This window comes from Astatotilapia calliptera, chromosome 10 (genome assembly GCF_900246225.1).
Source record: "Astatotilapia calliptera chromosome 10, fAstCal1.2, whole genome shotgun sequence".
NCBI lineage: Eukaryota > Metazoa > Chordata > Actinopteri > Cichliformes > Cichlidae > Astatotilapia > Astatotilapia calliptera.
Window position 1 is genome coordinate 29,279,688 of NC_039311.1, and position 56,338 is coordinate 29,336,025.

The window sequence follows — 56,338 nt, forward strand, 5'->3', positions numbered from 1 at the left end:
GTCTCCATAAATGCCTTACTAAGCTGCATTCACTCACTTTTGTTCATACATTGCTTGTGCTTTGCGTTTCGCTCTGTCTCAGCGAATATGCAGAACATATTATTACCTAATAGAAGAGAATAAATTTGAAAGGTTCTTGAAAAACAAAAAGAAGATGGGCATCAGTGTTTTCTTGATTGGAATGAAGTGGATAATCTATGTCGCCAATGTGCCTCTGCATCTCCGTGTGTGTCAGGGGCTCATGTGTCATTTTTGGTCATGCGTCAGGTTCATGTGTTTGTTGGTGTGATATGCTCCTGGTCCCTCGTTTCCCTGTGTAAACGTTTGTGTGTGTGTGTTGTGGTGTGTTAGTTTAGCTGCAACGCCAGGCCTGTAGAGTCTCCTGCCTTTGAGCCAGCCACACCTGGGATTAATCACTCACCTGTTGACGATCTGCCTAATCAAGGAGGCCTACTTAAGAGAACAGTGGAGTGGCAGTTGGGATTGTTATGCAGTTAGTTCTCAAACTCATATCACTGTGTTTTCATCTCCTGTTGGAATGGTTAGAGTGTTTTTTGTCAGCCGGTGGATGGGACTGTACTCACTGCGGCATCTCTTGTTTCTAGGTAGATTGCGGAAATGTGTGGTGGGAGCAGCACACTGTTGTACATAGGCACCAAGGAGGACAAAGCATCACCACGTATCAACGAGAAGAATCATGGCATCCAGATTAGGAACGCATGCACTGTGGATTATTGGCACTGTTTCATAGTTTCTTTTCATGGTAAACACGGTTTTTCCATTCAGAAAGTCATGCATTTGAGTCCTCCTTCAACCAACCCTGACAGTGCCAGAATATATGGATGGAATAAATCTTGTCTCCTTACGCAAAAAAACCAAAACAAAACAAAAAAACAATTACTGACATATTATCAGTCACCAGAAACAGCACCCCACTTGAGCTTTCACCTTACTCAACAGAGTTTTTAGAGAGGGAAAACATCAAAATAAAAAAAGTGACTCCATAGTTTATTTTTCACAACTGTGCAGTATTTGCTAGTATGCAAGTATTTGCTTCTTTGTTTGTCCACCAAGGGCCATGCATGTTTTTGGGGTGTGGGATGAAGGGGGGGGTACCGTGCATGCAATGAAATATTTACATCAGCTGATCCATCCACCCCTTCGGTCTAGACTACAACAAGGTGACTGTTGGATAGATTGCAATGAAATTTTTAGTACAGAGTTTTACATTCAGCCTGTCTTGTAACACTTCAAACTATTTTTATTACTTTTTCTTGCAATTTTTTACAACTTTAGCACCAAAGACTTTTCAAGTCAGATTTTGTTTATGGTTTTTGCAAAACTAATCAAATTCCTTTTATACTGATGAGTACCCTGTGTTTTCTGCTAACAGGAAAATGTTGCTGTGACTTGGGAAAACTGGGAACTGGACAGGAGGCAACAGCCAATCAGATAAGAGGCACAAACTGAGAAGTAGGTTGATTGCCAGCAGGTGTGAAGACTGCTGCTGGGCTTCATTCTGCAGATTATTAGTTTGGTTTATTGGAGTTCTGGCTGGAAAACAAAGGACTTTGATAACTCTTAAGAAATAAGAAAGTTAAGTGTTTAATATACATTTTATTAATTATAATCAGTTAACCTACAATCTGTTGTGGCCTCTTTATTGAAGCTCCTGTTTTATCTATTGCATGTTACATTTACATGCTGACATTCATATCCAGGAAGATGAAAATTAATGTTTGGTTAAGCTTCAGGGATAAAGGGATCTGTCCAGCTAGGGAGCATAAACCAGTATGAATCCACTTCACCTGCTTTTAATGTAAATGAAATTAATGACAGGTGTGCCACAGAAGCAACAAGAAGCCAACCCCCAAAAGGGGGAATGGTTTCACAAGCAGTGACCAAAGACCATTGCTCTTTTCTTATTCCTAGTGATTTTTTTTTCTTTCTAATTTTGCTTTTTGCTTGTGGCCTCGTCATTGTATAGCAGGCAATGAGTTTCAGACAGTTTTAATGAAAAAAAGCACGTTATTGATGACAAAAGAGAAAATAAACAAAGTCTAAGAAAAAGATGGGAATGGGGCAAGAAAGAATTAAATTGTGGGATCAAGGAAGACAGAACAAGGGCATACACAGTAAAAACAAAGAGAAAGGGGAGACTCAAACAATAAATACACAAGGCAACAAGGCTAGGCCTAGACCCATATCTGCTCTTATGTGCAAGGAAGAACATAGGCACACTGTCAGAGGCCTACAAAATGACCGGCAGTGGGCTACTCATGGGAATGTTTCTAACCAAACTGTAGGAAACTAACTGCATAAGCTTGGCTTGTGGTCCCAGCATCCTTTAGCGGGACCTTTGCATCATACTGGTCTGTGAGCAGCTTGTCTGGCATCAACCAGAGAACACCAGAACTGGCAGGTGTGCCACTGGCACCTTGTTCTCTTCACAGATGAGCGCATATTTACACTAAGTACATGTGACAGACATAAGAGCCCGTAGACACAGTTGCAAACCTCCTGCAGGATCAGAACAGAGAACCAATAGCAGTGCAGAGTTCCTAATGTGACACAATCACTGGGTCTATACTGTTTTGTTATCCTCAAAAGCCTCTGTTGATACTTCCAAGGCCGACAAATCAGTGATTCTAAAATCATCATCTTACAACTTCCATATGTCCAGTGTGAACAGTCTCCTGTTATACATGACAAATGAAGCTAACAGAGAGATCAGGACAGGAGTCCTGTAAAACTATTTATATGTACTCTTCAAAACCTGATTTGAATATGTCAGTCCAGCCTGATTGCTGTCACACCTCGTCTGTGAGCCCACACCAGCAGGACACAGGTTCAACTAGCTTAGTCCACAGCAACCTGAGGGGAAAGAATCTCTCTTTTATCACATGCAACCCTCCCTCTCAACACACTAAAATAGCTCCAACACACACACAATGTGAGAATGTTATTCACTCCTGCTAGACCTTTCAGGACCGTTCAAAAACAAAGCGTGGGTCAGCAGTAATTGTGCCCAGTGCCCAGCAGCCCTCCCGCCCAGGGAGCTCTGATTGTGTTTATACTCCTACAGTCACAGCGAGGGATTTTCTCCATCTGGGGTTTGATTTGAAGGAGTTTCAGAGTTTTTTTTGTTTTCAACCAAAGCAAGGATTTTCTAAATTTTGGAATATCAGTCTGTCAGTAAAGATTTCTTCTGAGAACAACTCTTAAGGTTAGGATGGTGTTGTGTGAGTGATGCTGTCAGGATGATGGAGGACAGGGGATTTTGGGCTAATACACAACAGTGTGACCTTCAGTAGACTTTGAATTCCTGCATTAAGCTCATGATATAACATTTGTCACATATATTTTTTCACACTCCCTCCATCATTTAATATTTATTTATTTATTTTTATTTATATTTATTTATTTATTGTCATTGTCAGAGAACAATGAAATTGCATTTGGGGCTTCCGTACAACCCGTAATACCTGAATGAATTATAGAATGTAGCATTGAAGATTAGATATTTGAACAGGTTTTACAAGCTTAGAGTCTCTAAAGAAGAAACACTTTATAATGTAATAATAATAATAATGTTACTTTTTTTGTTGCAATTTTTAACCCCGTGTGTAAACAGCATATTGGAGGTGAATGCCAAGTTTTCAAGTGTTACCTGTTGCTTCTGTGTTTTGCCAGACTGAAGATGTCTTTAAAGAGGCGCCTGCTGTCCATGTTGTTGTGCTGTGTTTACTGCGTGGCCTCGCTCTTCTGCCTCCATCCAAACCGCAACAACTGCTTCTCTGCCGGAGCTCGGTAAGTCTGCGTTTTCATATAGATCAGGGGTCGGCAACCTGTGGCTCCGGAGCCGCATGCGGCTCTTTAGTCCTTTTAGTGCGGCTCTGCGTGGTTTGGGAAAATATATATATTTTTTTTTAAGTAAGTAGCTGAAGTGTATTTTATTTCTGTTAGTACTTTTTTAACTTGTAGTTCTAAACTGGAAGATTATTGTGATATTGAAATATAAATATAAAATTATATTCTATTATTTTTTTTGATCGCTCAAAATAAGCGTCACACTTGCGGAAGCCGATATACCCACCGAAACGCCATGCATTTATCGAGACTTTCAACCCCAGGTAAGACAATTCTGGATGTTCGGATCCACATTATGTCAGCAGCTGTTCTCCACCGTGAACTATGTTAAAAACAAACACCGCTCACGCCTCACAGACGACAGCTTACAGTTCTGCGTAAAGATGAAAGTGACTTCGTACAGCCCCGATTTGCAGACGCTGTGCGCAGAGGTTCAGGAGCAGAAGTCCCGTTGTAAACATATCACGGCAGACCCGACGATGTTTCCATGAACATGCTTTTCAGCATCTCTTTATTGACTACCTTTCACACACGGTTGCTGTATGTATATTCAATTCAATTCAATTCAATTTTATTTAGATAGCTCCAAATCACAACAAAAGTCGCCTCAAGGCGCTTCATAGATACAGAGAAAAACCCAACAATCATATGACCCCCGATGAGCAAGCACTTTGGCGACAGTGGGAAGGAAAAACTCCCTTTTAACAGGAAGAAACCTCCAGCAGAACCAGGCTCAGGGAGGGGCGGGGCCATCTGCTGCGACTGCTTGGGGTGAGAGAAGGAAGACAGGATAGAAGACATGCTATGGAAGAGAGACAGAGGTTAATAACAGATATGATTCAATGCAGAGAGGTCTATTAATACATAGTGAGTGAGAAAGGTGACTGGAAAGGAAAAACTCAATGCATCATGGGAATCCCCCGGCAGCCTACGTCTATTGCAGCATAACTAAGGGAGGATTCAGGGTCACCTGGTCCAGCCCTAACTATATGCTTTAGCAAAAAGGACATTTTTAAGCCTAATCTTAAAAGTAGAGATAGTGTCTGTCTCCCGAATCCAAACTGGAAGCTGGTTCCACAGAAGAGGGGCCTGAAAACTGAAGGCTCTGCCTCCCATTCTACTTTTAAATACTCTAGGAACAACAAGTAGGCCTGCAGAGCGAGAGCGAAGTGCTCTAATAGGATGATATGGTACTACAAGGTCATTACAATAAGATGGGGCCTGATTATTTAAGACCTTGTATGTGAGGAGCAGGATTTTGAATTCAATTCTGGATTTAACAGGAAACCAGTGAAGGGAAGCCAAAACAGGAGAAATATGCTCTCTCTATACAGAGAGAGCATATTTACAGCCGGTATATATACAGCCGGTGTTAAAGCGCACAGCCCAATACATACCAACACAACAGCATAGATAACACAGACGTTAAGGCGACAAGGCGCCTTAACGTCTGTGCTAATTATTCCCAATCATTTTTTTAAAAGTCAAGTCAAGGCTCCAAAAGCCCAAAGGCGATATAAGGGTGGCGGCTCACAACAGTTTTTGTTTCCTACATGGATTATTTTAGTTCAGCTGGGTGTCTTTCCTTTTGTTATATTTCTTTAAGAGTTCAAAATGTGTTAATTACATAAATAAAATGTAATTTTCTCTGTACTTCATGGATTTAAGCAACACACCTTAATTGTTTACACAAAGCATAAAGGTAAAAAAACAATATATACAGTGTTATCTTCATTTTAGATGTCAAAAAGTATTTGCGGCTCCCAGTGTTTTCTTTTGCGTGGAAATCGCGTCCAAATGGCTCTTTGGGTGTTAAAGGTTGCTGACCCCTGATATAGATGAAAAACAGCGGAGTAACCTCATGCATATTTTTTTAAATAATGTTTTTAATCATGTTTATGGCTTTACAACAACCAGACAGTAGCTAAATGACAGGAAATGAGGGAGAGGAATGCAATTAAAAGTTCAAGCTTTACATATTAATCATTATGTCAAAGGATTTTGCTTAATCTTTGATTCACCCCTTATAGCCTGTGCTAGAAGCAGCTAAGCTGTAGGCTCAGTTTCTAATCCAGACTAATCTCTAAAGAAACACACAAAAAAGTAAATAAGTAATCTTCACTCCACTGTGGGTCTGAATAAAATAGTTGCTTAAGCTATAAACTGCCTTCATGCTGGACTGCTAAAGGAAGGGGGGGAATAAGGCAAAGGAAAGACAAAGACGCTTGGTGGTCCGCAGGATTGCATCAGTGAGTATCCATAAAACATACACTCACTGTTTACTCACTGCTCATCACTGCAAATATTTGATCGCCCAATCACATAGCAGCAGCATTCTGCGCACAGTAAAATGGAGACAAAAGGTGATTTAAGTCACTCTGAAGGTGAATGATATGGTTGCTGCTGTCAGACTATTTCAGAAACTACTGATCCACTGGGATTTTAACTCAAAACCGTGTCTAGACTTTACAGAGAATGGTCTGAAAAAGCAGGGGTAAATGCCTTGTTGATATCAGACAGAGGAAAAGGCCAGACTGCTACAAGCTGATTGGGAGGCAACAGTAACGTGACTAACTACTCATCACAACAAAGGTTTGCAAAGCATCCCGAAAGGCACAACACTTTGAATCTTGAAGCAGCAGAAGATGAAAAATGTTGCCTGGTCTGATGAGTCTAAATATCTGTGACATTCAGATGGTATCGTTAGAATTTTGTTAACAACTATGCTCAATCATCCAGGTAAGGAAATCACAAAAGGTTGATTCTGTTGATCTGGACGTAGCGGTTTCAGTAGGAAAACGTTTCGTCACTCATCCATGTGACTTCTTCAGTCTCTGCTGACTGCAGGTTTCCAACCTTATAAACTACATTTGCATAATGACTGAAACCAGCCCACTGACTAGCAATGCACTGTGAGGTCAGTGTCATGATAATTAATATGCAAATTGTAAACCGTGTTTTATACATCGAGGAAACCAAACTACCTCTGGCTAAGCGGATAGCAGAACACAGAAGAGCTACCTCGTCAGGCCAGGACTCTGCAGTCTATTTACATCTACAGGGCAGTGGACACTCTTTCAGTGGTGAGGATGTGCACATCCTGGACAGGGAGGAACGCTGGTTTGAGCGGACAGTCAAGGAGGCCATTTACGTGAAAAGGGAAAGACCATCTCTGAATCGAGGAGGGGGCCAAAGGGTACATCTTTCACCATCCTACAATGGTGTGATTGCAGCCAACTCTCTGTGAATGGTACTCGTGACTACTGATCAGTGGTCACTGGTCATGACAATTTGTATATCTATTTAAAAATCACACAGATGTTCAGATGGTAGATCTGAAAGAGCAGCACAGGTCACCAGTATGTACGACGTAGTGTTAAAGAAGTGAATCTACACTAAATTTTGGAGCGATTCTCTCTCCATCCTGGTTTTTTTTTTTCAAACTCAGTCTTTTCTCCTTTAGGAATCTGGTGTCAGTTGTCCAACAGCTTTACCAGCGAGCCATTCGGCTGCTGCGCACCACTCTGTGATTCCACACCACTTCCTGTGCCTGAACAAGTAAGGCTGGATTTCATCAAGAATGCCCTCTAGAAGAAGAAACAGAGGAAATGCATCCCTAAACTTTCGGACTGCAGAGTTTCCATTCACTCAGTTTCCCTTGAATTTGGCTCCAACTGCCCGTTTTTGTTTATTATTGATATTTTCCAACTATATTTTAAATGTAGAGGAGAAGAATACCTAGCCAATGTATATTTTTCTACTGATGAAGTTTAGCATTGTGGATATTTGCTGTTTGACATGTGAGTGATGTGGAAAGGACATCAGCAGTCCTCTTTTAAAAGCATTTAAGGGGTTTACTGCAGTTTTTTTAATTTACATAAAAGAATCTGGGTAGCCGAAAATTTGCTGATTTAAATTCCGGGAGGCTCTGTGAGTTGTAATGTTTGAAATGCAAGCGCAAACTTTCTTCCCTCTGCTAATAACTACCAAAGAGCTGTTTTTGTGTTCTGTTTCTACTGTATCCTGTGATGTAAGTGCTGTCTTCACAGGTTCAAAATGCAGGAAAATCCACAAGAAACAGAGGAGCATGATGCTCCTGAAAAGGAAAGAGAATGATAAAAACAAGACAGTAGATCATAATCAAAACCCAGTGAATGCAACCTGGACTAACTACTAAAGCTTAAACACTGCAGTAACACTTGGCTCATTCATTGCAAATATGTGCCACGGTTGTACAAGAAACATAAGCCTTAGACATGTTAGCTGAACCATGTTGCCCTTATGCCCTTTACTCCTATTACGTAAGTGAAACTGTAGATCAACATTTCATCATATGAAAAATTTCAGGTGTCATATTTTGAAAGGTAATGTCATTTGTGCACAGCATTTTTATTTGTGTCCCTAATGGAAGTATGTTTTCATGCTGTGCAGCTACCTGATGAGCAACTCTCAGGTGCTTAAAGCACCAAACAGATGCAGTTTGAGGGGGGTGGGTACTTTTTTTTAATGCTAAAGTAATGGGAGTGAATTTATTTTGTAACACTTGCAGGTAGTGAAGGTAGTTAGGTTGCATGGGTAAGTTTAAATACAACGGGTCAACCATGCAAACCAACAGCCATTAGACAATGCACAAGAGAGGTGAGGAAGAGAGCACAGGCAGAGTCGAGGAGGTGGGCGTAGATGACTGTCAGGGGTGATTTTTGGCTAAAGGATAGCAAAAAGAGTGAAAGGGAAGGTTTACAAGATGGTAGTGAGGCCTACTCTGATGTACAGTTTTGAAATGGTAGCACTGCCGGGAGGCAGAGCTGAAGATTTACATCAGGAATGAAAGGATTAGAAATGAGTAAATCAGAGTGACAGCTCAGACAAAGTTACAAAGAGAAGGCTGAGATGGTTTGGACATGTACAGAGGAGGGATAGTGCAAGTACTGGACAAAGGATGTTGAATATGGAGCTGCCAGGCAGGAGGGAAATAAGACTGCAGAGGAGGTAGTGAAGGCGGACGTGTAGAGGGTTGGCGTCAAAGACGAGGATATGGATTAGGTGAGATGGGGGCAGATGATCTGATATGTCAACCTCAAGCTGCTTCTTCTGGAGCAGCCAGAAGAAGAAGAAAACAAACACTTTAGCATTAGAGCAGTTAGGTGTGAAAGAATCCAACAGGAAATCATAATAAAATAAGAAAGAAAACTTTGCATCGTATGTAAAATCAATTTCATTAAGAAATCGGAAAAAAATAAAAACTTGGGTTGTTTCAAGTTGCCGATTTTATGTTTTATTGAGAATGGAGTCTCTCATCTGTTGCAAACACGCAAGAAAAAAAAAAATGCCGAATATGTGTTGCCATACAACTGAGAGCACAAAGATAAAGGAGTAAGGGTTCATTAAAGAAATATGATGATGAAAACGCTAGGGTGTGATTAAATATATCACAGTTTGAATGCTGTGGATGGATTTTAATTTAATGTGCTACCTGAAAAGATATTAGAAAACTATGTACTTTTCTTACTTTTGTATGACTGCGTGTTTCACACTGTTCAGGGGAAGACCTGTTCCACAGTACAACTCCAATAAAACAAATTCAGCTTTCCTGAAGATCTATCAGCTGTGGTGGTTAATTATATATTTGTATAGATGAACACCCAATAAACATTTAGAAATAAGTGCAACAACAGTAAACCATCAGTAGCCTAGCTAAATCACTAGTTTAAAATTGTTTATTCCATGAAACTTTATTTTAAGATCACTGTTTTCATTTTTAGCCACCTGAAATTACATTTAGCATTACTTTGTTTATTTATGTTTTATTTGTGTAAACACTGCTTTAACCGTAACGACATAAATTACACTGCTTGATTACTTTAGTTAGACAAAAGGCGTTTTATTTTGAAAGTGTTAACGGAAATCCTGTTTTTACAAATTCTGCCACAGTTGGCGCTAGCGTAAATGGGAAGCTAACGAAAGGTGAGAAGTTTTCCGCTGGCATTTTATTAAAGTCAATGCATAGTTATTCTCTGACACATGGGAAACCAAGCTGCATAGAAGGTCGCGGACTTTATCTACAGCACAGGTACGTTCAGTTTGACAGTAACTGGTTGCCAGTTGGTAAATTTGCTAACAGACCGGCTAGTAATTTTTTAGAAGTAGCATTTAGCCTAGCAGCAGCCATCTGTTTCGAGGCGGAACGCTGGAAGCAGGTGGGCGATCATCTCTGTAAAAAAAAAGAAAAAAGAAAAAAAAAAGACCATTTTATAAAATGATTAAAACTGTATATATCATCATATGATTTAGATTTCATTAATAAAATAGCTTCTTTGTCATTCTATGACTAGTAGTAATAATAAATAACTTCATTTATTTCTCTTGGCACTGTTGCTATCGGTAACGCATTCCGTGCCCGCCTCTTGCACCCCAGCCAATCAAGACGCCGAAAATGTTATTGACTTTATTATAAGCCAATAGTAGGGTCACAACAAATATGACGGCTCTCCTCACCGCGTTCGATACTGCGGGGCGTCTCTTTCCGGCGCAGTATGCTGGGATGCTGATGCTGAGGCACTTCGTTGATCTGTAGCATCCTCTTTTACCTCAATGTTTGTCGACATGTTGTATTGTCTGAGGTGGCAGCACTGCGTTGACCTCTGTCTGGGTGGTCTTCTTCTATTTTTAGCGGGGCTGCAGCAGGTGGAAGCAGCAGCCGCCGCCACGGAGATGGCCAACTTGAACTGGAAGCCGTTTATCTACGGAGGGATGGCCTCGATTGTCGCAGAATTCGGTACGTGGTGCGCCGCAATATCCACACATTGACCATCAGGTGTATTTTTGGGGTTTTTTTGTATATATTTTTTTGGGAGTCGGGGGTATATGCTTTAATGTAACACGAGTAGAGCGCGTTGTATGCAAATGGTTAACCGCCAGTATTGTAGGAAAATGCATCACTACAGATAACACTGGCTCCAAAAAGGGAAATGGTGCATGTAGCAGAGAAAATGTCAAAGCCATTTGGTGATAATTGTGTTCCCCATTCTGCAATCGCAGGTGTGTGGCATTCACAAAGTTCAGTCCAGATTGTTGAGTGCTGACAAAAGTCTGGTGTTTAGCCTCAGTTTGTGTCTCTCACACAATCATCACATTCAAAATCATATTTAGATTTTTTGCTCCATGCAAAAGCCCATTTAAATCACTCTTCATCAGCTACTCTTTGCTATTTAATCCTATTGTCTACTATTTATATATTTTGTTCCGGTACAGTTGGTGTGGAGCACCTCCAATTTCATTGTACATGTACAGTGACAATAAAGGGCTATTCTATTTTTTTTCCCCCAGAGAACATGAGACAAAATTAAAACATTTCATCTGTTGCTCTATTTAGAGTCTTAAAGAATGAAGAAAAATACATTTCCTGTGTTTAAATACATGTTGCTTAGAATTGGGTTGTAAAACTAATAACACAATGACATTCTAAGAGCAAGTAACCAGTAGCAAGAGCCATGGAGGCATTCAAACTTAAATTTTAACAACACTTTGGCTTTCAGCCCATCATATTCTTTCACTCAAGTGTCTCCATAAAAGTTCAGATTTACTCTCTGCTCGGTTCTGGCAGGGTTAGTCCATTTTACATGGACCTGTTTGTTTATTTTTTTGCAACTGAATGAGAAGTTCTGCAACTAAAAAATACATGCTTCTTTTTAATATAAACAATAAGTAAATGTTTAATTCTGTTGAATAATCTGTGGTTTGAGTGCTGATTAAAGTAACTGTTAATAATAGTTTTGTCATAATCAATATGTAATTTTGAGGCGTTCATTTCAGACTAATCGTTTTTTGTTTGTTTGTTTTTGTTTGTTTTTTTAAACGCCAAAAATAAACTTTCTGGAAGTTATGCTTCTACCACTATCTTTCCTCTTGTAGAACTCATCTATTGACTTCAGTAGAAGATTTCTCTTTTAACATGTTTGATGTTTACTGTATATGATATGAACATAGAGCTACATGATATACATTTGTTTCTGTATTCTGAGTCTTTTTAAAATAATAAAATAAATAAAATAAAATAATAAACCACATAAAATGTGTTTTTAATCCCTATTTATCATTATTTTTCATTCTCAGGCACATTTCCCATTGACCTTACTAAGACCAGACTACAGGTCCAAGGTCAGTCTCAGTACACAGAGGTGCGCTACAGAGGCATGTTCCATGCTCTGTTCAGGATCGGGAAGGAGGAGGGCATTCGGGCGCTCTACTCTGGGTATGGAATATTATCTTTTAGGCCACTCATTTGATCTGCATAACATGTCATAGTTTCACTGTAGAAAGGTTTTCCGTGATGCATCTCTCTAGTTTACATGAATGCTATTGCTTGATCAAGATTAAAAATTCCTGTCTTTGCTTAATACGTTTTTGTTTTCTGACTCAGCTGAGCCTTTGTAGGCTGACTGTGCACATAAGCAGTGTTGGCAAAGAGCCTGTGTTGCTTTACCTAACGGATGTCTTAGCATTTCCTGTATTTTCTGGGCCATTTGATGTACAGAAAAGTCTTAATCAATTTAACTCTGTAGCAACAATGTTAAAAAATCTGGTTTATATCTCTTTGGTGGAATGCCAAAACCTCATTGATTGGCTCCATCATTTCTTATATGTAGGAAAGTCCATTTGTATTTAATATTTTCTCTAATGTTATAAATAATTCTGCTATCTCCCTGTCTACATTGCTTGTGCTGCAGAGAAGCGACTGCCCCCCTCGCCAGTGTTTTTCATTTGAGCTTTACTGAGAGCTAATACACTTTGAAATAAGACTCCGCTGTAAGTTTAAGTGGGGGTTATTTGAATAAAGATTTCCTTAGAATTTCAGTTCTACCAGCTCTTATTTCCAGGGAGTGTGCATACAGTCCCAGGTAAATTATTGTTCCTAGAAGACAGGGAGATCTCATTTTCTTTTCTCTCATTGTGCAGTCAAATAGTCTTACTTGCTACTCACTTCTGATATCATATATGGGTGACACAGGCTGCTGCTGGCTGCTCTGTTAAAGCAGTTTAGTATTCTATTTTAGCTTCATGATATTTTGTGGAAGGGGGGTAGAAGGGAGTCGGGTCACGTATGGTTAGAGTGGTCAGCAGCTTAGGTTGGTTGGGATATGAACCTCAGTAAATATGAATGCACTCCACTGGTTAAAAATAAACTCACCACTGTCAGTGTTTCTCACATTGAAGTTTCAAAGTGTTATTGTCATATGCACAAAATATCTGCATATAACAAAATATTTCCCAACATGTTTCCCTGTACAACTAAATTTTTCCTTTGCTGTCCACAACAGATGCAAAAAATGCTCATATAAAATGGAGAAATAGAATAAGTGATCATTTAAAGGAATAATAAATGTATAAAGACAGCATATGAGAAATATAGTAAAAATATATGATATGCAAAAAAATATAACTATATGAGCTGCAAGGGGTCTGTACACAGGGCTATGCAATAAATGAATTTGAATTTCAGCCTAAACAATATTTGTGCTGCTTCTACTTTGAAATAATTTTCTCTTTTGGCCTTCAACACATCTCTTTCCTTGATTTTTACCCCTTAATAAAAATCCCTGCCATGCTGCAGTATGTTTGGTTTAGTTTATTTAGCTTTTGTTAGGTAAGGTGTAATAAAAGTTTAAGAAAGATGAAGATAAAATATTTTATTTGCCACTTGTACACATGCACGAGGTCCGGGTTCATAGGAAATCTAGTTAAACAACTCTTTTCTTATTCAATAAATCCCTTCCTTTTGAGTGATCGTGATGAATATCTATAGTCTTACTGACCAAAAAAACCCATAATTAAGCAACCCTGTGTTCACATTTGTGACTCCTTTCTTTGCACACATTTTCTTAAATGAGTTATTGAATAACACAGTTAATAAATTCTCCAGTGGAAATATTTGTGAAGTACTTTGTGGCCATAAATACCTGAACAATGTAGTCAGCTGTCTCTCACCCTGTGGATGAACTCCAACTCCACTATCTTGGATTGGAGCTGGTGGAAGGTCAGTAATATCATGGATTGCCAGAGTAGCTAGCTGGCGAGCTGTTAGGGAAACCACAAGGCAGGAAGAATTAATAATATACTTGGGTTGGCTGCCCAAGTAAAGCCTAAAGTCCTCTGAGTTCTCTAAATTATGCCTCCTTGTCTCTTCTGTCCTCTATCCTCCTGCCAGTGACCAGGAAATCGGTCTTTTTCCACCATACTGAAAAATGTTTGAATTCTTAAAATTCGTGTGGAGAGCATAGAGAACAGGCATACAGGGGAAGCTGCTAATCAGACTTTTTGCTCTTGTGTGTATGATTTCACATTTGGTCATGTTGCACCCTTCTCAATTTAACTAAGTCCTAAATGGTACCATGTCATGAGCGCTGTTACATCTGAGATCGTAGCATACATCAGTAGGTGGGCAGTAACAAACCAATTTATGATGAAGCTGCACCACATGCCCTCTTTAACTGAGGCGCAGAGGCAAATATGTTCTCATTCTGTTAAATTCATATTGCCTCCACTCCTCTGCTCACATTTCTCGTGGGTGGAATAAGACACAAGTTGAGGATGTTGCAGTCTGAGAAAAGCAAAAAGTGTGGGAAAGTGTGGGACTCATTCGCTTCTCATTTATCAGCCACACTCATCTTCAGCCCTTTGGTACTCACCTTCTGAAGGAGAAAAGCTGGATGGTTGTTCACCATGTGGTTTTTCTTAACTGTTTGCAATCATCAGAACAAATAGTTTAGAATGTGCCACAGCAACAACTTCATGACAAGTAAAGGCTGATTATTTGAACATGATAAGACACTGTGAATACTCTTTTACGTTTACTGATGTGGGGAGGGGAAAAAATTGAACATTAGTCTGGAGCCTTGATGTGCTCTACAATATGCAGTAATAAAGACTGAACGCAGAGCTGCTACACTTTGTGGGCGGCTGAGCTGAATTCAGCTGACAGCCCCGTGGGGAAAGTAATGCAATCCATTCTGAAAAAGATTTAAAAACAAGCTTCTCTTTGTTTTTAGAGCATTCAGGTGTTTTCAGAGCACTTTCTGTGTAACAGACAATAGCTAGAATTTCACAATCCTTAATAAGGCCGAAATGGTATTGACTTGCATTCATAGCCACGCAAGTAAGTTCTTGATATATATACTCGCTTTAGGAACTGACTTGAATCAAACTTTTTTTTTTTTAATCTTCTCCTCACAGAATTTCCCCGGCTCTTTTGAGACAGGCTTCTTATGGGACAATCAAGATAGGAACCTACAATTCTCTGAAGAGGCTATTTGTCAGTCAGCCAGAAGGTTGGTACCACTATTTCTAACTCTAATATTCTTTTTTTTTTTTTTTTTTTTGTGTCCCTTTACTAAGTTCTCCTTAAAAGGCAAATTTTAGACTGTCTTTAATTCACAGGGTTTCATTAGTTAGTTACACAGAACCCAGCTGAAAACTTGATAGTATTCTCACATTTACTCTAATCAGCTAAACCAGACAACTGGCCAACCATGTAGGTGTTTTAATACGGCATAAAATTTAGAATAACAATTATTCTGTCCTCACAGTAAACTGATACAATGTCCTTTAACATGCATTTGATTTGTAAGATTTTAGTTTGGGCTCAGCCAAAACCAGAGATTACAGTAAGCAAATGCTTTTTAAGCTATCTTGGATCTTCCATAATAAAAACAGAACGGACAGAGAGTCATTTTCTTACATTTGCATTTTAGCTGGTTAACTGATGCTGCTATTCAGAGTCATATCTTTGACCCCTTTAACATATGAAATGGAAAAACTATGTAAAGCATTTTAGTTAATGTGTTAATATAAAGACACTGGGCTGTGCAATAAATAGAACTTTGACTTTTTGGGAGGGGAATAAAAAAGAAAACCCAAGCAGTTATGTGGCACTTTGGTCATCTCTTTACAGCACTGATAGGCAACTCCAGTCCTTGAGGGCCGGTGTCCTGCAGGTTTTAGATGTGTCCTTGATCCAACACAGCTGATTCAAATGGCTAAATTAACTCCTCACCATGTCTTGTAGTTCTCCAGAGGCCTGGTAAGAACTAATCATGTGATTCAGGTGTGTTGACCCAGGGTGATATCTAAAACCTGCAGGACACTGGCCCTCGAGGCCTGGAGTTGCCTACCCCTGCTTTACACAGAGGTGCATTTGTATTGTGACGTCTGTTGTGATTTTTTTTTTTTTCTTTTTCTAAATTTCTCCAAATATCTAAACACCCTCCAAACTGTACTAATGAGAAAGTCTAAAACTACCACTGAAACAATAGAAAACTAAAACTAAACATTTTCAAATAATTAAAAGCTGAACACAGACAAGTAAACTAACTGAAAATAAAGTGAAATAAAAACAAAAAGTCTAAATCTGGGATTGTTGTGGAGGCTAAAAAGCTGAACTGGGTTCTGTTTATGGTGCAGCCCTCCCCTTCTTATGTTACCCACCCCTGCTGTAAAGGGTTTTCTTTTTTGTTGTTGTTGTTGTTGTTGTTTTTTGTTTTGTTTTTTTAAAGGACCATCTTCCATTCAGCATACCCAGTAATGATGACTAAATGGATATTTCGGCTGCTCCTTTTCTACAAGGATTCACCATAACAAGTAGCTCATGGTTTGATCTGGCAGAGTTTTGAGCCCGATGCCCTTTCTGACACCCCTCCAAAGGGGATTTGTGTTTCCAACTGGAATCAAATCACCGTTGGAATACTTGAAGTAATATTGCATTGCATCTTGAGGATCAGTAAGCTTACAAAATGAACTCCAAATGGTTTAAACATACTATGTTATTGGCTTATATAGTACAGGAGAGGAAAGGGATCTGTCACAAAGGTAAAGGCCAAACATAGATGAGGTTGAAATAGAGATGCTCCAGAAAAACTGTTTTTAAACAGACTCCCTTTGCTTATTTTCTGCTCACGCAGGTTCTGTGCTGGACTTTATCAGCACAGTTAAAATGTAGGCAGCTCTGCATATGCACAGCAACAGGGAACCAAGTAAGGCAAAGATAATGTGTTACAACTACACTCATTAAGATGTTTGATCATTTTTTTCCCAGCAACGGCATCATTATTATTGACGATCCTTCTTCGTCGTCGTCTTCTTCGCTAGTATTCACTGTCTGACAATATCTAATTTAGTGGTGCGGGCACGGATGTAACAGAGGTTTGTGGTGTTAGCACTAGAAGCATGATGGAATTAGACAGGAGAAAGGGGAAAAGATTAATATTGCTGTTTATTTATTTATTTTTTAAATGGTAAAAACTCTGCTACACAAAGCGAGCTCTTTACAAGCCTGCCATGATCTTTAAGGCGAACTTTGAAGCTCAGTTAAACAGTCCAGAGTGAATATCAATAAATGTCCTTCTCTAACGGCTCCCTGAGACACAACAGCCATTTCTTCTTTCTTGCCAAGTGTTGAGTTGATCATTAAGATATACTGACATTGAAAAGGAATAGAGCATAACCAAAGCTGCAGTGCACTGATTTACCTCAATTTGACTTAAAGCCAGTATTTTTTTATTTTTTTATTTTTTTTATTACTATGCAAGTCATATTTCTAGGACAGCAAACCAAACAGCAGAATATCAGAGTCATTTAACATTGTAGTGTGGAATAATTAACACAAAATTCGGCTTCTAAAATGCTCTTGGCCTTCGATAAATCTGGGGCTGGTGCAGTTTCATAACTATAAAAGTCTCCATGGCAGGTGAACCAAAAATTGATTGTGCATGACCGTGCTTCTCTTGCTTTTCATTTTTTCATGCTCATTCTTTTTCTTTGTTTGCAATCAATGCTAGTTTTGTGCATCAAACATGAAAAAACCCCTTGCAAATCTTTTCTTCCTTGTTTGGATTGCAAAATATTGGATGTTGTGTTGTCACTTGTTTGAGATTAAGTGGATGAAAAGAGGTTAATGATGTTTGTATGTTTGTTGGAAATGGTTGAAAGTAAAGCAGTTATATGATAATTTGCCCCTGGTAATGAATAAAATACATTCACCTTAGCTGAGCGGATGTCCTTTATTTGTTAAAAATCAAAATCAGCCTTGATAAACACACACTGAGGTCCCAACATTTTACCCAGGTTAAGTTGGACATTTCTTTTTTCCAACATATTTCCTCTGAATAGAGCGACAGTACAACACCTGTGTTGACCCATCTGGAAGTGAGTGAGTTAACATCCCGGCAGTAATTTGCAAGCTAAACAACAGGCAAAGTGCGTCCAGTAAGGAAGGAAGGAAGGGACAGAAAGATGAGTGGGGATGGAAAAGGCAGGAAACTATGAAAGAGGCTGTTTTGATACTGATACTCTGATAAGCTTTTATCCATTTGTCAAACATATATTTGATATTAAGTGTGCACAGCACAAAATTGCATAATTTTTTTTTTTTTTTTTTTTTTGCCAGAAAAGGAAAGTGATGTTGTTTGAGACTGAAATTGGCTTCCTTTTTATATACTGTGGTATGCAAAAGTTTGGGCACCCCTGATAATTTTCATGTTTTTCCTTCATAAATCATTGGTTGTTTGGATCAGCAATTTCATTTAAATATATCATATAGCAGATGAACACAATGAAATTTGAGAAGTGAAATGAAGTTTTTAGGATTTACAGAAAGTGTGCAATAGTTACTTAAACAGAATTAGGCAGGTACATAAATTTGGGCACCCTTATTGTTTTATTCATTTAAATACCTTTAGCAATAATTATTGAAACATAGAATTTATTTGGTAAGCTCATTGACCCTTAACATACATACACAGGTAAATCCAGTCATGACAAATGACTGGATTTAGGGCGGCCAATTGCAAGTTTTTCTCCTCTTTGCATCTTCTCTCGAGAGTGGCTACATGGGAGCCTCAAAACAACTCTCAAAGAGATTGTTCAACATCATGGTTTAGGGGAAGTATACAAAAACTATCTCGGAGATTTCAGCTGTCAGTTTCCACTGTGAGGAACATAGTGAGGAAATGGAAGACCACAATTGTAATTGAGGCTGGAAGTGACAGGTCAAGGAAAATCTTAGATAAGCAGAGGGAAAGGATGGTGAGAACGGTCATAGTCAACCCACACACCAGCTCCAAAGACCTACAACATCATCTTCCTGCAGATGGTGTCACTGTCCATCGTTCAACTATTCAGCGCACTTTGCACAAGGAGATGCTGTATGGGAGACGAATGCAGGAGGAACAAGTACAATGTTCTGGAATGGCCATCTCAGTCCCCAGACCTGAATATTATTGAAAATCTATGGTGTGACTTAAAGCGGGCTGTCCATGCTCTGAAACCATCAAACCTGACTGAACTGGAGATGTTTTGTAAAGACAAAAGGTCCAAAATACCTTCAACCAGAATCCAGACTCTCATTGGAAGCTATAAGAAGTGTTTGGAGGTGTTATTTCTGTAAAAGGAGGATCTACTAAATATTGATGTAATTTTTCTGTTGGGGTGTCCAAATTTATGCACCTGCCTAATTTAGTTTAAGTAACTGTCATCCAAAGACATAAGTGGGAGGGGGGGGGGGGGGGGCACCATCCCAGCCACCTTGGCAATAGTTGTTGTGGTTTGATGCTAAATAACAAAAGTCAGTATAAAATATAATAAAATTGAATTTAGATGGCATTTGTCAGCACACTTGCCAGCTTGTACTTGCACTGACCTTATTTGAGACCACAAATCACAGGGAAATGTGTACATTTCTGTCCTTAATAAGCAACACAGCGATTACACTGTTGTACTGCTAATGTCAGATTTCTATTCCTTGATCCAGTGTAGACACCACATTTGGTTACTACAAATGAGATCAACCATCTGAATGTTTTTAAGCCAGTATGCACAATGTAGATTATAGAAAATATGAGAAAATTAGATAAGCCAAACAATGGTTACGCCTTTGATTTTCTCCTTCTCTCTTCTCTTAAAACTGACTGTGAAGTACTGTGTGCTTGATAAGAGCTCTGAATAGGAATCTGTAATTTCAACTTGGTGCCTTTTAGCATATTTTTAACCTTTCCACCTTCCAGAAATAGCTATCCTAATTTTGTAGCTTTTACTCAAAATTAAGAGAACTTCATTTCAGACAGGCTCTAGTTAAGAGACAGGCTAACAGCTAATGTTTCTTTTTGAGGCTAATAATGATTTCTGTGGAGTTCAAATAATTCCAGTGTATCATTTGCTACTGTTGATACACAATATTCTGTAGTATGCATTTAAAGAGAAAAATAGTCAGAGGTTGGGTAGGTTCTCACCTACTAGCAAAAGATCTTACAAGTTAGTTAGCAACTTGCCATTAAGGTGTCACTTGACTATGCATTGTCTGCTTAGCCGTGTTGCCTACTCCATTCTGCTTTATGTTGTTGTTTTCAGGCCATTTCCTTTTTTTAATTTAAATTTATTTTTGGCAACTTTGGGTTTCGTTTTTTTTTTAGCGCATGCTCAGACTTTAATGGCTAGTACTGTTGGACTGCAAGAAAACTCTCATATCTGTCTAGAAACAGCTGTAAACACTGAACTGTGATAATACCATTTATACATTTTCATGAGGATTATTTTCAGCATTATAAGAAATGTAAAAAAGTGTGAACAACAACATCAACATTTACACTAATGCTGAAATGAGAGAGACTGATATATCAGTTGAGCTCTACTCTTGATTTGTCATTTTTTAAGGATGTAAGATATTTAAAAGGGTTGATTCTTTGATATGTCGATTTTTCTCATTGTGATCAGACGTTGATGTGAGATGTTGAAAGTACAAGGTGCAAAAACAATTGAACTTTTCTTCCTCAACAGATGTTTCAAAACAGGCCCTAAAATAATGCCAATATGTGGGTTTGTTTTTTTTTTGTTAATGTCACAAAAAGTCAACACTTTAAGTTAGTTTGCATTAAAGAAATTGTATTTATATTTTAAACTGTATACACTATACAGTAACTGGATCCTTGCAAAATTAACACTTTGTTCTGTAATCTACAGACATTAAGAAGAATAATAATAATTGTACTGAGTTGTCTCGGTTGCTGTTCTAAATAATTACACTGATGTTTAGACCCAGAGAAGATGCAATAGTGTACCAAAACTGATACACAAAGCAAGAATTAAGTGTTCATAAAATTTACGTTATCTCTAGAAATAACCCTTTAGACATCAATTCATAGTTAATTATAGGATGATCTAGTATTTGCTAGTTTGCTGGTTGGTTTTGGCTCTGCCTTGACTCAATTTGTGTAATTTTGTGACAGATGAGACGATGGTCATCAACGTCTTCTGCGGTGTCGTGTCTGGAGTCCTGTCGTCCTCTTTGGCCAACCCTACAGATGTTCTCAAGGTGACTACTAATGTTGGCAGTAAGCCCTAGGATATTGGAATGTGTGTGCTGTCAATATCAAAGCACTGCTTTATTATTTATTAAACAGCAGTTGTGACACTGATATGCTGAGAAATACTCACTCATGAAACATAATACTAGTAACTTTATAGTTGAACCTTTTTCTGTTTTTAAACCTAATCCATGAGCCAAAAGTTTAGCAACTGTTTTGTGTTTCCATTTGTTTTAGATCAGAATGCAGGCACAGGGCAGCCTGCTCCAAGGCAGCATGATGTCCAACTTCATCAACATCTACCAGACAGAGGGCACCAGAGGGCTGTGGAGAGTGAGTGCTGCATTTCGCTGTATAGCTAGGTCAAGGTGTTTTTGACCATAAAAGTTACAGTAAGGTCTGGTCTAGCTCTTCACGTGATTTCTTTACAAATTAATCTGGTCCAATCTATCCACAGTTTAGCACAAAGCCTAAAAGCAACTTTTCTATGCCCCCAAGGAAAATAGGCACCCATCTTGTTGCACACTGTAAGTGTGTTACGGTCTGATTCATTTTCTCCATCCTTCACGTCTTCAGGGTGTCATCCCCACAGCACAGCGAGCAGCTATTGTTGTCGGAGTGGAACTTCCTGTCTATGACATAACAAAGAAGCACCTCCTTCGTTCCGGCCTCATGGGAGACACTATTTTAGCACATTTCATGTAAGTTTAAACTATTCTTAAAGTCTGTCTTTAGCTGTGCAGTGGCAACAGCTGTAGTTAATCTGCATTCTGTGTTTTTCTGCAGTTCAAGTTTTGCATGTGGCTTGGCGGGGGCACTGGCCTCCAATCCTGTAGATGTGGTCAGAACTCGAATGATGAACCAGCGAGTTTTGTCTGGAAACCCCATTTACAAAGGAACATTGGATGGACTGATGCAGACGTGGAGGAATGAAGGCTTCTTTGCTCTCTACAAGGGATTTTGGCCTAACTGGCTACGACTGGGACCTTGGAACATCATTGTATCCTTTAAAGTAAACAAAACTTGAACTTGGATCATTTCTAGTTCTTAGAAAAATAATTAATTCCATAAAAGACCTGGAATAGGATCAGAAATAGTAAATCTAGATATATAATATGGAAAAAAACTGCTAGTACTTTAAAATTTAGCATTTGGCCATCCCTATTAGACTCGGGCTATATCATGGTGTTATGGTATACCAGGGTAGTTATAAATCCCAGTGGACATGACTTCCAGTTTTTAGGCCTGCCACTTCTTATTTTGTCCATCCATCCATTTTCTTCCACTTATCCGGGGCTGGGTCGCGAGGGCAGCAGCCCAAGCAGAGAAGCCCAGACCTCCCTCTCCATAGTCACCTCCTCCAGCTTATCTGGGGGAACACCCAGGCGTTCCCAGGCCAGCCGAGAGATATAATCTCTCCAGCATGATCTGGGTCTGCCCCGGGGCCTCTTCCCAGTGGGACATGCCTGGAAAACCTCGCCCAGGAGGCATCCTTTTCAGATACCCGAACCACCTCAACTGTCTCCTTTTGATGTGGAGGAGCAGTGGCTCTACTCTGAGCCCCTCCCAAATGGCCGAACTTATCACCCTATCTCTAAGGGAGAGGCCAGCCACCCTTCGGAGGAAGCCCATTTCCGCAGCTTGTGTTCGCGATCTCGTTCTTTCGGTCACTACCCACAGCTCATGACCATAGGTGAGGGGAGGGACGTGGATCGACCGGTAAATTGAGAGCTTCGCTTTTACACTCAGCTCTCTCTTCACCACAACAGACCGGTACAGCGTCCGCATCATTGCAACCGCTACACCAATCCGTCTGTCGATCTCCGGCTCCCTTCTCCCGTCACTCATGAACAAGACCCCTCCAGGTCAGGGACGAGACCCTGACCCGGAGTGGGCACTCCACCCTTTTCCGGCTGAGGACCATGGCCTCAGATTTGGAGGTGCTGATTCTCATTCCCACAACTTCACACTTGGCTGCAAACCGTTCCAAGGCGAGCTGGATGCCATCACCTGATGAAGCCAACAGAACCACATCCTCTGCAAAAAGCAGAGATGAGATCCTGAGACCACTGAAGTGAAAGCCTTCCGCCACTTGCTACACCTAGAAATTCTGTCCATAAAAATTATGAACAGAACCGGAGACAAAGGGCAGCCCTGGCGGAGCCCATCACCCACCAGGAACGAGTCAGACTTATTGCCGGCTATGCGGACCAAGCTCTTGCAACGGTCGTATAAGGACTGAATGGCCCATAGCAATGGGCCAGACACCCCATACTGCCAGAGCACCCTCCACAGGACCCCCCGAGGGACACGGTCGAATGCCTTCTCCAAGTCCACAAAACACATGTAGACCGGTTGGGCAAACTCCCATGCGCCCTCGAGTATCCTCGAGAGGATAAAGAGCTGGTCCAGTGTTCCACGACCAGGACGAAAACTGCATCGCTCCTCCTGTATTCAAGGTTCAAATGTATAGAAAGCTTATTTTATCCTCAACTTAATTAATTTCACTGCCTCCATGTCACATAAATGCCTATGAGTTCTCCTCTCCTCGACCTTTGCATTCCATTACTCCATTAAGCAGAAGGATGATGTCCATCTCAGCCACTGTTCAAAACCAGTGCCCACTCCTATGTATTTTTATTGGATTCATTTTATGCATTTATGAGAATGCATCAGTTTCTTAGAGAACATAATTACACACTAATCAGTTTATATTTATGAGTGAAGTATGTTTCTTTTTGTTTGTTTTGTATTGCTAAATAACTTTTTTTTTTTTTTTTTGTAACGGCTGGCCACTGGCTGTACTTTTAAAGAAAGTCTGGCTCCTTGAACGAAAAATATAAAGAAATTAAAGGAGGCTTGAGACTTTTGCACAGTACAAATTAAATTGACTTGTATGGCAATCAAGTAATGGACTTGGTGAGTTTGTTCAGCCTACCCCATGAACCATCGTAGTGCTGGCAATGATGCTCTCTGTCAGTGTTTTCATTGGTGCAATTTGAATACCAACTTTTTTTGCAAGGTAAATGCATTGAAGTATTTGTATCTGCCAATCCACTGTCTGTTTCCTTAACATACTTCTCAGTTCTTCATCACCTTTGAGCAGCTGAAGAAGCTCCCATTTTAACAAGAGCCGGTAGTGCGACTGTGTGGGTCGGTTGGACTGTGTCAGAGATAAGTGGGGCATGAGCATGGCACCAGGCGATTTGGCAAATCTATATTCACACTCCCTTTGAACGAAAACCAGTTTCATTTCAAGGTTGTTTTTTTTGTTTGTTTGTGGGGTTTTTTTTTTGTTTGTTTGTTTGTTTTTTATTGTTACTGATTCTGTTTTAAAGACTGCTGTGGTTAATGATTTCGCTCACCATTTCACACTCCTCAGGCAGCTAAATGCGTAGTTCTAGCAAAAGAGGGAAAGCTTAGAGGACAATGTGTTTTGTTTTGTTTTTCTCAGCTGATGAGAAATAGATTAGTGTGGATTGCATGACTGGATTTTTAAACTTGGGCTTTCCGAGGACAGAGTGAAAATTTCTAATTATTTGCTCAGGATTCTTAGACACAGCTGATGCACGTACGGAGGAAAAAGGGTGTTAGATTTTAAAAAGAATGTGTAGAAAGCTTTGTTTTAGGGGAAAGATGGTGCATGAAATTTGCTCAGAAAATCTCATTTTAACTGCTGAACAGAGGAATGGCGCGAATGAGTGGTACACGTGACAAAGTGACTGTTACTGGTAGTCACAGTAATAAGAGAGATGAAGGTACAACAGAGTTGACACTGTTACAGAGAGATGATGGCTCTTCCAGTGAGCTTTGTGTTCATCTAAAGGTTTTTGTTATTCATTTGTTCTGTTGTTTTACAGTCAGAAATCTGAACCATCTGAGCCTGTGAAGAGTAAATAGCACATCAGCTCTTATTAAGAAGTACTTGATTCAAAGCAGCAGCCAATCCTTAACAAAAAGGTTGTTTTGTTTATTTTTTTCAGTTCTGTTCACATCCATCTGAATCAGTATTAGGATGTAGTCGGTGGTGGGCAGAGAGCTTGCTGCCACACAAACAAGAGAACAATCAGTACATAGTGTAAATGTATGTACAGACACATTCACACTCAGAGGTGGATGTATTTTACCTGAGGCATGTTCCTGTACATACAAGGCCTTATCGTTCCTCTTTTAACCTCAGTTCCTGTGCCAAATTGCGTCCCGTCCCGAACTTGCACTTGGTCTTTGTAATAAGTCACTGTAGTTGATGTAGATTACTCGGTGACATGTGCACATTTGTAAATCACATTCTCTGAACTCCACCCATGTAAAACAGACCAGACATATTTACATTTATTTTTAACTGCTTGTTTAAATTTTATTTAAAATAAACATTTTTTTCTTCCTCATTTTGTGTCTGGGTGCTGGTCAAATTCAGTTTATTCATTTATTTATTTATTTATTTTTTGCTTAATTTATCAAAATCCTTTAACAGCACTGTTATAGGCAGCCGTGCTCTTTAGGTTATATTTGACTAATATTTCATAAACCAGCACCACGTTGGTCATACTCATCCACATAGCTGTGCCATCTTTCTCTCAAATGCTAAAAAAAAAACCTGATTGGATTTTGTGAATCTGTTTCTTCTTCTAATTGCATCACCCAGTCTCCTCTAGTTTTGATTAAAAGACGCACACGGTGTCCACTGGTACTGAATCATTGCAGCTGCAGAAATGTCTGGATTTTGTTTTTTTGTTTGTTTGTTTTTTTAGGCTGCATTTGCACTACGTACAGTAGTCCTCCTTTCCTGCCCTTTAATTACATGTGCTTAATAATCTGCCCCTGAGAGCGCTTTACTTTGTCTCAGCATCTCAACTCTTCTCTATCATGCTTGCTTGTCTCTTTCAAACACCTTTGGGCAGCACTCTTCCATAGGAGCATTAGGATCATAATTTTATGCATCTTGTAGTTTAATTGGAACAATTTGTTAACTGCGTAACACAATTTTCATAAAGGCAGCTGTTTAAGTGCCCTGCTTAAGCCTGGGTCTCTGTGTACTCTAATGATGCTAATCAAACAAACGGGGCACATGGTACCCACTGAGTTCTCCTTAATTGAGCCTGACTTTAAAATCCTAAGTAAAACAGACAGTCTTCCAGTGTAAATGCTGTCGTCCTGTGCACAGTTTTTAAAGTGACTAATGGTGAATAAAGTTTTCTGAGGAGGAGTTGGTAGGTTTTACCTGTCCTCAAACTGCTGTAGCGTTTAATTTCTTTTCCAGTTTGTGCTCCAGAGTTTGTAGTGAGCCGTTTCACTTTGCGTCTTTGTACGTCTAAGTGTGACGTGCTGCTTTCAGAGGTCACTTTAAAATAGGTTTTCCTGGAGTCCTGGGAGCGTTGTGCTGTTACAGCCTTACACTGTACATCAATCACCTGTTAGAGATGATATTCTGTAATTATATTCTTCCAGTCCTGTTCTGACAGCTCATCACTGCACTGAGTGTACGGAGTACTGATTTTTGCACTTCAGTTTTATTTTTTGTCTGCACACTGGTAATCTGAGTACAAGGTTTAATCCACGGAGTGGGTTAAAGACTCAGGTGGAGATGCAGCTACACAGGGATGTTTTTCATAACATGGGTACATCTGAAAACAAAGATGTGTCTTCAGTTTTGGCTTCAGTCCACACTTAAGTAACAATGCTGCAGTTCTAAGTCTGTTTAATAATTTCTTTTATTAAAAAATATCAGCAGGGAATTCTAGGCAGAAGGAAAAAGTGCAGACCTGCCTGATTTCAAACTTGGGTTTTTGTTTTGTTTGTTAAATTAAATTGTTTTGTTTCCTCCTCAATAACTTCCATTAATATACTGAAGTACTATAAACATATGCTGCAGTATATGTTTATAATGCTTTTCTTGGATGGAAACCTTTGATGTGCAAACAGCATTTTCAGATGTATCCATGTAAATGTGGATAATATTGAACATTTAGTTAATATACAATTGTCTTCGATTCATTCAACATGATACATGTAAACTAATATTTTTTTTAAAATGATGAAATTACTGGAAAACCAAATTGTCATTTGGACTGAAGAACTTTAACTTTAATTCTCTTTGGACAAACCTTTTCAAGCTGTTAACTTGGGTAAAGGATGGTACACAAAAACATAATTATTTATTAAATCTGAGTATAACGGCTACTTTTTGCACATTGTTGTGAATGTAAATGTGATTGTGATACTCGGACAGGTAAATGATGAGGCTTTCTGTCGTGTACTTGTTCAGTTCAGCTCTGTTCATAAATAACAGTTGAAGGTCAGCTCATTTAAATTTACAGAACACGTTTTCATCTCACTCCTTCTAATGTTCTGTAAAACCAGGAGTGCTGACTGACATTCGCTCTCATATTTCATGTTTCCACAAATGTATGTCACAGTGGGGTAATTCACTTACTGCTCAACCTGTTTTTCTGCTTTCCAGTTTCCCCTGTGATATGTCTACAGTTCAGATGATGAATAAACATCATCTGTGTTGCTCATAATAAACATCAGCAACATAGAAATAATCCCTGTAATTCAAAACCCCAGGCTTCAGATTGCTCTAAACAGCAAGTTTCAAGTCTTTTTTTTTTTTTTTTTTTTTTTGGGGGGGGGGGGTGTTCTCCTCAAATTTAAATGAATGATGTCAATCAGGGTGGATACCCCAAATATGGTCATCTTAGGTACAGGGCTCTGGCTGTGACCACAGAGGCCCCACCCACATGCTGCGTGTGTGTCAGGGACAGCCAATTTAGAGGGTTTGATTCAGACACAGGATGAATTGAGGGGCTGAGCAAGTGTCCAGTCTAAGATAAATGGGATCATTTGAAATTGAGAACTGTGTAAATCCACTCTAGTACAGTCCAACGGTAAAACCACGGAGCTGGAAATTCACTGTAATGTTCTGTGAACTGTTCAGCTTTTAAATGTCCAAAGGTTTCTCTTCTTTTCTGATTGTCAAATATTTAGAATCATGATTGTACAGGGTCATTTTATGTTTGAAGATGACATTTCAATTTTTTTATTTTTTTTTATTTTTTATTTTGGCTGATCTTATGTGACAATCTGTAGATTTGTCTATTTATTCGACTGTCTTCAGTTAACCTGAAGTCAAGACATGTTTATTTTATTTGTTTGGGTGATTTTATTTAGACTGTTCAGGTGCTATGTGTCAACCACATTATTTCACATTTTCGGGCCTAGTAATTTTTCCCACCGGTGTGTGCCATGTTGTTATTTATTTTTACTCTTATTAACAAAACTAAAACACTGTTACACTGACTTAACGGCCAATAATTTAGTGTTCAATTTTGAGCATTTGGCATCAATGATCTTTGTGATGCAGGGGAAATGGGTTTTTCTGGACACGTAGTGTATTGTTTTTATTGTTTAGTCATACTTCATGAAAACATGTAATTGAAGGCTGGATTTCATCTATTAAAGGCAATGTTTCTTGTCCTGATGGGTCCGGACACACTTAAATTTCATCATTTTACTGTTTAAAGTAACTTAATTATGAAACTTTGTAACTGCCAAATTTTCGTCTTCTTTTAAAGTCTGAAAGCAGAAGAAAATCTTTATTTTGTAAGTGTTCTCTTCACTCCCACTGATCATTTGCACATTTATTTGTGATTAGCTTGTATCATTGCTGTATAAAGACATCTTTCTTTCTTCTTTCCTTTCTTTCTTTTTTTTTGACAGAATATAAACTCACTGTTCACTTATTATTAAAATATAAGCTGTGATTATTAATTTTGTGTGTTTGTCAGTTGATAAAATCTATTTCATGGATTTTTAAAAAAATTTATGATGAATAAAAATGTATGTAAAAGTAGATGATATAAGTAAATAACAGTAACTTTTTATTAGTATTGGTAAATATCATTTGTTCTCTTGGGGGAGAAAAGTTATGTGCTGTCACATTAATACCACATCTAAGAGTTAAAGATTATATAGAGAGATTTTTTTAGATATTTAAAGTTTTAGGCAGGTGAGGGAAAAATGCTGAAAACAAAGAATGCTTTCAAAAATGGAAGTGTTAATCATTTATTTTCATTAATCAACAAAATGCAGTGAAGGAACAAAAGAGAAATCTACATCAAATCTATATTTGGTGTGACCACCCTTTGCATTCTTCTAGGTACACTTGCACACAGTTTTTGAAGAAACTTGTTTGGTAGATTGTTACAAACATCTTGGAGAACTAAACACAGATCTTCTGTGGATGTAGGCTTCCTTGCATCCTTCTGTCTCTTCATGTAATCCCAGACACACTCGATGATGAGATCAGGGCTCTGTGGGGGCCGTACCATCACTTCCAGTACTTCTTGTTCTTCTTTATGCTGAAGATAGTTCTTAATGGCTTTGGGTGTTTGTTTGGAGTTGTCATCCTACTGCAGAATACATTTGGGGCCAATAAACAATCATTTATATTTCTTAAAGCATTCTTTGTTCACAGCATTTTTTCACACCTTCCTAAAACTTTTGCACATATGAGAAGAGATATTTATATAGCGAGCAAGAGAGCAATATCAAAGGATCAGCAACATGGAAAAGACTAAACCCCAATGGTGATGCACACAACTGTGAAGCTTACTTAGGTCCCCAGTGATACATCTTCAAGGTTCAAGGACTGGATGAGGGATGGGGTAAGTGAAGCAGAAAAAAACTAACAAGGAGACAATCCCTGTTTTATTAGTGAGGTTAAAAGGAAAAGCAAAAATGTGTGTTTGAAGTAGATTGCATGACTATTTGTCATGTTGAAACCTGAAAAAAAAAACCAAACAGATTTCCTTGTTAATAGGATAGTTGACCGATTAATCAGTTTATCAAGAGAATAATTTCCAGGCCTACTTAGAGGAAGGTTTCACTTGCGTGTACAAAAAAAGGATCTGTTTGTTTCACTCATTTTCCCAAAATTGAGGCAACAACCTTGGACCTGTCTGATAAACTGTTTGGAAAACTTACATTGGTATCTCACAGCTGTGTTCCCCGCCTCTGGCTTTCTGTGCACTGTAATGGTTTTTGCCAGGCCTGTGGCACAATTGCTTCGCTCATGTATGAAAAGACATGACGTGGCAGACGTGTTAATTTATCACGTTATTCCTTTCATCTTCATCATATCACCGTATATAGTCAGGTGACAAAATAGGCTGTTCGTGAACGCCAAACAAATGAATAACAAAAATATATGTATTGTTCTTTTTCCTTGCAAGCTACATATTTATTGTATAAAAGTAAATAATCAATTACAAGCATGATTAGAGTCACATTTAAAATACAAAATAGGCTCGATGTAATCACTGACTAACAACTCCAGAGGTAAATATCTTGCTAGGATTATGATGAGCTGCTAGTCTATCATGCATATTTCTAGAATCACTCTAGAAACATGTATGTCTCTGGACTGTGGGAGGAACCACGGAGAACACGTGCAGGTATAGAACATCCAAGCTCCACAGAGAACGGCCCCAGAACCGTCTTGCACAACAGTATCACCATAAATAAGTGAAAGTGATTTTAAATGAAACTGGCTCAACAAAATAAATATAAGTTGTAAAAACAACTTTTTCAGTCTTGCACCATCATCAGAAATGCCTCTCTTCTTATGTGCTGATGAGCTGAGAAATGTAAATATTCTCTCTGCTTGGGCTTTATGGACAGATTTAATGTAGAAGTCTGTTCCTGCTGCACAGAACTGTTCACACATTTCATTGAATTTGGGGCATTTTAACATTGAAGAAGTGCAGACAGGGCGTTGTTTACATTTTAACCCTGAGAGGAGTCATTAAGTAAATCAGCATCAGCTGTGGCAGCTGGTCGCACAGCTGAACGGTGGTTTTATTAAAAACTCTTTTAGAATTTGATTTGAGTGAGGTTTCACTGCTGAGAAGGGTGCTGCTGCGTTTGCACATTTAGATGCATGTGGATATATTTGTGTTTTGGTGTCTTTGATGAAGCTGCCTTACAATTCAAGCTGAGTTCTCTGTTGAGCTTCAGCAGCAAATATGTTTGCTTGAATTGTTTGGTTTGGTTTCCAGTTTGCTCTGGATGTTTTTATTTTCTGTGGTACTAGGATCCCTACATGCGTTTTATCTGAAGAGATAATTTTTTTTAAATTACGGTTTCAGTTTGCTGTGCTCGGTAAGTGTGTCGCCATGAAGGAGGAAATTGCTGCCGCTGTGTTCTTTTTGGCTCGGCTGGTGAAGAGATACGGATGTCTGGACAATGACAGCAGAGAGCGCTTTGCTGCTTCCCTCACCTCCCTTCTGTTTGAGAACTACAAGAACCACTGGCACCCAAGTGCACCCGCCAGGGGTCAGGCCTACAGGTCAGTAATCCAAAAGCAATTTTTTTTTTTAAATTTATTTTTGGTTGTTTCAAAATGGCTGAAGGTCCTGCTTCCCCTTTAAAAATGAAAAGTTAACCAAACATAATATTAAAAATTAAAACTCAATTAAATTTAAGAGGAAAAACTTTGTTTCAAAGCTTGAATGTGTATCCATTTGGCACTCTCCTTTTAAGTTGTATGGATTTACTATAAGACAAGTTGGTTGGGGACCCACAGGAAATCAGATTATTTGATCAGAAATAAATGGTTAAAAATAAAATGATTTAAGTATTTTTCAGACTGGTGGCTTATGTACATGTACTGCATCCAGAGTGTTATTGCAGGCATGTTAACTTTGAACATAAACTGCCTTGAGGTGACTGTTGTGATTTGGTGCTGTATAGATAAAAATGAAGTGGCTGAGTTGGAGCCTGAGAACCTTTTTGTAGTGAACAGCTGTTTTGTAAAGTATCTATCCTTAGGTAAAGGTCTCGCTGCTGAAATAATGTTAAATGTTTCTCAGTCAAAATTCTTAATGAATATGTTTGCTTTAGTAACTTTATGTTATTTTGTATATTTTGATACAATTACTGATTTTATTTTTAATGAATGTCACTTTAATGTTGCAGCTGCTGATTGTATTAAATGTACTTGGCTATAAAGTATCCAAATCTTTAAAATTGTAAGGTTATGAAACTCTTTCTGCCTTCAGAAATGCAACAAATATTATGAACCCACTTTGTAATTGAAAGTATTGATTCTTTACTTAAAATACCAACTGTTATACTTGAGTTATTTAACCTTGTAAATGATCAAAACACCTGGAAAAACACTTGTAATGCTCCACTCTACTGGCCTCAGTAAGAAGCAGGACTGCAGCTCTCAGGTTTATTCACAGGAATATAATGGATATCAATCTAAATGTTGGCAGGTTAATTTTAAGCTTTGCTCAGCTGCTCAGAAAAATGCTTGACTTAGAATCTGCTCACTTTATCTGAGCAACCAAAGGAGAGGTCTGAAGACTCAAAGTACAAGACTCCTTACAGTGGTGCAGGGAGTAGAAACCAGCACAATAGAAATACATTTGCATTGCAGCTGTGCTTAAGTAAAGTACTGGAGTAAATGCACAAAGTTGCGTTCCACTGCTCACTTTGAGTGGTGCTAGACCCTGTAATATTAGGTGTTGTCGTGGGAAATACCCCCCCCCCCCCCTCTTTTTGTGCTCTAATTAAAATAAATGGGGCTTGCATTGCACACTACAGGCGACTCTGTAGTTCAATATTCTGCATTTTCTCATTTGATTCGGGACATAAAGAAATCGTACAATTTTAGGATTCATGAAAGAGATCTTCAGTTTGTTTTTGTACCATTTAAAGAACTAATGTGCTGATGCTATTCCTAATTGTCTGGCTTTAAACCACCTTTAACTGGCACCAACTACTACTCTTCCATCTATATTTTAATTGGATTTTTACTGGACTTGACATCTTGGTGACATGTGAAATTGCAACACTATTTAAAAAAAAAAAAAAAAAAAAAAAAAAAAAAACTTTCTTTGAGCTGCCCGGTGTTTTTCAGGTGTCTGCGTATGAACAGTGTTCGGCTACAGGACCCGGTGCTGGAGCAGGTCTGCGAGCGGAGCGGGGTGAGGTACGAGGACCTGGGCCTGCCCCAGGAGCTGACAGTGTGGGTCGACCCTGGAGAGGTGTCCTGCAGGTTTGCTTTAATCATTAGTCACCTTGCATTTGTGCGACGCTGCAGGTTACATTGTTTCAAAGTCCTCAGTCCTTTTTGGTTTCACATCTAACTTACTAACCAGATGGTAATATCATTAAGACATGAATAACCATTTATTTTAATGTCAGTTTAAAAGCAGAGTTTGAAGTAAATGCTTAATTATAATCTAATTATTGATCATCCACACAGTGACAAGACTTGAGGAAAAGTGCAAATAAATTGGTCTAATCAACTTTTTTTTTTTTTTATATGGCTCAAACAGGTGGTGATATGATTAGTTAGCAGTGTCTTCATGCCAAAGCTAGAGCTAACAAGTGGTTCAGCGAGTTACAAACCTAATGTTGAATCAATAAAACGAGTGTCTTTCTATAATACACAAAATCTTTATCTCAACTTCTCCTAGACCACCAGGAGTTAACAGCCAAACTGAAGGTTCTTAGCTATATCAATATACCATTGCATTGGCTGACAACCATTTAGCACGAAGATAAAATGACCTGTTTTTTGTTAACTATTTTACCTTGTGCATCTACCACACCTATAGTTGTAATTTCATTTTTACAAATAAGCATCGGATTACTTGTAATTAAGTTTGTCATGGGCATGTACTAATATATTCATAGTTGTGTACTTGATCATTGCTGCTAAGGGAAGGAATGGATTGTGACTGAAAAGGGCTGATTTGGCTTCCTTACTGGAGCTTTTTTTGTCCTGATTTCCTGCCACTAAACTAAAGATATGTGAAGCACATGAGTCGGGCTGATGTTGTCACAGCTCTGGCAGGTTTCTAGAACATTAGGACAAGGAGTGGTGGGGGAACAAATGTTTAGAGCAGTGTTAAGGTGGAACTTCTGGCCTCATAATGGAAAAGCCCTTTATTGTCATTGTACATGTACAAAGAAATCGTGAAACCTGAATTTGCCGTCAGTTTCTAATTTTCTTTTGAATCCCTGCAGGTATGGTGAACACAGCAGTCCATTCTGCGTCTCAGTGGTGGACAACTGTCGGCGCGGTAATGGGGAATTATCCCGCCGCATCCATGAAGCTGTGGAACGGGCGAGTCTCGAGGTCCCATCAGGAAGCTCATCAGATGAGGATGAAGATGGAGGTGGAGACAACAGCATGAGCACGACTACCAGCAGCAGCAGCCTTTCAACCCTCTGCCCTCAAATCCCACCCATGAACAGTGAACCCAAAACCATTCCGACTGTTAGCAACCCCAACAGTGTTTACAGGGTGAGTTCAATATATGAAATGCAGGACAATTTAAAGCCTCCCAAGCTTGTTTTATGACGATGATGATGGTAGTGTTTTATATCTTAACATATTCTCTGTAAGCTCATTAACATGAGACTTGGAAAAAGTAGGCTTCCTGAAAGTGCAAGTTGATTGACCATCTTCAGGAGCAGGTTTTTAGCCAAAAAAAAAAAAATGTAATTCTGCTGAATAACATTTTTAAAGCTAGAGCTTTGCAAAGTATTTTTAGTAACTTCTCTAAGAGATCTCAGGTTTTCTAAATGACTTTGTTGTACCTGTCTTCAGTTCAGCGAGTTCTCTCCAGGTGCCCCTCAGAGCTGGCTGAGGGAGAAGCGGAAAGGCTTTCCAGGAGACATGTTCCCACCTCATGGCGCTCCTGCTGGAGCCCACTTCTCAAGCCAGAAAGGCTTCAGATCCTATCGAGCCACGTTCACCTTCACTGGGCCTCGTGTTGACAAGTACCACTGGGTCAGCAAATCGCGATCCTAGCCTTAAAGCTACAAACCAGAATCTGGTTCCTGCTGATGTCGGATTTAGGCCACACACTTTGTACATCTTTTAAAGGATAAGCTTATTTGTACCTGATTTAAAGTAATGCTGTTTAAGTATGTTTTTAAGATGTGAAAATTGATATTTTAAATAATTCTTCACTCTAATTGTCTTTTTTAAATTAAAGTGTGAATAAAGTAACATTGACCTGTCATTGAAAAGAAATAAATAGATTCATGCCAGCTCTACTGGCCATAACATGTCTTGTTTTGGTTTTTTCTCCCTCTCTTAAACAGTTTTAGTTAACCTAACATTTAGGACTTTTAGATAAAACATCCAAAAGTTCTTTGAAAAACACTGAATCTATATTTACCTGTAAAGCGGGTCAGTCTGGAAGGAAATACAGCTGCGCTGGTGTGTGTGGTGGTTGTACTGGTAGTGTAGTTAGTGATTAGCGTGTAAGAACAATCAGCTAACGACACTGCCTATACAGCCACCCCAATCACACTGACCATCAGAAACTTGTAATCTTGCAGTAAATGCTTGTTGTAATAAAATGTATATTTTTGTCCCCTTTAGCTTGCCTTTTGTCAGTTTCATTTTTACTCTTCATTGAAGGCCCTTGTGCAGTGTCTGGTCCTGGTGTCACACCTGCAATATTTTTAGCAGAAGTGCAGGAGACCCTTTTCTTGCATAAACCTTGTTTCTGATACCTTACGAGATTGCCCATCTGCATCACTGAACGGCACAGGAAATCATTCCTGAATTCGGCCATCTCTCTCTGTAACCCATCCAACTAAGCAGAGCGTGCAATAGATGCACAACCTTAACATTTGCACATCCTCTACAGTGAAAATAGTTATATAGTTACAATTCCAATGTCAATCATATATATATATATATATATAAAATCTGCGTAATATTCTGAGATTTTTATAATTTTTGTTATATTTTGTAACTTTGTATTTAGTTCAGTCAGTTAAATGGAACCACATGTGATTTTCCCACTTCTTAAAAAACAAACAAAACCCCCCACTCACACCTTCCTTCAGGTAACATCAATAAAGCACATCGTGGGATGGGGCAAAGTCTCACAGTGGTTTCACCTTTAACCCCCAGTGACGGTAATGACTCGTTTTTGTTTTGTTGATTTTGTTTTTTCCCCCCAGACCTTGGCTCATGTGATGACTCGCATGATGAATAGCAGGTCAACGAGCTGCCAATACCTGGGACTGTCTGCCTTTTATTTTTAGAACAGAAGTGTTTTGGATACAAAGGGAAATGTCTTCACAATCTCAAGCAGCCAGCTGCCCACTTTTTTCAAGCTCTTATAATAACCAATGCTTCCTCTGACAGGATTTTTTTTCTTAAATCCTCCAATGGTGTGCAGTGGTTATCCCAGAAAGCAGATTATGTTTATCTGGAAGTTGTTCTGGTGGTTAACATGTTTTACAATTAAACTGTTGCTGGTTCAATTCCGGCCAAAGACAAAAATGTCTTCATTATTCATTATGAAGCGTATCTGGCATAAAACTATTTGAATCAAACTTGCAGAGCTCCTGTAGTGAACCTTTGGGCAAAGGAGCAGCCAGAAGTAGCTTAAATATGTTGTTTAGGGCAAATGAGTACATGCAAATTACAACACAGTTTTACAATGTAATAGTGTGTGTCAAAAATAGCTTGAAGCATTAGCAAATGCCATTTTCATGTTTAGTAAATGTAAGGGTACAGGGAGCAGATTACTCAGACTGGAAAAACAGGGAATCTGTAACCCTGTTCTGACCAGAAGGTGCCGGATCTGTTTATCAAAACATCCAAAATCCACCACTTAATCCATACGCACTTTATAAATCCCGACAAGCAGAAGTGCAAAAAGCCTTTTTTTCATGTGATTAGCTCTGAGCAGTTACCAGGCAACCTTCAGACACTCCAGGAGGGAGCTCAATAAACTAGTCCTATACTTCTGTAAAAGAGTGAAGTCACCACTTTGCAAAGCCACGTCTATGCCTTCTAATGCATTTTTGCCGTGGAAAAAAAAGTTTGAATGAGTCACATGCAGTAAGAGATCATTATTAGAACAACAAAAGCAGTCACACTGTCTAAGACAACTTTTCTCACTCTTATACTTGGTCTTTGGTAACAACGTATGGGCCTTAGCACCACAACCATACTTTTTGTGTGTGCGTATGTGCAAGAAACAGGTTGTGTCATGTTTTAATCTGTTTCTATAAAGCAATGACTTCTTAAAAAGTTAATATTTGATGTAAAGACAAAGTCTAATACGTAATTTTAGTTAAAATTAAATAACAATACCCACTCCAGTTAAGGATTTTTAACTTTTTTATTTATCCACATCTACAAATCTGGAAAATCCACATTGCAGGGAAAAGGAAGACAGGGACATAAAGCTCTAATTAGATTATTATTGCTGAGTGAAGATCCAAAAAGGGTTGAGGTTTGAGCCTGATGGCCTTTCCATCCTCCATTTCCAAAACAAACTCTTCAACTGGCATGTCAGTCATGTTACACATTTAGTATAGTGCATAATCATTACTTTGACACAACTGGATGGATTAAGTAAACTTGGAAAATATTTTTACTGAAAAAAAGTAGAAAAAGAAAGAATTTAGTCATGTTTAAAATGTGCTGCGTTCTTACCTGTCGTTGCTGCAGTTCTCATTCTGTTTACAAGTGACCACTGCTGAAACACAACTGTCTCCACAGATACCCTTTACTGTGTGTGTGTATGAGTGTGTGTGTGTGTGTGCCCATGTTGTACGTGCCTCAACTTGCCCGATAAAGCAGTAAACAGTCGTCCTGACCACCAGGACTGGCACGTTTTGCCCTATTTACAAATCCCCAGCACTCTTGTGTTTTAAGTACATTTGTTTCTACCCCACATTATTTGGCTCTGGTGTAAATGAAGAATCACTCTCTGGCCTGTAACTATAGTTTAAACCTACTTTCCCTCAATTTCCTACAGATTACAACTCCTGAATGGAAAGATTTTCTTTAACACAGGGGTGGTGTTGCATGAGAACCTGGGGCTGTTGTGGAGGTTCTGCAAGAATAAGTTGACCTGAGTCCTGTTCACTATTATTTTTCTCTGTATGTCAAAATCAAATCAAATCAAATCACTTTTATTGTCACATCACATGTGCAGGCACACTGGCACAGCACATGCGAGTGAAATTCTTGTGTGCGAGCCCCTCAAGCAACAGAGATGTGCAAACACAACAACACAAACGAGCAAAATACGCAAAATGTGAGCTTTTTTGTGTGGGATGTGTCAAATGCTGAAAAGTGTGCTTTGTTGTATTAATGAATTATTGTGGGGGAAATTGACAGTGATACAGTAGTCATTAAAATTTGTTCAGAATTTGCTAATTTAATCAAATCAAATCACTTTTATTGTCACATCACATGTGCAGGTACACTGGTACAGGACATGCGAGTGAAATTCTTGTGTGCGAGCTTCACAAGCAACAGAGGTGTGCAAAAATACAATACCATAAGAACAAGCAAAATATAAGAATGGCTAAATCTGAGAGTTATATGAATAAATATATGTACAATATAAGAGTGTATGCATTACTGAATGTGTATACTAAATATGTTTTTCTACGTGTGTGTATATATAATAATAGTGTATACTTTATTGATCCCCGTGGGGAAATTATTTGTTTTTCTCTGCATTTGACCCAACCCCCAACCACTCTACCTACTGAGCTATCCCTGCCCTCCTCGATTGGGCACCGTTCCCGGAGGCGCCAGTGGGTCAGTGCGCTGATCTCCTCCCTGTAAGCCGTCTCATCACCGTTGGTGATAAGACCCACCACTGTAGTGTCGTCCGCAAACTTCACAATGATGTTGGAATTGTTAGTGGCCGTGCAGTCATAGGTGTAGAGTGAGTACAGGAGAGGGCTCAGTACACACCCCTGTGGAGCACCAGTATTCAGTGTGATGGGGGATGAGGTGATGCTGCCCAGTCTGACCACTTGGCGTCTGTCAGACAGGAAGTTAAGGATCCAGCTGCAGAGGGAGGTGCTCAGTCCTAGATCCTGCAGTTTCCTGTCCAGCTTCGAGGGAACGATGGTATTGAATACTGAGCTGTAATCTACAAACAGCATTCTCACATACGTGTCTAATTAATGATGATTCATCTCATAAATCATGACACACTGCTCTCCTCTACATATGCTGCCTTTATAGGGTAAAAGTATTGGCATCAGCAATATTAGACCTATATTTGTATACGGATCAATGCTAAAATTTGCATTAGTGTAACACATCAATAAGTAACAGCCATGATCCACAAATGAAAAAACCTTCCCAGGAAGTGGCTGGACAGTCCACCAAAATTATTGCAAGAGAGCATCAACGAGTCATCGAGGAGGTCACAAAAGAACCAAGAATAACCTCTAAAGAACTGAAGGCCTCACTTCCCCCAGTTAAGGTCAGGTCGTCATTCACCAATAAGAAAGAGACTGGGGGCAAAAATGCTATCCATGGCAGAGTTCCAAGATGAAACCACTGCAAAAGAACACAAAGGCTCGTCTCACATTTGCCAAAAACATCTTGATGATCCCCAAAACGTTTGGGAAAACATTCTGTGGATTGAGGAGACAGAAGATGAACTTTTTGGAAGGTTTAAGACCTGTTACATCTGGTGTAAAATTAACAGATTTCAGAAAAAGAATATCATACCAATAATCAAACATCGTGGTGGTAGTGTGATTGTTTAGGGTCACTTTGCTGCTTCAGCACCTGGAAGACTTGCCATAAAAAACCTATAGTTTGTATATATACTGCATGTACTGTCTATTTGTGTGTGTGTGTGTGTGTGTGTGTGTGTGTGTGTGTGTGTGTGTGTGTGTGTGTGTGCGTGTGTGTGTGTGTGTGTGTGTGTGTGTGTGTGTGTGCACAAACTTGGCCAAAGACAGATGATTCTGATTCTCAGCAAGTCCACCTCTAAAAGGCTAAAAAAGAAGGAGAAGAAGAAGAAGAAGGCAAAGAGTGTGTAGTCAAAGTTCAGACTTAAACCAGATTCAGGTGCTTTGGCATGACCGTAAACAGGACATTCAGGTTCAAAAACCCTCCAATCTGACTACATTAAAACAATTCTGTAAACCAGCGGTCCCCAACCTTTTTTGCGCCACGGACCGATTTACGCCCGACAATATTTTCACGGACCGGCCTTTAAGGTGTCGCGGATAAATACAACAAAATAAAACTAGTACCGTACCGAAAAAAAGAAAATTTATTCATAACACACGTGAAAAGACCCAGGAAAACCGAGTAAACGATAAAAACGATAACAAAATAACGCTGAAAACCGATAAAAACCCTGAAAACTATACATTTCACACCTGAGCCTCAACTCTCGCGGCCCGGTACCGAACGACTCACGGACCGGTACCGGTCCAAGGCCCGGGGGTTGGGGACCGCTGCTGTAAACTGCTTGCTTTTATGTTGCTTTTATTCTACTGTGTACAGCAGGGGCGTCAAACTCAAATACACAGTGGGCCAAAATTCAAAACTGGAACAGGGCTAACGTTAATATTTATTGAAATATATTTATTCCTCCAGATATAAGAATGAATCTTTTCTTATGGACTCAAACACGTTTTGCTGAAAAACTGAATATGGAACATGCAAAGCTTAATACTAAACAATATATATATTAGCTGTATAATACCAGTAGGCAAGCTCTAATAGTAATTTGGTATGGCTTCGCGGGCCAAATGTAATTAGGTTGCGGGCCAAATTTGGCCCACGGGCCAGAGTTTGACACCTATGGTGTACGTGACCTTGAGTGTTTTTGAAAGGCGCTTTCAAATAAAATGTATTATTATTATTAATTCTACAAATAATAATTGGCAAAAAAAAACCTCCACAGCAATGTGAAAGACTTATTAGTTCTCGCTACCATGGGTTGTACAACCAGTTATTAGGTTTAGGGGGCGATTACTAATTCTCATAGGGGCATTTTTCCCATTAATAAATAAAATCACCATTTAAAAACGGTATTTTTATTTTTTCGTAGGTTATCTTTGTCTAATATTAAAATATTATTGATGATCTGAAACATGTTCGTGTGACAAATATGAACAGTACAAAATGTCTTCTTTAATCCCTGATGTCGCAGAGGATCGTAACAATGTAGCGAAGCTACAGTACAAACATCGGTTTCACTTTTAAAGCTATTTGTAGCCGACTAAAATGAAGCTACGGAAACACACATTAGTATTATTCACGCTTTTAAGCCTAGCATGTTTAAAACGTTTCTTTTGAGACGCCACTCTAAAAAGAAAGCAGAACACAGGAAGCAGGAAGGACGTTTGGCTACTGAATGTGGCTTTTGTCACAGCGGGCGAACAGTCAACCAATGATCCAACGCCTTTAACTTCAAAAGGGTCGCTTTCGTCCAATCACGCATGTCGACATTACGACGTGGTTGTTTCTTGGTCACATCCGGTCATATATATGTTGCCACGAGTTAGCGGCGAATTTGGAGCGTGTCCATTTTGAACAGCCACTCGGCGTCCCCGGTATTTTCAGTCAAAGTAAGAACACGTTTTTATTGTTATTTTGGGTAATAGCAAATATAAGAGTAGTAAATAGAAACTGTAGGAGTTCCGGTTTATATCGTGCTTATTTCCATCGTGATTCTTCTGCGGCGACCATTTTGTTCGTGTGCGGTGTTTTCTTGTTAGCCTGTAAGCATGGCTAGTTCGTTAGCTGCAGCGTGCTAATGTGCGTTAGCGCGGCTTTTGCACGCTATGAGTCTCTTGTTCTCTTGATGATTCTCATCCGTTGTGCATAATGGCAGTTTTTAAGTGCACTTTATATCATCTAAACGGTTTTTGTGTTTGGTTGGTTGCCCATCTGATAGCCGGGCCTGCTGTCTGCCCCGAGCGGTAACGGAGCAAAGCGCGGTCCGCTTAAACGTTTGGACAACATGGAAGACTCACGCTCTTTCTTTCCTTTCAACCGCGGCTGTGGGGTCACTGGTGCACGCACAACTGCGTGTAACTGTCTTATTACTGATGATGGTCGGTGGTGTGTAAATAATAAATAACCTGCCGATATATGGCGCCATTGCAATGATCGGACTAACGCTTTAACTTAAAATTAGCATTCAGTTAGCATTATGTATGCGGCTCTTTATTAGCATTCCGATTTATGCTCAATATTCTCTGAAAATAGGGACGAATAGAAATATCTTTAGGCCGTGTTTCGGCTCTCCTTATACAGTAATTTCCAAACTCTGGGAAAAAATAGTTTCTATTGCTACTTGAATTTAAATGAGTACACTCTTTGTGTGTATCTGTTTAGAGTTAATTAGTTTTTATCCCGGGTGTTTTTAAAGCCATGTGCCTATTCTGTTGTTTTGTTATGATGCTATTGGTTATGTTTAACTATTTTAACAAAGGACCTTTAAAACTATACATTTTAAAATGTAGGATCCTAAAAATCACTAGAAATTAAGATGTAAAGTAACAAATGTTTAAAATACTACACACTATTAGTTGATCACAGAAGATCAACTAATAATATAGGACTAAAACCATACATTTATTATACGCTAGTAAAAGCCATTCTGTAGTTTAAACGTCAGTATTTTCAGATGGGAAGTGCTGCCTCGTTTTTTGTTTTGGTTAAACTTTGCAGAGAGGATCCTTTTGGTAAATAAATCAACAGCATTTTAGAAGTTCTGCCTGTTGCAGAGTATGTAATGTACATTTAAGTATGAGTGAGTTTAAAACCAATGTGAGAGCGACTTAAAGTCAGCATAAGTGTGGCTGAATTTTAATCAGTCTTATTTGAACAAATTAGCAAGTGAGAGCAAAGATGGGATCAGGTAGTGATATGAACAAAATGTTTCTTGTCCTTGTTGAAGAGTATTTATAAAGCATCAAAAACGTAAAGAAAACAATACCGCTTCCAGTTAGTGTTGTGCGTGAATTGATAAATGTTGGTTTAATGTAGTCTGCTACCTACTTCTCCAATCTCTCAAACTTTGTCCTGTCCCATCTCAGTCATTTGAAGATCCCACCGTCAGAATGGCAGACGCTGACAACCTGCTCATGGAGACATCAGAGCAGAACGGCAACGAGGGAGAGGAGGAGCAGAATGGAGCTGAGCTGGAGCAGATGGCCGGGGACGAGGAGCAGGACAACAACACAGATGGCGGAAAGATCGACGCTAGCAAAGGAGAGGAGGATGCTGGGTGAGTGTCTGGTTGGACTGTGGTTGGCCACATGTGATGTGTGCGAGGATCTCGTGCTGGCATGATGAGCCTTGGGAAAATAAACTGTGAAACCTTGTAAATGAAGAAATGTTAGCAATGTCTACATGTAATTTTACAGGAAAATGTTCGTGGGCGGCCTCAGCTGGGATACGAGTAAAAAGGACCTGAAGGATTACTTCAGTAAGTTCGGTGAGGTGTCAGACTGCACCATCAAGATGGACTCAAACACTGGCCGATCCCGAGGCTTTGGTTTCGTTCTCTTCAAAGACTCTGCCAGCGTGGATAAGGTGACTCCCCTCGTAACTGAGCATAATTTCATCCCGAACGGGCTCCAGAAGCTTTTATGGGAGAACGGTTCTTAGTAATATAAATGAATCATATGCTAATCAGCCACACTGCCTTGTCTGCATTATTAGTCATCTCTGTGATGATGACTCTAATCTCTGTGCTGTTATTGTCTGTTAATGGTAATATATCTGTATCCACAGGTACTCGAGCAGAAGGAACACAGACTGGATGGACGCAATATCGACCCTAAGAGGGCGATGGCTATGAAGAAGGATCCTGTCAAGAAGATCTTTGTTGGGGGTTTGAACCCAGAAGCAACTGAGGAAACCATCAGGGAATACTTCGGCGCCTTTGGAGAGGTTGGTTTCAAATAAAATGTATTTTAAATATCTGCGGTTAGAATGCAGCAACCACTGCATCTCTCTTGTATGTTGAGTCTTCTTGGTTAAGTGTTTCCAGAGTTAAACTTGGGTAGATGGCAGTATCATTTTTATTCTCCTGTACAAACTCCGTGGATATGTTTGAGAGCCACTGACTTGCCCAACTTTGTACACTCATGCAATTCAACACATTATTTACAGTTTTAATCCTGTTCTTACCAGCTAAACTGGTCCAAGCCATAAATTAACCACATGTACATCACCACTGGCCAGTAAACAACAAAGTTGTAGATTAATTTGAGGAAGTCATCCTGTTAAGGATAAATAATAACTGAGATATTCTGGCACTTGTTTGTGTGTTTGAAGTTTGACTAAATGATGTGGCCGACATTTTTAAAGCAGAGATAATTTACTCCTGAGACTGTCATACTACATGCACCGTATTTGTTGTTTCTGATCAAAATCTTTTCTCCAATCCTCCCTTTTTTTCAGATCGAAACCATTGAGCTCCCAATTGACCCCAAATCAAAGAAAAGGAGGGGATTCATCTTCATCACATACAAAGAGGAAACCAGCGTAAAGAAGTGTCTGGAGAAGAAATACCACAACATCCAGGGTGGCCGGGTAAGCAGTTATTCCAGAAGTGCTGATGTACAGCTGGAAATCAGCTTAAATTCTTCTAATCAGCTACCTGGTGGACAGTGCAGCCTCACCTGTGATCTGTTTTGGTGAAGAGTGACAAAGATTAAGCCACTACAGATTAACTTGTTGCAAACTGATGTTTGACCAAGTCAGTAGTTAAACCCTGAGTTAATGCTTGAGATGTTTTTGAAATTTACAACTTTGAGTTTTCTCTGTATACACATGGGAAGTGGGTCACTCTTTAATTGCAAATGTTTTTTATAAATATCGCAAGGCGGTTTTAACGTTAGTTTTGTTTTAAAGGCCACATAAAGGAGAGAATGGATTTTTCAGTATGTATATCTCTTTTAGTGTGAGCTGAAAATTGCTCAGCCAAAGGAGGTGTACCAGCAGCAGCAGTACGGAACAGTGCGTGGAGGTGGCTATGGAGGAGGCCGAGGAGGCAGGGGCCGTGGAGGTAAATGACGATGATCACCCTCTTCCTTTCTGGATTTTCTTGTTTGTTTTGAATCTGTATGATCGGGTAAATGCTAAGAGGCTAGGTCACTGTTGACAGCACGTTTTAGTGGTAATGGGTATTAATATGTAATTTGGAACTTCTCGTGTACTTCTCGAGTTGGATGATATTGAAGTTTAGACCAAACTCATGTGCACTTTGTGTTTCAGGTCAGAGCCAGGGCTGGAACCAGGGCTATGGAAACTACTGGAACCAAGGATATGGCAACCAAGGCTATGGCTATGGTGGATATGGCAACTACAGCAACTATGACTACTCTTCTGGTTACTACGGATATGGTCCTGGATACGATTACAGTAAGTGCAAACATGCAGACGAGTTGTAACTTGGAGTAACAGTTAACACATCGAAGCCCAAACCTGAGGTGTACGCGTCAGTACTGATTGTGATTGTTTCCCCTTACCCCGCCCCCACTACAGCCACAGTACAAGAGTAAACTGCTTGATGTAGCCATGCCAGTACTTCTAGACCTTTGAGCTGTTCCACTTGCTCTGATAAACTTGCTAACATAACGTTTAAGATGTTCATTTTTCCCTCAGTTATATTCCTATAGATGCATAAAGTTGGTGCTGCATTAACCCTTTAAGACCTACCATAGAACCAAGTCCGCCAGAGCTTATATTATATTTTTACATGCAGTGGAGCCATTTTTGGGAGCATTTCAAGTTGCTATACATCAATACAACAATTATAGCCCAGATTTTAATAATATGTCTGCATTAAGTGCATAGTAATTGCATAAATTGCAAAAAAGTGCAATAAACTACAAAAAAATTGAAAATCGTTTTTGCTTTTTTAACATATTTCTAGTTAGAGAAATTTAAGAGGTTTATCCCTCAAAACTGTAAATACAAAAAAGTTGCACAAAATAGTTTCCCACCACAGGAAATTTATTTTGAGTGTCTTCATAGTTTTATTTTTGAAATACACCAATTTTTATACACTGCAGGAAAAACGAAAATAAATATTATACTGCAAATTTGCAAAAAAGCAGCATATGCATCAAAATAAACTATTTCCAGCAGTGCAATTTGAGTCCTAAGCATCCCAGAAACGACACAGAAAGTCATAAAGTCAAAGATAACTTTTAAAAACAGTATAGGCCCTGTGGCCCTGATGGTAAAAAAAAAAAAAACCCACGAAAATGACGTCGCTTCCGGTTTCGGGCAATGGCGGACATGCAAAAGTTCGTGCTGACGTATATTCCAACATAGGAAGTGTTATGAACAGCTGATCGGCAAAGCGTGTTTCTGGAATATTATGTTTTTGTTGCTGCAAGTGCTTTTTATGCAGTTTTTGTAAAGCTATATGTGGGAGGAAACTGTGACCGAGGACAAGATGATGGCATAAGATGTAAGTACAACTCCTCCGGTTTCATATGCAAAACAAATTATTGCGCTAGCTTAAGTGGTTGCAGAGCTACCGGGATTTAAAAATAGTTACGCAAAACAGAGCGTGCCCGCTCCGACCGGCTCTAAAGGGTTAACAACCTAAAATTTGCCAAAACACATCTGGCTCGCGTTTCCTGGTTTGACTCTTGGAGTTTGCCTCGTTCCTGCCACCCATCTTTAGTGTTTAAGACATCATTGAGTGCCATGTTTTCTTCTCAAGCCTCTAGAGTGTAGTTTGGGGAGCCGGAGAACTGGGTTCCTGTCCTGCTCTTTACTTAACACTCAAACATCATCTGTCAGATGTTGAGCTCTTGCTTTAATACTGCGTCTCCTTCACAGACCAGGGCAATGCCAGCTATGGAAAAACCCCAAGGCGGGGGGGACACCAGGCCAACTACAAGCCATACTGATGGTCACTTGGCAGTGCAAGGTATGACATTGCTACAACGCAACATGTGCGACTGTGTCCTAGTGCTACGTATTCCAGTTTAAACAGTGGATAGACTTATTAGACCCCCACTCACACCTTGCTGTTGTAATTTCAAGTTTGCATGAGTTCCCCTTTGATTTGACCTGTCATTGTCCCAAACATAGCTGTGGGGTCAGTCCTGGCTTTCACCAAATGGGAAAACATTCCTTTCCAATCGTCACCAGAAATGCCAGGCAGTTGGATTAAATATTGTGTTTTAATAATAGAACACAGGTCCCCAAAATGTTAGCTGTTAGGCAGCCACCTGCTGCTGACTGACTGCAGTTAGCATAAATATCATTGTTCAGGATTGTTTTACTGCTGGACACAGATGCCTGCAGACATAACTGATGACTAGTTGCTCTTTTGTTTTTATTTTTGGTTTCTTTTTAATGCAACTCCATTTGAACACCTGGAGGACACATTTACAGTTGGCGCTGTGTCTCAGCTGAGTATTTGATCATAGTAAACTGGCGAACATGTGGACGTCCTCCTGTAGCCTCATGCTCGTGTTAGTTCCTGCATCTGTTTGGGTCAGAATCTAACTTGAGTAAATTGGCTGCCAGGAGCATCTCTGCTGTTGAAAGTGAAATAGAGAGCACTTAGATGTTTCACTTGGCACTGAGCTACTAATAGCTGCTGTAAGTGGAGAACAGATTGAAGTTTTCAAGTTAAAATACTCATAGAAAGCTGTCTTTTTAAAAGTTTAATTTCCCTTTGAAAAGATTAGACTTTGAATGGTTTGTTCCAGCTGTGTCATTAATGTGTTTCACCCCTCAGGACTCCAGTGATCCAGTGAGACCGACGGCTGGACGGACACACACTGGGCCAGACTCGACCTCTTTTATGACAGAAGACCATTTGTACAGAAAACACCAGAAATGTAACTTTTTTCTTTTCTTTTTTTGTTTTTGTTTTTTAAACCCTATCAGTTTTAGTTTTTATTTTTCCCTCGTGTTTTTGTTTTTGTTTTGTTTCCTCGTCCCCTTCCACATTTCCACCGGAAGTGTAATTTTTACTGTACTTTTTGGTACCTGTTTTGATTCTATTGTATTGTAAGGGTTGTATTTTACATGTTTGATGGCTTTACAGGTTGAAAATCTTGGCGCTGTAAAGGAGCTTTTTTGACAAATAAATACAGTTTTCAGTAAATTTTGTTCTGATGCTTCCAGGTTTTGGGGAGGAATATGAAACATTGAGTGGGTTTAGGATTAAAGTTCAAATGTCAAGGATAATGTTGATTATGGAATTCTTTTTTCCCCCCTCCCCCCCTTTCTTTCCTCTTTGTCCCTCCTTACATGGATTCCAGTGTACCTAAGAAGGATTTTTAACTTGCCAGATTTCATCAGTTGTAAAACACAGGTTAAAAGACTGTTCCAGGCTGTTTGAACCCAACATCTGGAAGCCTGCGGGGTGTGTGGGATGTGCTGGGAGGGGAAATGTTTTGTCACTTTAGATCGTGTTCTTCATACGCCGTTGGTTTTAGAAATGACCGTTTCTGAAGTTAAATGTCTTTTTTTCTTTTTCTTCTTTTCTTGACGGACTTGAGGGCCAGTGTCGTCGTCTCAGCCAGTGTCTCTGGCATTTATTAGTAATAAACATTCTGGTTTGTAATGATCTTTGTATTTTTAATTCTTAATGTTACTGTTAATGGTCCAAGTCATTAGATAAAACTGTTTCAATAGAAACTGTCCAAAAAGGAAAAGGAAGTTTCCTACTGAACTACAATTGAGCCCCTGCGGTTTTTATTTTTCAGTCATTTGTGATTGATCCCAGTTTGACCTCAGCATGCCAATTCCAGGGAATCCCAAATCCAAACGTCTGTGTTCCCTGGATGTCACCTGGACCTCTGTCCGCACCATTATGTGCACGTAGATGCTTCATGCGTTACTTTTTTTTTTTTTTAAATTAATTCATCACTATTGATGCTTGGTGCATTAGGTGGCATTCTGTGATGATGATGAAGGATGCACCTTGCGTTTCTGCAGTTGTCTCTGTAGTTTGGTGTTGGGGCTTTGAACTGAAATGTGGCTGTGCGCAAACAAAATAAATGCGTTTTTAAAAAAAAAAAAAAAATCAGGCCTGTCCCAATGATCGCTCAGATGTGGCTGAAGTTGAAGGAAAAACTGCCATGTTTTGTGGACTCCAGGTAAGAAAAGTAATACCTGACGTTCTCTTTGAAGCCTGAATGAAGAGACTAGAGTGCAAGTACACTACGGTAAAATGACGTCTTCCTTGAGCTACAACTAAACAACGATGGCAAAGGCAGGGTGGTGCTTTTTGCACTTCAGCTGATAACTCCCTTCCCCCCCAAAGCTGGTATATTTTGTCTGTTTGTTTTTCCCGTGTTCATTCTTTGTTATACCTGGAAAAAAAATGAGCCATAATGAGCGTCTTGCAGGTAATAATTGTAGTTAGAATAATAACCACATTTTTATTGGAGACAGCTGGGCAACACCCAGAGCTATCGACTTTATTTTTCTCATCTTTGCTTAAATACCTAAAATGAAACAGTAAAATAAGCACAGTTTACTAAAATCAAATCCTATCCTTTTGGGAAGTGTTGTTAATGAAGTTGCTGTTTCCACTAAAAGCCACTAGATGGCGCTGCTGTTAAACTCAGCTCACACCATAGCGTGTTTCTCAGTCACAGGCGAGTTTAGACCCTTTCATCAGAGCACCCTTAAAAACAACTAATTAATAGTGTTAATAACACCGTATCTTAGTTTATTTTCTGGAATTATCTTTGTTCTCTAAATGGCGTTCAAAACATTAGCTAATGTAGCTTAAATCACCAGAGATTATTAGCTAACCTTCTGTTTCACTAGTCTGCTGGTATATCGGGAGTTGCCAGTTAGGGAGCTGATGTACTTATGAATTATTATAGTTTATTTTAAAGAAAAATCCTTTTCTGGTCGATTTTGTCTTCAGTGTTCAGATTTTGCGAGATGTATAGTCGTGTAACTTTTGCAGACACTGTCAACAGTGGAAAGTCCATTTTAGAATTACTCTGGTGTTTTAAGAGCATCTTGATTGTGGATAATTCCAGTTGAATGAAGAACAAAAACAAAGGTTTTCATCTGTAAGACTCCTGAACTGATGGCAAATGAAATTACTTATATGAAGCGAAAACAAACTCACAGGTACTTTAGCACTTTTTAATTCAAGTTTACAATCACCATTAACCCTGTACTTCATACACCTGTAGATTCAATTACAGGTCTTCTTTTAAACTTCGACTTCAGCAATGGCTGGTAGCACCGGGGCCTTGAATCTTCTGGTCTGTCTGCATGTGATGCGACAACTAGATTTCCAAACATAGACTACACCTGTCTGTCTTTCTTCTGGTCTGTTTGGTGAGGCTGCACCTTCCGATGTCTCTTTGGCTTTATCATCTTTTTCAAAGCCTGTCTTTCCATCCAGGGATGTCTCCCCACTGCTCATATCAAGAGTCCAACTTCTCATGGGGTCCTTACGGCAAATCCTAACCCTGACTAGAGTCTTATGCCCCTCTGAACTGGTGAAAATGGGTTGACGTGCTGAACCCTCAGATTGTGAAAGCTGCCTGTTTGTTTTGGTCCCTTCATTGGGCCATCCTCTGCGGACGAGTCGGGCTGCCATGAGGAAGGAGTCAGCCTGGCTGTGCAGCATCTCGGAGCAGTATGACAGCGGCGGCCCGGGCATGGCCGACTTAGTGTCCCGGTCAGAAGGTGCTGGCTTACTGCTGCCTACCATCCTTCTGTTGTTACAAGTCGCCACCTCTGTTGCTGTAATACAGAAGGTATAGATGCACCAAAACATTATGAGTAGCCTCTTCCACAAAGACATAAACACTGACTCTCAGCCAAGAGTGACCTCAGCATTCTTTCAGTTTATTCGTAACTTTCTTTGAATTATGTTCACACTGCATGATAAATTATGGAGTGAACACATGGGAGACTGAAAAAGACAAAAAAAAAACCCCACATTAAACAACAAAAGTCATATTTATCACCTCTATTTACGTCCAATATAGACATGTCCAAATATTAGCAATAGTGTCAGAAATCTGACACTCCACAATTCACAAGCTATTTTATAACACTGTCATTAAGTGTCCAGTAAGGTTTTTGTAATTAACTAAAAGTAAACTAAAACTAGATGTGAAAAAACATTTCAGTAAACTTAAATAAAAATAAAAACTGGACTTGAAAAACATTAAAAACAAACTGAAGCAATTTTGTGAACTTGGAAAACTAAACTAATAAAAACTAAACTAAAGCTGTGATTAGACAAATATTTTCAAAGTGATTGGCTGAAAGAATCTTTGTTGGTGCTGAAGGAAACTGCAGATACTTTTTACTCCGTCTCACTTTAACATCACAAAAGGGATGTAGGTATTAATCTGGAGGTAAAAAAAAAGGGTGCTGGTGGTAGCACAACTTTTCTACTTGTGCAGCATTCAGATGAATCTTAGCTGAAATTTCTCTTCAATCAAAAAGAACATTTGTAGTTAGAAACATGTCAAATGCATTGTGGTGCTCGAACTTAAAAGCCATATGGTTCCCTTTCCCCCTGTTGAGCAGATATTATGTGGGGTAAAAGCTCTGGTTTGCTGCTGAACTCGGTCACCTTGGACAATACAGTTTTGTATTGCTGATAAAGAAAAGCCAGTGTTACATTGACAGTGGCTGGTCTGTAACCTGGATTGTGTCCAGGGCTTCTTCCTTCCTTGCTGTTTGCACTGATTGCACTGATATTTGGTCCCTGGTCTTTACTTTTGGAGTTCAGCAGGTTTATCTGCTGTGAACACGATTTCATGTTAGTGTCTGCTGAGCAAGCACATTTTAAAAAACGGTTCTTGTACCAAACTAGCAGGGCTCAGAGCATCTCTGTCTGCCAACTCGACCCAGTTAAACATGTTTTTATCTGAACTTGTCTGGCTCTTATCTAGGGTGCATCTTATAGCTTTAATGCAGCTGCTGCTGAAGCAGTTTGTTTTCATTAATTCTCCAAGAGGTGGAGGCAGACGTCTGTAAGAGCAGCTGCAAGTGAGACCATGACAATAACAATGGCACATTGAAGCAGCGTTTCCTAGAATGTGGGGAACTTTACTTGAAGTTGTGAAGCTCACCTTACTGGAGGCTACTGAAGCTGGATGGATCTGCCCTGGAGATGCTGACAGCAGCCACACCGCCCAGGCGGAGGAGGGTACAGGGTGTGCAAGCTAAAAGATGGACCCCCAGGACCTCTGGTGGAAAAAGTCTTGGAAGAAAAAAAACAAAATAATAGAACTTAAAGATTAACTGAAAACAAGATTTAAGGCTTGATGCCAGCAAAGAACCACTTTTTAAGCACGACTGATACAAATTCCTGTACCTTCAGTAGATATTTAATGTCATAATCAAATATAATATTAAATGATATATGGTATAATGATCAACAAGCACATGCTGTCACTTTGGGAGCATCACCACAGTTCTGTCAATATTGGCAATAATAGCTAACTCCACACTGACAGTGTCACCTCCGGACTCTCTGCTAAGCGACCTATGGACACTGGCTGGATCTGCACTGTCACTGAAAGCAGAGGTTCTCTGTACTTTGCAGTTTTTACTTTGCAGTTAATTCAGGGGTTATTTTTCTTCTGCTTTACGCTTTTTAGTCAATATAATCCTTAAAATTCATTCACAGTGGTCGCAAAGAAAAAACACTTTAAAAGTTTTGGACTCAAATGTTCCCTTCAGACCAACTAACCTGCAACATTGGTCTGTGTTTGCAATCCTGTAAGCCTTGGTATATTTGTTTATTATTCAATACATGTATGCAACTCAATCAAAGTTGAGTTGATATCAAACATTGGATAAGACATTGGAATTTTTCAGTAAGACTGAATTATGCAGCCAAAAGTAATAAATTACTTCAGAGGTTTTCAGTATTTGACTCACCGTAGACAACAAATATATTTAGGTACATTTATGTAAAGACACTTGATTTTTCCAGCCGTAAAGAAACTTAAAATAAAAACATGCTGTTAAGTAGACTGTTTCAGTCCAGACTGTGCCATTTTTTTCAGCCTCACTTTTGACGTAAACACAGTGTGAAAATCATACAGCAAGGTTATTATTAATCATGAGAAAAATATAAAATTTCAATAGAAAATCTGGGAAATTAATATTAATAATGCAAAAGTCAAATTCAACTTTAACTCTGAGTATTGTTTTTTTAACCACATTAATGAAACTCAGACTACAAGAAATGCATGATGATGATCAGCTCTAGCCAGACCTGTACAAAAGCATGCTGCTTTAAAGGTGATAATTCATCTTTAAATATTTAGATTATCGACAGTTATGTAGTTATCATAGAAGCACACTAATGCAAACTATGACGTGGGTGTGGGTTCAAGTTATACCAGATTTCAGTCGAAGATCCTCATTTTTCTCTGTGCTCTTCTTCGTCTTCTCAGGACTGACTGATCCACTTCTGCGTAATCTCGATCTGAACGCTTTTTCACCTCTCTCTCTCTCTCTCTCTCTCTCTCGCTGACTCCCACTCGTTCTCTCCTCCTCTCTGCAGCTCAACTACCACTAACAGAATTTAAATAAGAGGAAATGTGGCACTATAAACAGTTTCGTTAAAAAGTAACAGTGCATGAGGTGTTTACATACATACATATTGACTGTGCAAAAGAACAGCCCTGAAAAAACAAAAACTAATAAACACACAGTTTGCATTCTACATTAAAACCTGAAAGTTGCAGAAAATGATCTGAAAACCAGGACTCAAGGTTACGTCGTGTCCTTGCTCAGGTGCTAAACCTGCACGTATCTGTATTTTTAGCACAGCAATGCACAAAACCACGTAGCCCTGTCACACTGCAGCTCAGTGTTGCAAATAGTAAAAGTGAAAGTAGGTCTGTTGGCAACTCGTAAAAACAAAAACAAATGCTCTTTAGGCTATGTCCCAAAAAACAGATGTCATAAGCATATAACCACTTAATAGGATGTGTAAGCACATTAAATACTTGGAGTGCTTTCTTATTTTCACCAGTCAGATTAGTCCACTCAGCACCATAACTTAGTTCAGATTATGTAAAATTAATATTTCTCACCTTATTTACATTCAATATAGCATTAGCGTCAGAATTCAAAATCCATAATTCACAAGCTGTTTGCTAAAACTTTCTGTCTGCTGGGAAGGAGGACACAGTTTGAAAAGAGCTGCCTGCTGTGACTGGAAATAAGGTTTTCAGAGTAGCACAACATGTGATTGGCAGAAAGAATCTAAAAACCTAAGATGGAGTTGAGAAAAGTGCAGATATTCTTTTACTCTGTACCACTGGAAGTGCAGACGGCTTTAGTAACTGGGAACATCTTATATGCTTTGCGGTTTTTAAACATAGAAGTTTTTATTTCTCCTCGTTGAGCAGAGGCTGTTTACACTGGTTGCCAGTGAAAGCCATAAAGAACCGTTCACAGAGAGCATCTTTAGAGGCATGTTACATTTCTTTCACAACAGATTGCCTGTTTGAAAATTATAACCAAAGATGCTTGAGGATTTGACTTCTGCTTAACTCAGCAACCTTGGAAAGACTGTTTGGCATTGCTGATTAAAAAGAAAAAGAAAAGTCAGCATTATGTGACGGTGGCTGAACTTTAATCTCAGTGTGCAGGACTTCTGTCTTCTTCTCTGTTTGCACTAATGCAACATAACAACATGCCAGAGTGAACACGGTAGCAGGACGGCTGGAAATCAGGATGTTGGTTTCTGTTGAGCAACGGCATTTTGTAAAACCCGTTCTTGCGCCAGTCTGGCTTGGCCCAGAGCATCTGTGCCCGCATGAGACATGCTTTTCGATTGCCTCTTGTCTCTTATCTTGATTTTGAGTGAGTTGTGCCAGTTTTGCTAACATCCCAGACAGCAGTGTTTCTCAGAGAGTCGGATTTGATCTCAGACATTTTTTTTTTTTTTTTTTGCGTTTGTTTTGAAAAAACTAAATAATACTATATGTTTTGTGACTTGAATCCATCATGTTGGACTGCAGCTGATAGTGGTCCTTGTTCTGCTCTGCTGCTTTGATGAGCTCAGCAAACTGGCAACACCTGCTGCAGGTTCAGATTAGATTAGAACTGCAGATCAAGGACAAGATAGACTGCAGAATAAAGGACTCGTGACAGTTGACTGACATCAAGAATTGACAAAATGGTAATCTGGGCAGGCTGTCACCAGGACAGCAGGAAAACCACCAGACTTTAAGGACTTGAGGAATCTGATTAGCTACAACCAAACCTTCAAAGTGAAAGCTTTGCCAAAACTACACCGACTGCATTATCAAATCTGATGATGAAAACAAAATCGTTAAATATTGTTAAGTACATGTCCATGTAAAGTCTGGTGGAAGAAGATGGACGTTTTGATGTTTCATTTGCTTTGCAGCCATCATGTAGCTTGTAGCTCTATCATGGATTGGCTGCTTAGACTAGTCTATTGTTTCTGAGTCGTACCACATAGTTTAAAGGACCAGCCTGTCTTCCAAGTCCCACCAAATCAGTTATGGCCTAACAAGTAAAACCTGTGGATGTTTTACAAGGGTGCACAAGAAATGCATTTCTGCAAAGGACAATCTGATCTACAGAGAGAATCACCGGCACTGGTCTTCCATCCATCCAGAACCTGTACTTTTCAGGGTTAGGAAACAGACATCTCTGCAGAGCCCTTACATCCCAGACATAAACTATTTAACCCTGCTGCCCTCAGGCAGGCGCTACAGAGCACTGTTTACTAAAACCAGCCATCACAGAGATGGTTTCCTCCCTCAGGGTGTCTCTCTGATGAACACTGTGAAATAACCCACTGCTCTATCATTCAGGTCATATGTACAGTGCACTTCTTAGTTTTGCACATATAGTTTCTTAAGACTTTCTGCAATTTGTCTTTTCTTAATAAAACCTTTCTTTTTTTGAACTGGAACTGAAATTAGATTTTTTGTTTGTGTGCACAAACTTGTCCAAATAAAGACAATTCTGATTATCTTTAATGTCTGGTTGCTACAGAGGCTGTATTTATTTCTTGTCACACAATAGCTGCTTTGGCAGATTTGGATTTGAACGCTTCTTTGCTTTAGCAATCTTACTCTCACTATTCCCTTACGTTGTGAACCCCATTTTAGACAGTGTTTGTAGGTTTACCACAAATTTGAAGTTGTATTGTTTCAGTCTCATCATTTAGTATGTTGTGACTGTAAGTACACATGATCAGCTGGGTAACTCTCATGTGCTAGTGTGAAGGTGGAATTCAGAAACTTGAAAGCAGCAAGGCTGACAAGTCTGTACAGTTCAGAAAAGGCTACTAAAACAAAGAAGAAAC

General features: G+C 39.3%; 3 protein-coding genes and 2 long non-coding RNA genes across 7 annotated transcripts; 4 read left to right on the forward strand and 1 right to left on the reverse strand.

Annotated features, from left to right (window-relative positions):
* Positions 1 to 485: 485 nt before the first annotated feature.
* LOC113031273 (uncharacterized) lies at positions 486 to 9,450 on the forward strand. The gene is made up of 3 exons (XR_003273706.1): positions 486 to 1,473; positions 3,694 to 3,810; positions 7,334 to 9,450. It is a non-coding gene; the product is annotated as an uncharacterized LOC113031273 (long non-coding RNA).
* Positions 9,451 to 9,757: 307 nt separating this feature from the next.
* On the forward strand, positions 9,758 to 28,942 carry slc25a14 (solute carrier family 25 member 14). Of its 3 annotated transcripts, none has more exons than XM_026182065.1 (9): positions 9,758 to 9,834; positions 10,541 to 10,645; positions 11,983 to 12,121; positions 15,100 to 15,194; positions 21,141 to 21,226; positions 21,456 to 21,551; positions 21,795 to 21,919; positions 22,005 to 22,218; positions 24,304 to 28,942. In XM_026182065.1, the coding sequence occupies exons 2-9, from the start codon at positions 10,582 to 10,584 to the stop codon at positions 24,343 to 24,345; spliced, it is 861 nt and encodes a 286-aa protein (XP_026037850.1). In that variant the 5' UTR covers positions 9,758 to 9,834; positions 10,541 to 10,581; the 3' UTR covers positions 24,346 to 28,942. The 3 variants fall into 3 exon arrangements, with proteins under 3 accessions (XP_026037850.1, XP_026037849.1, XP_026037848.1); XM_026182064.1 differs by having other exon boundaries at positions 9,771 to 9,940; XM_026182063.1 differs by lacking the exon at positions 9,758 to 9,834 and having other exon boundaries at positions 10,391 to 10,645.
* Positions 28,943 to 31,057: 2,115 nt separating this feature from the next.
* Positions 31,058 to 35,311, forward strand: btg4 (B-cell translocation gene 4). Its single transcript, XM_026182639.1, has 4 exons — positions 31,058 to 31,566; positions 33,145 to 33,282; positions 34,260 to 34,539; positions 34,846 to 35,311. Exons 1-4 carry the CDS (start codon positions 31,394 to 31,396, stop codon positions 35,047 to 35,049), a joined length of 795 nt encoding a protein of 264 aa, XP_026038424.1. The 5' UTR covers positions 31,058 to 31,393; the 3' UTR covers positions 35,050 to 35,311.
* Positions 35,312 to 41,481: 6,170 nt separating this feature from the next.
* LOC113030626 (heterogeneous nuclear ribonucleoprotein A/B-like) lies at positions 41,482 to 47,921 on the forward strand. Its single transcript, XM_026182236.1, has 9 exons — positions 41,482 to 41,615; positions 43,092 to 43,282; positions 43,422 to 43,590; positions 43,792 to 43,950; positions 44,464 to 44,595; positions 44,965 to 45,070; positions 45,280 to 45,426; positions 46,861 to 46,951; positions 47,771 to 47,921. The coding sequence occupies exons 2-8, from the start codon at positions 43,116 to 43,118 to the stop codon at positions 46,929 to 46,931; spliced, it is 951 nt and encodes a 316-aa protein (XP_026038021.1). The 5' UTR covers positions 41,482 to 41,615; positions 43,092 to 43,115; the 3' UTR covers positions 46,932 to 46,951; positions 47,771 to 47,921.
* Positions 47,922 to 50,134: 2,213 nt separating this feature from the next.
* Positions 50,135 to 53,533, reverse strand: LOC113030627 (uncharacterized). Its single transcript, XR_003273615.1, has 3 exons — positions 53,385 to 53,533; positions 52,104 to 52,234; positions 50,135 to 50,757 (listed from the first exon to the last, which is right to left on the reverse strand). It is a non-coding gene; the product is annotated as an uncharacterized LOC113030627 (long non-coding RNA).
* Between the last annotated feature and the right edge of the window lie 2,805 nt (positions 53,534 to 56,338).

Excerpts from the sequence above, each read along its gene's own strand:
- LOC113030626 (XM_026182236.1), top strand. The coding sequence starts at position 43,116 with ATGGCAGACGCTGACAACCTGCTCATGGAGACATCAGAGCAGAACGGC. Across the intron at positions 45,071-45,279 it reads AGGAGGCAGGGGCCGTGGAG|GTCAGAGCCAGGGCTGGAAC; the intron begins GTAAATGACGAT and ends TTTGTGTTTCAG. Across the intron at positions 45,427-46,860 it reads TGGTCCTGGATACGATTACA|ACCAGGGCAATGCCAGCTAT; the intron begins GTAAGTGCAAAC and ends TCTCCTTCACAG.
- slc25a14 (XM_026182063.1), top strand. The coding sequence starts at position 10,462 with ATGTTTGTCGACATGTTGTATTGTCTGAGGTGGCAGCACTGCGTTGAC. Across the intron at positions 10,646-11,982 it reads CTCGATTGTCGCAGAATTCG|GCACATTTCCCATTGACCTT; the intron begins GTACGTGGTGCG and ends TTTCATTCTCAG. Across the intron at positions 22,219-24,303 it reads TGGGACCTTGGAACATCATT|TTCTTCATCACCTTTGAGCA; the intron begins GTATCCTTTAAA and ends CATACTTCTCAG.
- btg4 (XM_026182639.1), top strand. The coding sequence starts at position 31,394 with ATGAAGGAGGAAATTGCTGCCGCTGTGTTCTTTTTGGCTCGGCTGGTG. Across the intron at positions 31,567-33,144 it reads GCCAGGGGTCAGGCCTACAG|GTGTCTGCGTATGAACAGTG; the intron begins GTCAGTAATCCA and ends GGTGTTTTTCAG. Across the intron at positions 33,283-34,259 it reads CCTGGAGAGGTGTCCTGCAG|GTATGGTGAACACAGCAGTC; the intron begins GTTTGCTTTAAT and ends GAATCCCTGCAG.